The sequence below is a fragment of the Solanum verrucosum genome, unplaced genomic scaffold (genome assembly GCF_900185275.1).
Source record: "Solanum verrucosum unplaced genomic scaffold, falcon-dt-bn FXZP01000223.1, whole genome shotgun sequence".
NCBI classification, from domain to species: domain Eukaryota; kingdom Viridiplantae; phylum Streptophyta; class Magnoliopsida; order Solanales; family Solanaceae; genus Solanum; species Solanum verrucosum.
In genome coordinates this window covers 572,423-644,511 of record NW_026020290.1, presented here as the reverse complement: position 1 = coordinate 644,511, position 72,089 = coordinate 572,423, and the positions used below count along the sequence as shown (strand labels likewise).

The 72,089-nt window shown below is 35.4% G+C and overlaps 1 pseudogene; it reads right to left on the bottom strand.

Annotated features, from left to right (window-relative positions):
• Positions 1-30,845: 30,845 nt before the first annotated feature.
• On the bottom strand, positions 30,846-50,246 carry LOC125834466 (uncharacterized; annotated as a pseudogene).
• Between the last annotated feature and the right edge of the window lie 21,843 nt (positions 50,247-72,089).

The window sequence follows — 72,089 nt, the reverse complement described above, 5'->3', positions numbered from 1 at the left end:
AAATTGGCAGCCTTTTTTATTAAAAAAACAAGTAGTAAAAGAATTTGATATAATTAAGAAACATATTTGTAAATGGCTATTATTACAAAAACTTTTTCAAAGCAAACAATCCTACAGGTGTGGGACATAGGAAAAGTTGAAAAATAGGATGTCTATTTTTTTAACCTGGATGTAGCTTACAGAAACACTCCTCTTCACATGGAGCATCTTGCGAAAGATATCTTTGTTAGCATGTTTCACCTTAAACTCATGCCACTTGTTCCAGAAATCAGGGTTAGATCTAGGGTCTGCGAATTGAGACGAGTGCTTGTATAGTGCACATGCATGATCAATTTCTCCTAGGTTCTTCTCAAGTTATTGGAACACCAAATATCTCAGCTGCACAAGCTATTTAGATCTCATACATACTCAATTTCTTACTCGCTGGAACAACTTTTGTAACTTGATCATAAACCCTCATAGTCCTCTTCAAAAGACATAGTCTTCCTATAAATTAGCATATTGAAGATACAATGGCTTCACAACGGGGCCTAGTGGGAATGGAGACAGTACAAGGTGAGTATCCAAACATACTTTGACAAACAAAATTTATGAAACAAGCTTTAAGATGCAACTATGCAGACAAGAGGTAGTTAGACATTAAATAAGAGCATCTGCTAACAACATTCAACAAAAAAATTCTCATAATTTGGAAGTGCGACTATCACCCAAGAGATGGCCAATATAGAATTCTAGACTAAACAAAATGTTTATGTAATATCGACAACTTACAGGTAATATAGGTGAAGCTATGTGTTTATTTATTGTGCACCCAAAATAAATATAAGATGCACACAGGTAGACATGAAAAGACCTCAAACTAAACTTAAGGATAGCCTTACTGAAAGAGTCGACATTTATCCGTTTTTGGGTGTGTGTTAGATACAGTGGATAAGTCCATTATTATTAAATTTATCAATGTTCTAATTTATTCATATAAATTTTTTAAAAAGCAAGCAAAAAAACTATTAGAGATATTTCTAATTAGCTATTTAAAAAATATAGATACTACTTGCTGGTGCAATATTTTAAACTATAAATAAAAAAAATTATTATTTTTCTTTTCTATAGTTTTGTTTTTACCTCTTTCTTAATTTTAAAAACTGAAAATTGTATCTCACTATTTTTTTTACCTTACTATTTATATTTAAGATAGTCATTTTTTAATTCTTTTCATCATCAATGCTATCAAATCTCTTTTCCTAACATTTCTCAATCTCACCATTAATGCTTAAATCACTCATCTTTCTTTCTTCGTGTTTTTTTTTTTAATTATTTAAATAAAGGAATTAGCTATTATAACTTTATAGTCATTGTATTTTACTTTCTTTCTTTTTTAACAGAATTTAATTTATCATTTTAATTTTTTAAGATTATTTCTTGTGCTAAAAATCTATATCTTTCATCATCAATGCTATTAAATCTCTTTTCCTAACATTTCTCAATCTCACCATTAATGCTTAAATCACTCATCTTTCTTTCTTCGTGTTTTTTTTAAAAATTATTTAAATAAAGGAATTAGCTATTATAACTTTATATTCATTGTATTTTACTTTCTTTCTTTTTTAACAGAATTTAATTTATCATTTTAATTTTTTAAGATTATTTCTTGTGCTAAAAATCTATATCTATAAATAATACTAAAGTTAAATGCTAAAAAAAGTAAGGTGAGATGTCCCATTGGATAGTATTATTATTTATCCCCTTTTCTCAGAATTTTAATTTTTTTTTTAAAAAATTTTAATTAAAAAAACTTGTAATTTTTTTTATATCTTTCCTCATTAATTATTGACATTTATTACATTTCTTCAAATCTATCCCCTTCTTCTCTTTCTTTTATCTTCCTTAATTAAAAAATGAATGTAATTTCCTCATTATTGTCATTTATCTTGTTTCCTTAAAGCCTCTCTTGCCATTTTTTCTGTAAATAAAATTATCCTAATATATACACTATTAAAATTCCTTGCATAATTATAAGTCTTAAATAAGGAAGAAAATCACGATATAGAGTGTTAATATCGATCGAATAATAATTTAACCATTTTCTCAAATTTTTATTTAGAATTCCTATAAAATTTCTTCACTTCATTTCTCCAATCATTAAAATAATTACTCTCTCTGTCCAATAATAGTTGTCCACTATTGACTTGGCACACCCCTTAAAAAATTATAAATAGAAGAGTAATTTTACTATATCATCCTTTGAATATAATAAATACAATGTCTTGAAAAATGTAATAGAGAAATAACTATAATTAGTGATAAGGATAAATTAGAAACTAAGTGTAAAATTATCCATGGATTTCATAAATTGGACAAGTATTATTGGACATCTATTTTTAGTATAGTGGACAAATATTGTTGGACAGAGGAAGTATTATAAAATTACTTATATTATTATTTTATATTCTTTCTTTTTAAATTCAGCATTTGATGATCAACTTCATCAAATATCTCTCTCTTTCTTGCATCTTCTTCCAAGTAAAAAAAATGTAAGTTTCCTCATTTATTTTATTTCCTTAAATACCTCACTTGAATTTATTACTATTATTTTCTCCTCTCTTTTTTTCTCTCTAAATATATTTGTCTAACATACTCAAATATCAAAAAGTTTTCTTCTATAATTATGAGTCTTAAATAAGGGGGGAAATCACGTAAAATATTCTCATATTTTTAATTAGAAATCAAATAAAATCTCTTCACTTCATTTTCAACCATTAAAAGTTATTATACAATTATGACTGTTTTTTTTTTTAACATTATGACTGTTAAGTGCATTCAAATTATTATTTTATATTTTATCCTTTCAAATTCATTATTCGTCGCTCAATTTACAATTATATATATTATTTATAGTTTGTCGTTATCTAACAATAAAGTTAAACAATACTATACAATAAAATTTATAGAACAATTAAAACAAATATATATTAAAATTAACAATATAATATAACAGATAATAACCATCCACATAAGGTGTAATATTTTAGAAAATACAACCAATCAACACATAAGTTCCAACAATAATTATTTATCAATTGTATATATATATTATAAAATCATATTCATTTATTCACTAATAAATTTATAACCGTGCGAAGTGCGGCTATATACACTAGTTTAACCAATAAAATAAAAACAAATATCAATATAAAAAAGGTCACCAATAGTCTTTCCTCTTGAGGTTATGACCATAAATGATGGACACCATTTAAGTACAATTTTCTCTTAAATATTCATACTTGAAATTTAATATGTGCATGATACTAATACCGATTACCATAAATATTTCAATATTTTATATGTAATATATCTTTTAAAAATTATTACTCAATTAATATTTGATTAAGGCTATCATAGAGAGGTAGTTTACAAAAAAAATGTACTTCTATAGTGAATGTCAACACTGTTATAAGAAGAATGTTATATAGATATATGTAATATATCTTTTATTTCTTTCTTTTTTCTGTAGCATAATTTTATTTTAATATATGAGCAACATCACCTATTTTGAAAAATATTTAATTTCTTTAAGTTTCTACCTTATCTTTGCAAAATTGTAGTCTTCTCCTTTTTTTTTTTTTCTGTCGCATGCATATCATATAGTTGTTGTCTAATGAAATTATCAAGTATCATATAGAAGTTGTATCATGATATAAAACATCAAACTTTTTCAATAAAAATAAATAATAGATGAATAAAATTTAAAGTATAATAGAATCTTTAATTTGATTTAAGATCATTTTATGATGAATCACCATTTTCTTATCTATTTTTATATAGCTGGCAAGGAGTGTATCTCGTGACATAACATTTTCTCATATTAAAATGAACACAAAATATAACAGGAAATTCATACTTAAAAAAATATCATACTCAATATAAATATAAAAAATAACAAAATATATGGAACATTCATAGTCAATGAAGAACGAAGACGAAAATATATGTTCATACTATATTCACTCTAGTGTTCCATTTGTTGAAATCTCTTGTCACCAACACTTTACTTTCTCCGTTCATTTTTACTTACATTTATATTAAAAAATAATTATTATCATGGATATATTATCATATTATAAGTAAAAGTGAAAATCTATTTTTGAAATAGTGGACTAAACATCAAAACTAATAATTCAATGGACCATGTTGATGCCCCATGTTTTAGCAAAACTAGGAAGAAACTCCTTCATTTGAGGGTAAAAGAATATAAAAATAAAAAAATAAAGAAGAAATATCTTACCTCAATCATGTGCCTTTTTCATATTTTTTTTAGTACTATTGTCTCTCGCACAACATGATTTATTAATTTTATTTGAAAAAAATAATTCTTAATATGTGTATTTGTCACTTTTCACTCGTTGTGTGAACACAAATTATTAAATTCTCTCTCGAATGAAAACACAAAAGAAATTAAATAACGAATAAAAACAAGAAAGTAAAATGAAAACCTCCTTGCACTATGCATAGAAGTTTTCTATGTGAAGCAAAGTTCACAGTTAATTACACATTTCTCTGTTCTCTTCTTTTCTTCTTTAATAGAAAGTCAATACCTATATCCCATAAGAGCATCGGAAAAACATATCAATGGATTAGAGATGAATGATTTATGAAACTTTTAAATGATCTCAAATTGTCATAGAAAAGAAACGCCCAAGAATTTATAAGGAGTGAATGGTTGTGGTTTATGACCGAAGAAAGATGAATGTTGAAAATGTTGTGACTATTCGAAGAAAATAAGTCTTTTTTTAATAAATAAAATATGTAGGCTAATTAAAAGTGTATTAGTGTTCTAAAATGATACAAATATTATTGAAGTATGTATGTGATGAAAATCGTAAGAGGAAAATAGGAGTATGAATTGACGAATAATTTGCTACAATTTGTTCACCATCTCTTTCTTATGTAGTACCTCAAATTTTGTTGAATTTAGAACTTAATCAACTATTGAAAATAACACTTGAGATTTTTTAAGAAGATGAAGAGTAGAAAACTTAAAAAAACTATAGTTTAAAAGAGGGAGGAGACCTCTCTATAGATAGCTTATCAATAGGTGCTACTTGTGCCTTATCTGAAAAGTTACAACCCTTCAAAAAAGGCATTGCTCATCGGAAAAGTCACAACCATTTGAAAATGTTACAACTTATCAGAAAAGACAACCCTTTGTAAAAGTCACAACCCTTTGAAAAAATTACAACCCTTCTGAAAAGTCACAACTCATCGGAAATGTCACAATCCGTCAAAAAAGTCTCAACCCTTCGGAAAAGTCACAACTCATCGAAAAAGTCAAAAAACCCTTTAATGTGAAAATGTATCTACTTTTAATATAATACAAGTAATTAATTAAATAAAAATAAATAAATTGAGTATTTGTAACTGGGGGTATTATAGTAATTCAACATTCATGTTTGGGAGTTCATGCTTTTAAGATAGTATAGATAGATAGATAGATAGATAGATAAACAGACAGACTGACAAATAGATAGATAGATAGACAGACAAATAGATATAATTAATAATACAAAGTAGCCAGAGACTTCCATTTACCAAAAGGAGTTTTTTTCAAAACATACAAAAAATAAACTGTAATATATATATATAAATTTTATGTTCGGAAAACGCTATGCATCGAATCTCGCTCACAATTTGTGTGTAACATCTATATCTATATCTATATTATATATATAATAATAAAGCAAAATATAGAGAAGGTGACCCCTCTATGGCCTAAATTTATTTATTTTTTCTCATTTCTTTGGACATTTTAATTCATTTTTATGCAAATAATAATAATAATAACTTATGAAATTATAGTAAGATTTAATGCATACAATAATTTCATTTCAAGAATACTTACTATTACTATCCCACCTTTTCATATGAAATTATGTCATTTCAAGAATGGCTATTAATGTACCACCTTTAATCTATTATGATATTAAATCCGGGAAAAAAACTGTGAGGCTGGTCTGCCAAAAATATATATTTGTTGTAAATATGAATCATATAATACAAGAAATATAGACAAGAGATATGCATAGCAGAATGTAGATATCATCATATTCAAATGTCTTCCAATGTCATACAATGATTAAGTAACAACCTTATATATAGGCTGAGAAACCACTCCAAAAGTCACAATGTTAAATGTCTAAATTAATGGATACATTCTTATCCAAAATGGTTCACAGAACCTAGGAATATACATACATGAATGTAAATAAGTCATTTATGGAGTAAATAGACAATACACTAATTCAATGGATTTATAGCACTCCCCCTTTAGCTTGTACGTCCAAAGATAAATGTGCTTCATTGAAATCTTACTAGGAAAAAAACCGATGAGAAAAAACCTAGGGAAGAAAAAAGAGTTCACACATCTCATAATATGCCTTGAATGTTACCTCATTAAAAACCTTATCAAGAAAACCCAATTGGAACAAAACCATGACTAAGGAAAATAATACAATACGTATTTCACTCCCCCGATGAAAGGTTTACTTGATATTTCAGCAATGATGCATCCCAATCTTATATCTCAACTTCTCAAATGTTGATGTTGGCGATATCCATTAGTGAATAAGTCTGCAAGATTATCACTTGAACATATTTTTTGAACTATTCTATATCACCATTTTGTTGAATATCATGTGTGAAGAAGAAATATTTAAAAAATAATACTTAATTTGTCCATAGTCCTTTGATGTATCCTCCCTTTAATTGAGTTATACATACAACATTATCTTCGTACATGGTAGCTGGTATATCCCTTTTCAAAAAAAATAAAATCACACAATTCCTGAAATCTTCATAATCAAAAATCTGTATGTGCACTAATTGCACTAATACATGATATTTTTCAATCATTTTCATGATATGGGAATTGATCTATTTTTATGTTAAACAATCTCACAATTATTGGGATAGTCAATGGAATTGCTTTAAGACCTCTAAAATTCTTCGAGGATTTTTATATAACCTTCATCGTCTAGCTAGACATGACAATCATTTATGATCCATATTCAAGTATTTCATCTATTGTCAGACTGAAACAAGTCTCATTGCATCCATCACTAGAGAATATATCTCCATTTAATAATATCAGGACTTCTACGGAAACCCTTTATGCCCCAAGGCACAAACCATACTTTATATTTTACAGTTATAATTTCGCCCAATGATTCATTTGTACCCCACTAATATTATATCTTGATCTATATACTATAAGTTCAAAACATTACTTTTCTAAGTGAAACATAATATACTTGAATTGTGCATTTCATCTAGCCAATCATTTATTTATCCACACTATATGACAAATTTAAATTCAAGGTCCTCATCATTATCTATAGTATTGAGCACTACTTCATATAAAAAATATCGCCAATGGTCATTTGACTTTATTTCAATATGACATAACTTATCAAGATCTCTTCATTTTTCACATTTCAATTGTCTGAATATTTGCCAAGGTTTTATGAAGTGTTATGTCTCCATGCTCCTTTAAAGAACTTGCCTAATTATCATGACCATCTTGATAATTTGCTACTCTCCTTCCTCAATGGGTTTTACATTTTGAATCGATTGGTCTATTACACTTCGATAATATCATAGACTCTGTCCTTCAAGGAATTCTCATTAGAGCATTTGTAGTTGAATTATAACATAGGGTCGTTAAAATTATCTAGCCATTAATTTGCGACATTATGAAAATCAATTATCTCTTGAACTTCAAGTTCACATTTTTAACGAGGTTCAAGATAATTCATTTCACTCATAATTTTAGCTACCAGTCATCTCTCCTCCTAATGTTAGAAAATCTAACATTCACCCCAACCTCATTTAGGTATCCATCTTTGTACGTGGTGGAGCAATTAAATCAGATAACACACATTCAAAATTTAGATGAAAATTATATGGTTCCTGATCTTGAACCAATTATGATGGAAAAACCTTATTGGCTTGATGTGTACATGTGTTGCTATACGTTAAATAAATCCACCTCATACAAAATCTTATTTGGGAGTCTTGTTCTCATACCAATGATTTAGCTATAATTGGAGAGATACAATTTCTGCTAAACCAACTAGCATTATCATCATAATTTCCTAATTTGGAACTGTGCTCATAAATTAACAATTCAAACAACATTCTTACAAAAAAACAATTTGTAAGTTGGCAACAAAACACATGTGATCATATCATAGATGCAAATATTAAAATTATATAGTTACAAATGGTGCACATGGCGTGAACGAACCCATATTCATTTTTTATATGTTTCAAAACCTTAGGGGTACAATCTGAACCTTAGCTGGTACAATGATACGATGATCATTTCATCATGAGAACAAACAACACAAGAAAGTTCTTGAAAAATATTTTATTTATTAATCATATATCCATGTGAATTCTCAATTACTATTGCATCACATTTGAACTGGAATGATCAATCAGTCATGCCAACTAATCTTTATTTTTCTCAAACCCCTCGTACAGATTAGTTGTGACATATATCCTACCTATAATAATTTTAACACATCTTGATCCATTGACTTTCAGAATAATCAAGCATTCATAATGCTTATCACAAGACACATTCGGAATGAATTAATCATTTGTATGTGCTTCATAAATTTGCATTAAAAGCTCATAGTTATGCCTTTGAAATTTGTCATTTTTGCATGACACATCTCAACATCACTTTGAAAGGTCAAGTGTACCACTACTCTATCTTCCTTTCTTTTAATGGAGGGTTTATAGAATTATTAGGTCACACAGCAATCACGGATCCAATGACTTTTCATACCATTTTGATGATAAAAATTACCTTCACATTTTGAAGGATTATTTGAAGAACTCATAGTGTTCTTCCTATTATACTTACCACAATGATGATTATTATAATTTTATACGTTCACACCTTAATTCATACATTTGATCACTTGTCTACTTTCAGACTTATTATTCACTACTACCACATTCATACGATAAAATGAAGCAAATCAATTAGATAGATTTCAAACTTATCAAGTACTGCTACCATATTCTCTTCAAGGAACAGAGCAAATTCAATGGGATGAATTTCATGACTTTTCATCAAAGTCTTAGTCACCATTATATCATCACTATGGTACATTGAGACTCAAATTGAATGTCTTACCCATATAAGGTGTGTTAGGTCATAATTCTATGGGACTTGAACCCACTACCTTATCATCATGGTGCATCAAACTCAAATTGACGTCTTACCCTCTTTGTGCGATAGAACTTGAATCTACCGTCTTACCCTCAATTTTTTTTCTCATTTTGGTGCATCCAAAATTTAACCTGATGTTTGTAACATCTTGGAACTTGTTAAGTTGAGTTGTAAAAAAATATAGAAAAATGTCTGCTAGTACAGTTCATACGAGCCCACTTATGGATCATAGAAACGAAATCGGAGAAGTGAATGAGAAATTTTGGAAAATGAAAACTCCCAAAAGAACTCCTGCAGACCACTAGGAAAGTATGTAGAAGGTTGTACAACCCATAGAAAGTAGTCGTAGGAACGGTTCCAAACTTGTTGAAATTTTGATTTGAACTTGGGTGCTCATGGTTTTTGACTCAATTTTTTTCTCAAGTATCTTGTCCTATGGATGGTCAGGATGGTTCGTAGAAGCTTGTACGGACCGTAGGTCAGTTTATAGAGTCCCTCCGGCAGTTTTTAAGTCAGAGTTGTTTGGGTCTTTTCCTACAATTTCTACACCTAAACTATGTCCTTTTGATATTATAAATAAGTCCTACAATTGAATTTACTCTTCAAATCTACCTATTTCCTTCTCATTCAATCAAACTCCCAAAATACCTTAAGGTTTTCTCTCCAAATTCTCCCCAAGGATTCTGTCTAGTGGATTAGGATTCTTCAAGCATTCAAGTCTCTTTCTTCAATAGAGGCTTAGATTACTCAAGGTATGTGAAAGTTTCATCAATGGATCCTCTTTCATCCATTAAGTCTCAAAGTTTTCCTTATTTTTCTTCTATGATTTCAACCCAAATTCTAGGGTTTTTATATGATTATTCATGGGTTCAATTGTTTATAATTCAATTGACTATATTCGATTTTACTATACATGATTTGATTCAAATTACATGTTTTCAAAGTATTTCATATGAACTTATGTTATATGTCTATTTTATGATCATGAATTGGCTTTGAAATTATGCATGCATGAGGAATTGTAGTGACTATGATTTTGATAAAGTATCCCATGTTTAATGAAATTAGGTTTCAGATTTAAGTATTCCTACTATGAAAGATTCAATGTTTAGGCCCTTCCTATTGAAGTGCGATTTCACTATGAAAAGATTATAATGATTTAGATTCTTTCAATTAAGTGTCTTTTAAGCATCAAATATGTTATGAAATCATGATATTTTAAAGAAGCTATTATGATTGAATTGGTATTACTAGATTCATACCTTTCTAAGTATTATGATTATTCCTTATGATTTTCATTGGGAGTTTACTTAGTATTGAGTGGATTTGGGTGAATCCGAAAGTCCTTGCACTATGTTACCTCGTCGGATGTTTCTAATAGACGAATTAGATCGTGGATCTACCTAAGTATAAGTATAATGTCTTTACCTTGTCAAGTAGGACAATATCTTTTCGGTGTGGGAAAGACACCATAGTCCATTTTATAGCTCACATGGTCTATGTAGGTTAATGGTAAACATCCCACAAAAGATATGATATTCTCACTTAGCTTATGTTTTATACATATGTCATGATTCTTATATTGCATGGACCTTCTTACGACTTATGAACTAAAATCGATTAGTATGATTTCACTTGGTCATGCATTATCATGTTTCGAACTTATCATGTTTATGTTTGTGCATGTTTCTCTTATTCAGTAAATTCAAAGTATTGAAGCATATATTTCTTGTGCCTATATTATTTTATAATATAGGGTCCGACATTCCTCCATCCAGCCGTGGCTAGTGGATTGATTCAGCTTTGCTTAGCTTGTGGTGAGTCCTCATGGTTTGAGAACATGATCACATGTTATGAGTTTTTTTTTTCTATTTCAGTCATTTCAGTTTTCAGACTTGTTTCATGAGCTAGGGATTTGTCCTAGTAACATCTATGATATAGAGGCTTGTTGTCAGACTTAGTATATTTCCTTTAATGAGTTCATTGTACTCTAATTTTTTGTATCATATGTCACTGCAGTATTGAGACTGATATTTCTCTTTATCTTTATATCTCTTTATGTTGTCCATCCTAGTGTCATGTTTATGTTAAGTGGCTTGTTTAGGTTCTATTGGGATCCTATTTGTCATATCATGTCAAGAAGGTACTTTGAGTCATGACAAACTTGGTATCAGAGCCGAGTTTTAAAGGTTCTAGGAGTAGAGTTTTGTTCATCAGTATGAAGCACACTGCATTTATCAATAGGATGCTACAAGATGTTTTAGGAAACTTCACATCTTTGATTACTCTAAAATCGCGATAGAGTTGAACTCTATAAGGATCTTCCTTCTAACTCTTGTTCTATGTATTTTCAGAATATACCCCCATGAAGAGTTTCATAGAGAAAAAATGCTAATGACAATGTGAAACCCAAGGTTCATCAAGCTCAGGTTGATCCTTTGGCCGAGCAAGTCTCACATGTTAGGTTTAGTGCTGCTTTTCAAGTGTTGGCCCAAGCCTCAACCATACAAGCTAATAGGGAGGTGGAAACTTCTAGAAACCCAATTGTGGGTACGACGACACCAAGGGTTAGAGACTTCACGAGAATGGATCCTCCAGATTTTATGGTTTGAAAGTGGATGAGGATCCACAAGAGTTCATTGATGAAATCCATAAGATTGTGGACATTATGGGTGAGACTCTGGTGGTAAAGGTGGATTTGGTTGCTTACCAATTGAAATGGGTTGCTCAAGTTTGGTATGATCAATGGAAGGAGGAAAGGGCTTTGGATGTGGATCCCTTGGATTGGTATAAGTTCAAAGGGGCATTTCTTGATCGATTCTTTCCCCTTGAGTTCATAAATCCAAGACAAGGGAATATGAGTGTGAATGAGTACTCATTGAAGTTCACTTAATTGTCCAAGTATGCTTCGACAAGCGTTGGCGGCTCTAGGGAACGAATGAGTAAGTTTGTTTTGTATGTGTCTGAATTAGTGGTCAAAGAATGTAGAACCGCCATGTTGATCAAAGAAATGTATATATCAAGGTTGATGAATCATGCTCAACAAATAGAGAAGAAAAATTATTAAGGAGAAGGATATGGTGTCTAACAGGGAAACAATGAATGATGGTGATTTCTCTCACTCTAGGTTCGATGGAAATGGACGTTCTTAGTTTCGACAAATGTTCTCCAGCCTGAAGTCATCTAGTGCTCTAGTTCAAAAGTTCAACAAGGATAGAGTGCCTACCTCAAGGCCTTAAGGTGTTACTCCTAGTGGTAAAAATGTCCCTGTGTGTAAGAGGTGTGGGAAGAACCATCTGTTGCTTCTTTGGTTCATTAATTCTTGAAGACAGACATACAAACAGTGACACAAATCCATTTCTACTTTCATTTCCTGCTAGTTTAGTTGCTCTTGGGCTTAAAAGCGACTTTTGATGAGTCCACAATTTGGACTCATTTAGGGCTTTATTTTAATAGATTTAGTGTCTGTGAATGCATATTTTGTCTCAATAACTGATGTAAATCCTTGAATTTTAGGTATTTGGACTTAGGGACAAAGCATGGACACTATTGATCAAAAAGGAACAAGGTAGCTGAAAGAACGAAGAAAATAAGGCCTGAGGATCGCCTAAACCATTGGGAGAGTCGCCGAATGGACTTGGTCTCACCTAATGTTCCAGTGTGCCAAGCCCTGAAGGAGAAAATCAAGTCGGTGATAGAAAGGAGCAGTCGACGAGTCACTGAACAGTTCCGCGATGGGTTGAAAGTAGGCACGTTGGATCGTTTGGCGAGCTGGGTTGAGCTCGCCGAACCACTTGGCGGTTCGCCAAAGGTGGGGACTATCCTTTAATTTCATGCTTTGTTTGATGTTGGGTTCTGTAACTTTCGGCGAGAAGCCTGAGGTCGCCGAAGGCACTCGGCGACACGCCAAAAGTCTTCTTTGAGCCCTTTTTGCACTATAACTTTCAGCGGGCTAGCACTTGCTCGCCGAAAGTTGTTGATGATTTGCTAAAAGGTCCTTCCCATCGCCGACTTGCTAAAACTTTAGAGCCAATCCTTTTGGAAAGCCCAATCTAGCTCGCCAAAGAGATTCGGCGACTCGCCGACCGATTCGGTGAGTTTTTCTGCAACTGATTTTCTGTGCTTTTGTTTGAATATTTTTTTACTTTTTCTCAATGCTTTGTAGACATGGCTAGACCGAAAGTTGTTGGAAGAAACATGCCACCCCAGAAAAGAGCACGGGATATCACAATAAATTAAGGGGGGGATCAAATCTCCCCAAGAAGGGAAGACAAGAACCTCCACCTGGAGATAAAGGCAAGGACAAGAGGCCCATTTCTAACAGGAGACTACTCCCCAAGGCCCCTATATTCCTTCATGGGCTCGGGGATTCTATGCAGCTGTGCAAACACTTTTGGCGGATACAGCTCTTAGTGCGTCTGGTATTGTTGTTTCTTCTGAGGTGACTCTGGGCACTGAGACCCAGGACCAAAGTGATGCACCGGGCACTGATGCCCAAACAGATGGAGCGACTGTGTTGACAAGACCCCTTCTTTACCTCCCTCTCTGTCTTATTTTCTCACTTTTGGATATTTTTATTTGCATTTGAGGTAAAATGTTTTATTTGTGGTGGGGTGAGGCCCACCTTTTGTGACCTGATTGGTTTTGTTTATATAATTGGGTTTTGAGCTTAATTTGTGTTTTACACTGCTTTTTGTGGAAGGTTTGAGCTTGTAGTTCCGTGTTTATAATTATAAATGATTTTTGACCCTTCCAAATTTTTTTTGCCACCTTTTGTTTGTATTGAATGTGGATGTTCTTGTGCAAATTTGAGTATCAGTTTTGATCAATACTGATGACTTGAATAGTGCTCATAATAAAACAAACATGAATGTGTGGCTACGATGAGGCCAAATGAAATTGCATAATCAATATGTGAACTATTTGCATCTCGTTGTGACTAGCCAAGTACCGGATTGAGTCTCTTGTGATGATCATTGCACATTAACGAAACTGTGGAGTCTTGTTTTGACATTGGTGTCGATACCTTGTGTGATGAGCTTTCCGTGAACCATGTATGATGACACCTAGAAGTTTCCCCGTTAGTCCGGTTAACTAAGTAAAGGCAATTTCTTGAGATGATCTTAGGCAACTTTAAAGAGTGTGAACCAATTTGACATTATACCTCTTTTTGTGGCCTACCTTGTGAGTGTGTGAACCTCTTTTGAACACCCCTTGAGCTTTAACCTTTTCTTGGAAGAAACCTTATGAAAACATAACCTTTCTTGATCCATTACCCATAATCCTCATGATTTGTGGCCTGTTTGAATAGCCAACTTAGGCCAAAAGCCTAAGTTGGGGGTTTGGTGAAAAGAAAAGGCAAACCAAGAAAATGCAAAGAAGTCCCTTTTGCCCATGTTTTGAGAAAAATGGAATCCCTCCATATATAAAAAAAGAGAGAAAAAGAAGAAAATAATGAAAAAGAAAAAGAAAAAAAAGTTGTGGAATAAAGTTGTGAAAATACAAAGAAAATGGGGTTTCCAACCGTCCATGGAAGATGAATAAAAGGTGACTTTTGAGCTTGAATGAAAATGATGAAGAAAATGAAAGAAGGAGTTGTTCACATCATACTTCATGAGGATTACAACCTATGAGCCTAAATGGCCATACCTTTGCACTCAACCCCATTTCAAGCCTTGAAAAGACATTTTTGATTTTGAATGAGCTGAAACAAAAGTCGATGGAAAATAAGGGTAAACCTATGGGTGAAAATCATACATTGTGTTCATCTTTGTGAGTGTGAGCGTTGCATTTGATTCTGGAACTTTTAAATTGTTGAATCATTATGTGTGAATGTGTGAGGGAATTTGATCACCTTTGTTGAGCTTGAACTTGAATTTGAAACAAGTAATGTGAGATTGAGATTCTTTGGTAATGGTGAGTCACAACTTGAATCTTTGAGTGCACAATTGATCCTTGCATGAGTAAGTTGAGTCTTCTTGTGTGCATTCATGATTGAGTCTTGTGAAGCACTGTTTGAGACATCCTTTTTGAACTGCTGAACTTGAGTTTTACTTGAGGACAAGAAAACGTTTAAGTTAGGGGTGTTGATGAGTCCACGATTTGGACTCATATAGGGCTTTATTTTAATAGATTTAGTGTCCTCGAATGCATATTTTATCTCAATAACTGATGTAAATCCTTAAATTTCAGGTATTTGGACTTAGGGACAAAGCATGGACACTATTGAGCAAAAAGGAACAAGGCAGCTGAAAGAACGAAGAAAAGGAGGCCTGAGGATCGCCTAAACCATTGGGCGAGTCGCCGAATGGCCTTGGTCTCACCTAATGTTCCAGTGTGCCAAGCCCTGAAGGAGAAAATCAAGTCAGTGATAAAAAGGAGCAGTTGGTGAGTTGCCGAACAGTTCGGCGATGCAGTGCCTTATCGCTCAAAGTTAGAGGACCTCAACGATGCTGAAGGAAAAAGCAAAATGGCGATACAAATGACCAAAGGGCAGATCGCCGAGTGGATCGGCGATCCCGACTTATTGCGCCGATTGGTCCTTCACAACACACTTTTTGACAACTATAAATACTTGTTTGAATTTTTAGTTTAATAGGCAATTTTTAGAATATCAAGATTATTATTTAGTTTTAGAGCTTAGAACATAGTTTGGAGACATTTTTCCTTAGCTTTGAAGATTTCCATTTTTGAGAAATTTGAAGTGGGTATTGAAGATTCTTCATCTTAGACGTTTGTAAAGACAATATTAATCGTACGCAGTTGATGGAAACACATTTCGGTATCGATTTCTATGATTTTACTATGTCTAGCTAAAACCCCAATTCTTGGGGTGTGATTATGGGTTGAATTAACTGCTGTGTATTGCTAATTGATAGTTTTTTTGCTGTTTGAAAGTGATTTCGTTCAGTAGTTGTGGTTGAATTTAATGGGTTGTAGTTGCAAATACAATCTTAACTTTGTGTTTTTGGCTTGCTCGAGAGAGAGGTTTTAAAACCAAAATTTCTGAATCAATGGTCTGTGGGTATTGGGTTGTCATGGGTTCAGCTCGAGAGAGTGAACCCTAAACCCTTTTCCACACATTCAGCTCGAGAGAGTGAATGGACTAAAGCGAAGGCTGTGCTTCTCTGCGGCTTATTGGTGTTCGAGAGAAACCAATTTGATTCAGGGTAAATTACTCGAGAGAAAGTTTATGCCTACTAAAGTCTAGCTTATTCACTAATTTGCAGCGGTTTACTATTAATTGTAAATACCCGGTTGTTTACCTTGGCCCATAATCCTATCACATCCCAAGAATCCCGTCTCCATATTCGTATTCTCATGTTATTTGTTGTCTTAGTTGATAATTGATTACAAAACCCCCTTTGATATTTGATACTTGTGTCACCCCAAACTTGAATTATGTTTTTCTTCGTAAATGTTGTTAGCTACGATTGAATTGAGAATGTTTGTGCTTTTCTATTGATTCTTGAGTACGGACCGCTCCCTTGGGACTCAATCCCAACTCACTAGTTGGGTTATATTACTATTGAACGATCACTGATGCTTAGTATTGGATGAATCATCTTTGGTAGCATTTTTCTTATCAACTTTCCAATCTTAATCTTAAGGTTATTGGTTTTGCTTCAACCCACTTGGTGAAGTAGTCTGTGGCAGTGATAACGAAATGGTGACCATGACTAGGGAAATGATGAGGTACGAAAGAAGGTTCGCTAATTGGATTTCCAATGCTTAGTCGATTCAAGTGTATATTTTGGTTTTCGAAAAGACAGGTTACAGATCGTGACATTTCCCTTCACAGTCTAGCAAGGGTAAGGATGGTCGTCGGGCATAGCCTTGTGCTTTTCTGTCTCTAGAGGTGCTCCTCTTCAGAACAAATTCTATGCTCTTTAGACTCGACATGATCTTAAGGGTTCTTCGAATGTGGTGGCTGGTATGTTGCGAGTCTTTCAGTTTGATGTTTATGCATTGCTTGATCCAGGTGATACATTATTTTTTGTGACTCCTTATGTACCTATGAGGTTTGATGTCAGTCCCAAAATTCTTTTAGAACCTTTTTCAGTCTCTACTCATGTTTGTGACTTATTATGAATAGACAAGTCTATAAAAATTTCTCATTCTCAATTTCAGTTTCTAATAGAGTCATTCCAGTTGATCTTGTAGAGTTAGACATGATAGATTTTGATGTCATTCTTTGGATGGATTGACTTCTTTATTGTTATGCCTCTATTGATTGTGGAACCCGAGTGGTTACATTTTCAGATTCCGAATGAACCTATGTTAGAATGGATGGGTGGAAATTTAATGCCTCTAGGTCGGTTTATCTCTTGTCTAATGACTAGGAAAATGATTTCTACAGGTTGTAGCTATCATCTTGTTTCGGTTAGGGATATGCATTACGAAACTCCTATTCTTGAGTTAGTTCCAATTATTAATGAGTTTCCGAAAGTGTTTCTCGATGATCTTGTTGGTGTTCCTCTCGAAAGGGAAATAGACTTTGATATCGACCTTCTTCTCGATACGTAACCTATCTTTATTCCTCTTTACTGTATGGCTTCAATAGAACTTAAGGAGTTAAATGATCAGTTCATAGATTTTTTGGATAACAGTTTTATTAGATTGAGTACTCACCATGGGGTGCTCTGGTGTTGTTCGCCAAAAGAAGGATGGTTCACTTCGTGTGTATGAACTACCGATAATTGAATAAGGTCACGATAAAAATAAGTATCCTATTCCAAGGATAGATGACTTGTTTGATCAACTCTAAGGTGCAAGTTTCTTCTCAAAGATTGCTCTTCGATTGGGGTTATCATCAATTGAAGGTAAGGGAAAGTCACATTCCAAAGACAAATTTTTGAACTCAATATGGTCACTATGAGTTCTTGGTGACATCATTTTTTGACTAATGCGCCGACATCTTTCATGGATCTTATGAATAGAGTGCTCAAGAAATATCTTGATATGTTCATTATTGTGTTCATAAATGATATTTTGATTTACTCTCGAAGTGAGTATGAACATGTTGATCACCTAAGGATAGTTTTGCAAATCCTAAAGCATCGTCAATAGTTTTCTAAGTTTATCAAATGTGTGTTTTGGTTGAGGACTGCTGCTTTTATTGGCCATATTGTTTCTGGTGAAGGTATTAAGGTTGATTTCATGAAGACTGAGGTAGTTAGAAACTGGCCTAGACATCATTCCCCTTCAGATATTCAGAGTTTCTTGGATTTTTTTGGTTATAATATAAGGTTTGTGGAAGGATTAGTAACACCCCAAAAACTGGAAAGTTAGTTGGGAAGGGAAAATGCAGTTTTTGCACTAAGGTAATGATTTACCAGACTGACCTATAGACTGTAGAGATTACGGGCCATAGGAAGGGAATCGTAGAATCCAGAGTTGAGTTTTGGAAAGTTGAAGTTTCTGAAGTTTGACCTACGAGTGAACATGACGGGTCATAGAAAATTTGACGGGATATTGGAATTATTTGTAGATTGATTTAGAGATGTTGAATTGATACCTCAGCCTACGGGAAGGGTTTGACGGGTTGTTGACTCTTCTATGGGTTGTAGAAAGGGTCTCATAGAAAGGATTTAGACTTGGTGAAATTTTGTACTTAAACTTGGGTTCTACGGAAGGGGTCTATGTACCATAGATTGAATGACGTGTCATAGAGTGGTCTCGTGGGAAATGATTGAATTCTTAGATTACTAAAGTTGGTTTTACGGTTGACCAGTATGGGCCGTAGAAAGTTCTACAAACCAAAGGTCCAACCCATAGATCACTCTAACAATTATTTCTTAAGGGTATTTGAGTCTTTTCTTATGCATTTAATGCCTATGCTATGTCATTTTGACTCTAATTCTAAATTCTATAACTACCTTTCAAGCCCTAATTCTACCCAAACCCTCTCATTCTCTTTAAGTCTCAAATCCCATCCAAGTTCATCCTCTCTAATTCTCTCTCAAGCTTAAGGAAGAAATCTAGGGTTCAAGCTTCAAGCCTCCTTTTTCCTCCATTGATTTTTGGGCTTTGATCAAGACGGTATGTGGGAATTCACCATTGGATTCCATTCTTCCATTGGGTCCCAAAAGATTTCAAATTCTCCAATTCAATTTCATCAAAATTTATTAGAGTTTTATCCAATTCTCCATGGGTCCTAATTGTTGTGATTCATTTTTTATTTATTTTAATCTTATTATAAATGATTTGATTCAATTACATTTTTTCCAATTGATTTCGTATGGACCCATGCATTATTCATGATTTTGACTATGAATTTATGAAGACATGAGTTTATGAAGAAAGCTATTAACTTATGAATGATGATTTATGAAAGCTATGCATAATTTATGAAAAGAATGTTTTATGAACTAAGGTTGCTTTTAAGATAGGCATCAATGAAATTGTGAAAGGTTTTCTCACATATGCATGAATTGTAAAAGGTTTTCTCACACATGTATGAATCATGATTTAAGGAGCTACTCTATGATGACTTAAGCTTTGACAAGTGACTTAATTGTTTCTTTTCATGTATGATGATATGTTTATGAATATGACTATTCTGTTTGAATTTTTACCCATCACTAAGAGGACATTGAGATGGAGGCTCACCCGTTAGTAGAGGTTAGGTCTCTAGTAGCAATCTCCCTGTCCCTAACAACGTGCCCCCATAGGATTCATCTTAGAAAAAGATAGCTAGTGGATCCACCTATGCTAAAAGTTTATGGTCCGTACCTTGGCAAGTACGACATCTCTTTTTGGTGTGGGAGTAAGACATTAGATTCCATGTTATGATGAATCCCCCGGAGTTTCATGGGTCAAAAATGGATGAGGATCCTCACGAGTTCATATTTGAGGTGTATAAGATAGAGTGAATTATGGGAGTATCAACAGTAGAGAAGGCAGAATTGTCCGCTTATCGACTCAAGGGTGTTGCTCAAGTTTGGTTTGAACAATAGAAAAGTCAGAGGGTTTTTGATGTGGGTCCTCTTGATTGGGAGAAATTCAAAAGAGCATTTCTTGATTGTTTCTTTCCTTATGAGATTAGAGAGGAAAAAGTTCTTGAGTTCATGAACCTCTGACAAGGGAATATGATTATGATGGAGTATGCTTTGAAGTTTGCTCAATTGGCTATGTATGCTCCGACTATGGTTGCCGAATCTAGGGCAATAATGAGTAAGTTTGTGTCGGCTATATCCAAAATGGTGGTGAAAGAATGCGGAACCACCATGTTGATAAGGATATGTATATGTATTCCCAACAAATTGAAAAGAAATATCTCAAGGAAAGGGTAAGAGAGTCCAAGAAGGCAAGGACCAACGATGGTGACTTTTCTCATTCTAGGTCCAGTGGATAAGGTTGTTCTAAATTTTGGCAAAGGTTTTACATCAAGGATTTTCTAATGCTCTGACTCCTAAGTTCAATAATATGATAGGGTGTCTAACCTTTAACCTCAAGGAGGAAAGAGTGGTGGATCTTCGATGCCAAATTGCATAAGGTGCGGCAGGAAACATGATGGCAAATGTTTAGCTGGTACTGATGGTTGCTTTAATTGTGGAAAGAGTGGTCATAATATGAGTGCTTTTCTGTTTCTTGCTACTAAGGGAAGGGATGGTAGGCAAGCTCAGCTTAGTGGTTCCGGTTCGGGTGCTCCAAAGCAAAACTAATTTTATGCCTTTCAGACTTGATAAGATCATTAGGGTTCCCTGGATATTATGACAAGTATGTTGAAAGTCTTTCATTTTGATGTGTATGCTTTGGTTTATCTAGGTAGGGATTGTGTTTGCAACTTTGAAAGGAGCTCACTATCAGGACGGACGGGGTATAAGCGATTCGCGATAAGCTATAGTAAAAAAAAACTAGAACCATACCGCTTTGAACAGAGTCTCCCTCTTTGACTAGTGCTACCTCCGGTAAAGGAATGAAGATCTTGCATATAGGCAACCGACTGACGTATACAAACTGAAAAAATAAGCAACTAAAAAAGCTAGTGGGTTGACGAATCGTTGCTTTACACAAACATCTAATATTACTGGAGTTGTAAGTAAAAAAAAGCTAACCAGCTTTTGTCTAGGAAGCACAACAAAAGAATAGTAATAGGCAGAAGTAGTGGTAAGAAGGCCTATCTCAAGTGAAATAAATAACAATAGCATTCAGTTGTCTTCACAACGGGGCAACAACCTTGATTTTGCCAACTAAGGCCGCGAGCTCTAATGTATTTTTTTGTTGGGACTACCAGATTGAAGGAAACCTCATGCATGCTTTGTCACCTCTGCACTATCTCGATTAATCGCCTTTTGCGCATGCATAAAGATGTCTCCTTGTTTTATATGTCACTCGATGACTTGAGTAGGAGCTTTCCCTTTCTTTCCCGTCTGTGCTTTCCTCTCCTTCTTTGCCTTCTTTGAATAAAAAAGGCCAGGAAGTCAGCCAGTCTGTTCTTAATAAGGGTAAGCCAGTACGGTACTCAAGACGATAATCCTTCTTTCTAAGAGTCCTCAGTCCTAGGGTCCTCGTAGCCCATTAGGACGAAGGGGAACCGAAGCTCTATGTCCTTGAAGAGATGATAAAAGAGAGAAATACCGCTTTACGAGATGAAAAAGACCGCTAGGCGAGTCTGAGAAGGAATGAATATGTCCAGGGTTCTTCCTACATCAATTGGATCACTCCAGTCCTATTACAAAGGTAGAATGCCTGGTCGAAGGTCCAGTATAGTAGGTAGCAGGCGTGTTCATTTTGGCTCCCGAGCGAGAACGATAAATAGGCGATGCACCATCCTTGCTGCTACATATGTTTTCCTTGACTTGACAGATTCATTCAATTGAACCCACACTCAAAGGAGGACCACAAGCTCGGGGCTCGACGAAACAAAAAGTTTTAGCATGTTGAAAATGGGGTTAGCAGTGAAAGAAAGAGCCCGACATTCATTTCTGAATGAATATTCATAGCTGAGTCTACTAAAAGAGGGACTCGCCTCGTCGTGGTGATTAGAGGACACCTCTGATCGTTCACCTCTAATGTGACACGTTCCCTCCCAGTTATAGGGTCAATATGATCAGTCGGCTAGAGAGCGGGGCTATTCTTCTTCCGGGGAGACAAAGTCGTCCCTTCTACTGACCGAACCCTCAGTTCGAGGGCCTTCGTCAACATGTTATGAAGCTCCAGTCTTTGGTAGGCCACCATTACTTGACTTAGAAAGGCGAACATCTGTGCAAGGGAAAGCGCAGTGCGCCAGGTGCAAATCGCTTTATTTTTGCATGATATACCAATCAGAATGGAGGGTCCTACCTACGTACATGATTGATAGAATCACTACGTGGGAGGGGGGGGCGGTCAACTTGATGCGGGAGAGGCATGAGTGCAGTTCAATCTTGTGGTGTATTCGTTTGTAGTGAGTAGGGCCTCTTTCTCGTTGATCAGTTCGCCTCCGCTCTATTGAAAAGTAGGAATTCCTACGGCGGTTTTGTCAATGAACGCGTCTCGGGCCGGATTGACTAACCTAACCCACCCTTAAGGAGGCTTTTCCATAGTTGGGTGTCCGCTTTAGTGTGATTTACGAAGTCTAGGCTAGGTTTGGTAATATCCAAAACAAAGAAAAGAGATCGGGGTCGATAGGTGGCAGTTGGCAAGGAACTTGATCCCTCCCAAAAAAAGGGGGAAGCCGCGGTCGAACTCAAATACTGGAAATAAGTCGGGGCCCTTTTACCAAGTCTACCAGATAGAAGATGATAGAGGACCAACTATTGTTGCCTTGCACAAAACGGTGACCTTTCACTTCGAGTTCCTTCGTTCGTAATCAAATCTGATGATACGCTTTGGCGATGTTACCTACCAAATAAAAGGCCTCCTAGGTAATCGAAATCTCTCAGGTCAGTGAGGACTCACTCACTCATCTACTCCTTATCTATTTAATACTTTCTTCTATCTACTTAATTAATTTAAAAGGCGATCCGCAGCACCGGGCTATAAGATAAGATACAGTTCTTGTACTACTTGATTGACTGGTAAGAAAGAGCTTCCGTAAGAACTGGAAGACTCTTATATGTACGGTAACCCTCTCTTCCTCTACTGGTGGACTGTTGCATAGAAAGGGCGACATAATCAACCTTTCTTAGCGCGCTTTTCAAGCGCTTAGCTTCTGCTAGTGGCGGGGCGGCAATACCATGTTGTTCAGTTGGAAGCCTAAGCCAAGAAGGTACGAATGAAGTGACGGGCCCCTTTAGAAGATAGGGGCGGCTTTCTTGTGGTAGTAATTGCGAACATATCTCCTCTTCTCTTAGCGTGCACAGTTTGCTTACATGCCGCCTTAGGCACATCTCTCTTTCTTAGTTTCACGCTGGACTAATGATAATGAATGAAAGTCAGTCTTTTAGTAAACGTATATAAGCTGCTTGCTGGTGGAGGTTGGGAGTATCTCAACTATGAATAAGAAGTCGAAGAAGCCCTTGATCCGCCTCTTACTTACCTACCTTCCCAGACTAGCTAGTCAGGGCAAAGCATTCTTAGCATTAGTAGTTTTGGCACGATAGACTCATGAGATGTGACCTCATGATGGGTCGGTGGGAATGGCTCGTGATCATGCATTCAATCAATTTCCCTTGGAAACGATGGTCAAGGTTTGACGTAAATAAACAGATGAGTTCGATTCAAGCATCCGAACAAGAATACGGTTCAGATACCCCAGACAAGAAGCCACTTAGGATTTTTTTCTTTTTCTATCCCGGAGGGCGGGTCTCGTGACAACACCTTCCTCTGCGGTCTCTATTCGTAGGAAATATAATCGTCCAAGTAATTGCGTCTATCACTGAAGGCAGCCAAGAGTCACTCAGGGCTATTGTACTTGTACTACTCAGCTGTTATAGTCCATTAGAGTGTTTGAAATCCTTGAATCCTGAATCTGTACGGAGCAGTAGGCTTGAGTTATAGTCCGTATCCCGTACTACTTGTCTGGAGTAGGAAAGAGTGTGATCTCAGTTTCCTAGCAAGTCAAAGGGAGACCACGAGGGTCTTCCTTATGGTTCGCTATAGTCCATTAATAATTAATAGGTCTAATAATCCTTCTTGTTCGGTAAGCAAAAGCAAGCAAAGGAGCCTCTGGCTTCGTCCGTTCGTCTCGCCACAATACAAGCTGTGGTATAATCTGTCTATACCTCACTCGGTTCAGTAAGATAAAGATATGGTTTGATGTGTCAGGCCTCGCTTCACTAACAAAAGTCGCTTCCTCGGAACTCCGTTAACTAGGCACCTCTGTCCAAGTAGTCAGTCTGTTCTCTCGTGGAGAAAGCCTTACTCTCGTTTCGTTCGAACGTAGCCCGCATGAGTCAAGGCTTATTGGGGCGACTTCCAGAGATAATTACGGTGAGGGGAGATGAAGAGCATTCTTCCTTCGCGAATACCTGACTTCACCAACCCCCAACCCGACTAAATGGTTTGACGCCTGCATTTAAACTAACTCACCATATGCTAGTATGCTAGTGTGCGGCTGAGAAAGTATATAAAGTATATAGAGGGCAAAGGTTTTCAAAAAGCCATTCTCGGTGACGACATTGTTATCGCCGATGAAAAGGTTGCAAACGTGTATACGGCCCCCTGATAGGACTGCGACCTAACTATGACCTAACTATAACGGTTGAAAAGTAGCTAGTCTCTGACAAAGGTGCTCTTGAGTTCGCTAAGCCATTTATATGCGATGAAGGTGGAACAAATTTCTCTCCAATCTCCTTTCGCCCGTTCACTCAGTACTCAGTAGCAGCCCCCGTATTTGCGATTCGCGAGGGTTGAAAATGGATTTCAGACAATATGAACAACAATAACTCGACATTCTCAAGTTCACCAATTGAGCAAGTTCGGCATATCTTTGCAAAGTAGTACACTCAAGTGCATTTAAACTAACTCACCATATGCTAGTATGCTAGTGTGCGGCTGAGAAAGTATATAAAGTATATAAAGGGCAAAGGTTTTCAAAAAGCCATTCTCGGTGATGACATTGTTATCGCCAATGAAAAGGTTGCAAACGTGTATACGACCCCCTGATAGGACTGCGACCTAACTATGACCTAACTATAACGGTTGAAAAGTAGCTAGTCTCTGACAAAGGTGCTCTTGAGTTCGCTAAGCCATTTATATGCGATGAAGGTGGAACAAATTTCTCTCCAATCTCCTTTCGCCCGTTCACTCAGTACTCAGTAGCAGCCCCCGTATTTGCGATTCGCGAGGGTTGAAAATGGATTTCAGACAATATGAACAACAATAACTCGACATTCTCAAGTTCACCAATTGAGCAAGTTCGGCATATCTTTGCAAAGTAGTACACTCAAGTGGACTCCACCTAATGAGGGGCGGTCCATTTTTGGTTATCATGGAGTGATCCATGTATAGGTCCAGGGTTCTTCCTACATCAATTGAATCACTCCAGTGCTACACTGTCATTTTTTACTCTTTGTGTTTCCATGAAATTTGATGTAGATCCCAAAATCCTTTGTAATCCCTTTCATGTCTTTACTCCCATTAGTGATTCTATTATGACTAGAAGAGTTCATAGAAATTGTCCTATTTCCTTTTCTCATAAAGTCACTTATGTTGATGTTGTGGAGCTTGATATGTTAGATTTTGATATTATTCTTGGGATGGATTGACTTCAAACATGTTATTCTTCCATAGATTGTAGGACCTGATTGGTCACCTTCAATGTTCCAAATGAACCTATCATGTCATTGGAAGGGAGAAATTATGCTCTTAAGGGTCAGTTCATATCTTGACTAAAGTCTAAGAAAATGATTTCTAAGGGTTGCATTTATCATCTAGTTCAGGTTAATGATACAAACTCCAAAACCTTTACTATTGAGTCACTTCCGATTGTGAATACGTTTCTAGAATTGTTTCCTGATGATCTTTCCTAGTATTCTTCCAAAGAAAGCTGACTTCGGTAGTGACCTTCTCCCAGATATGCATCCTATTTCTATTACTCCTTATCGTATTTGGTAGAACTAAGGATTTAAGGGATAAGTTGAAGGATTTGTTTGATAAGGGTTTTATTACACCACGTATCTCTCTACAGGGTGCTCCGGTGTTGTTTGTTCAAAAGAAGGATGGTTCCCTCCGAATGTGCAGTGCCTATCAACAATTGAATAAGGTCACAACATATAATAAATATCATATCCAAGGATAGTGTCACGCCCCAAACTCAAGGGGCGCAACTGGCACCTAATGCCAAAACTTAGGCCTGAGCTGACCCTGGTGAACCACTTGCTTACGGCGCATGGCAGTGATGAGTCTGAGATTTCAACTCATTTAGGGCTTTGATTTGATAGTATTAGTGTCCTCAAATGCTATTTTATGCTCTAAGCTGATGTTAAAGTGTTGATTTGTAGCTATGGAGGCTAAGGAGCAAGGCAAGGACATTACCAGACAAAAAGGAACTAAAGAGCTGAAGAAGTGAAGAAAAGCGATCCTGGTGATCGCCAAGACCACTCGATGCACCATCGAGTGGCTCTTTAGCTCGCCCAAAGTTCCAGCGTGCCTACCCTAGGAAAAATCAAGTGGCGACAGAAATGGGCAGTCGGCGAATCACTAATCCACTCCGCGACAACAAGTTGGATCGCCCAAAGTTACAGGACCTCGAAGGCTGATGACCAATTCAGAATGGCGATGGTAGGGAGAAATGGGCAGATCGCCGAACCACTCGGTGAGGCGTGACTTATTCCACGACTTGACTATCAGGCAAAAAAGTGGGAAACTATAAATTGAAATTTAAAAGGAATTTTGAGTGTGGAATCACTGAGTTCTAAATTCCAAGTTTTATAGTTAGAGTTTTCCCTTAGTTTTTAAGTTCTTATTGTAGACTTTGAGGATTTCTAAGCTTAATTTTGAGGATTTGGAATTGGGTTTTTGAATTTAACCGTTTTGGAGCATTGTAAGGGCTTGGAGACTCTTACCCAGCTGATGGCCAATCAAGTTGGTAATTGTTTTTACCTTTTTATGATGTTTAGCTAAAACCCCAATTCTTTGGGTGTGATCATGTGATTATGGGCTGAATTAGCTTATGGGTATTGTTAATTACTGATTTAAATACTTAATTGAAGTGGGTTTAATTGATAGTTGTGTTTTAATCTAATAATTGTAGTTGCAAATGCAATTTGAACTTAGAATTCTGGGCTTGCTTGAAGAAGAGGTTTTAGAATCAAAGCTTTCAATTGATGATTGTTGTTATTGGGTTGATATGAGTTTAGCTCGAAAGAGTAAATCCTAATCTCGATTCTACTTGTCTAGATCAAGAGAGTAGATGAATTAAGGTGTGAGTTGTTCTTATTTGCTAAGCTTGTTGATGTTCGAAAGAAATCACTTGAATCGTGATAGTTGTTCGAGAGAAATCTATCTCACTTATAGTCTAGCCTACCCACTCATATTTAGCTATTTGTTAGTGATTTCAATTACCCGTAATGTGAAATTTGCCTATAATCGATCACATCCTGAGAATTCTTCTCTATATTGTTATCTCCTCTATTTTGCCTGTGTCATAACTAATAGTTAACAATCCAAACCCCCATCTGACATTCGTTGTCATACCCTTAGATTTATTTGCATATTTTCGATAAATTCTATTCCTATAACCGAATAGATCACTTTATAACTTCATAATTGAATTTAGACACGTACCACTCCCTGTGGGTTTGACCCCAACTCTTTGTTGAGTTTTATACTATTTAACGATCGTTTATATCTAGAATCGGATGAGGTGTACTTGAAACGTTAATCAGGTAGCCACATACAACTAAGAAAACAAACAAGTATATCTCGGCTTAAAAATAAGCCATCGGCCAGCAAGGTCCCTATCAACAGTTCTACAAAGAAAACTGCTACTCCCAACAATCTATCTAAAGCCATACCCAGCTAGCATAAAAGCCTGTTTGGGCAGTCAAGGCCACCAAGGTATCTAGGAAAGCATAAACGCTATGTCGGTCATTAAAGCCACCATAATCTTGATATAGGAACTGAAAACATGAACACATAAAAACAATATGCCAAGAAACTATTAAACATTTGCCGACTAGAAATCAAGGCCATCATCACCAATAACGTGACTAACAACCCAACACACTAGTTTGCAAGCCTCTATGAATATAACATGTGGACGGGATAGGGCCCCCACCTACCCAAAAACTATAAACCACAAAATAAGAAAATCTCTAGGACTCTGGCAACCCCTTGAAAAAAAGGAGTCAACTACTCAACTAGATAGGTGGCTGTGCTACTCAGGAGGTCTGTCTGACGTTGCTCAGGACCTGCAGGCATGAATGCTGCGCCCCCCGACAAGGGGGCGTCAGTACAAAATAATCGACAAGGCAAACTGAAACTTGAAACTGAAGTATAAGTACTATATGAAAAGGGTAGGGGTGAAACACAAGGACAATACCTTATCTCCCTACAATAAGATAATATAAACACATAAAAAGCAATAACCTGACCAGGCCCTCATAAGCCCGGCAGGTACAAAAAGCACACAATCACTATAAGTCCTAAGGAACACAAACAATCACTAAGCACCCATATTAGCCCCCTTGCCTGGATCCCAATGATAATATGATCTAAACATTCTGAATTTACATGTGCCATGAATCAACGCAAATCTAAGGATCTGTGATACAATAAATATATGGTTCTTCGTACGTGTGCGATGAATAAATACGAATCTGAGGCTCTGTGGTACAATACATATATATTGCCTCGTAGGTACAACATACTTGGTCCGTAGGCACGGCCTACCCGGCCTGTAGACACGGTCTACTCGACCCGTAGGCATGGTCTAACCGGTCCCTAGGCTCAGTCTACCAGGCCTGAAGGCTCAGTCTACCCGGCCCGAAGGCTTGATCTACCCCGCCCAATAGGCTCGGTATAAGAATCAATCTATATGCTCAAGAACCCTGCAACGCCAGTGTCTACTGAGGCCAAAACAAGCTCATTGGTGGCTGTTAGACGATAAACATCACAACAATAACAAGTAACACTACAAGAAAAAAGGCATTTCCCAACAATTAGTTTTGTTGCTATATATAGGATATTGTTGCAAAAAGTACTTTTGGCAACAATATAAAAGTTGTTGCAATAAACGCTGATGCGGAAAGTTTTTGCAACAACAAAATATATTGATGCCAAAAACTAACTTATTGCAACCAAAATCATTGTTGCCTTACATTAATATAGTTGTGGCTCATAAAAATTTTCGCAACAAAATTTAGTGTTGCCACAAATTAACTTTTTTACCAACAATATCAGTTGTTGTAAAAAATTGACAAAAAGTTAGTTAGTAATGTGTTGGGAAGGCTTTTAGCAACAATAAATTTTATTGCAATAAACATATTTATTATATACCTTTAGCAACAATTTGTGAGTTGTTGCTAAATACAAAATACACAGTTTTTTTTTAGAAATTTTATACAAATATTTCTACACTTTAAGCAACAATTTGTGAATAGCTGCTATATACACAATACACTTTTCTTTTAGAAAATTTTCAAAATATTTATATTAAGAATTATATAAATTTGCAAATGTCAATATAAGATTGATATTCCAAAGAACTAAATACTTCTACATATGTTTGTACTTGTAAGAAAAAATAATAAGCAAGTCATTAATTATATTCTAATCCTACTAGTTATAACTTTTGAATAGTCCGATCTTCCAATAGTACTGGTATTGAAGCAATGGTTCAATTATGCATGTTCATCCTGCAAATAAAAGATAAATATAATTATAATTTGACAAAGTAAGTTATAAAATACACAAAGATAAATCTAAAAAGCAGAGATATTCGCATGAATGCACTCACTAATACATCCAAACACACTTTAACCCTCCTGATAAATCTCCTTTTCATTTGAAAATGACCAAAATCAAAAGCACTATAAATTATGTACAGAAGAGAGAGTGAGATGTTCCAGATTTGGCAAAGGATCACCTGTTCACTTCCTTCAACCCCAAGAATGTCAAAAAAAAAAAGGAAGTAAAACGTATAATCTTAATCTCCTGGAATAATTTTGTGAAATAAACTTTTTAAACAGTTTCTAGCTTCCTGGAGACTTCCCTTTTTCCCTTCTGATCAAACCTGACCAAGAAAATTGATTGAGTTTAAAAAGAGATAATAGCTGAATGTGAAATCACAAGAACTCTCTATGTGTAGTGATTTTAATCCATCAAAACTCTTCTTGTTCACAATCAACTTCCTGCCGGCATACTACTCTCTAAATCAGATGCAGACAATATCTCATCAAAAGAAGTCGATCTAAGATAACCAAATCATATGCACAATCAAGCAATTGCAAATGACAAAGATTACCAATATCTGGTAACTCTTTCAACTCATTGCAATTTTGTATTATTAGAGATCGTAGTTGACATAAACTATTGATGGAAGAAGGCAGTGCTCTAATACCAGTATGACTCAGATTCACAACTTTTCGAGTTGAAAATGCAAAACAAGAGATAATTAGGCAACATACCTCACTTGATTTATTCATTTCCAGCTCTACAATTTTTGCCTCAAGTGATGATTTTTCACTCAAATGCCTCTTTTTTGTGTCTTCTGCGGTACGCAACATAGAACGAGCTTTCAACTCTTCATGGATCTTTTCAAAGACCTGTAATTAGTGAAGTCACATGAGTTTCTGCTTTATGGATACTAATCTGGACAAAATATAAAGGCCAAATAATATTTTATAGCTTTACCTGATTATTTGCGTCAACCAACTCTTTCGGAATAGTTTTCTTTGAACCTTGAGAACTCAACTTTGGAAGCCGCATCTCTATGCTTCACTTCTCTGATAGGGCAGCCTATAAGGAATGGAGTAGTAAAATGAATGATTGTCCCCTTAATAACATTAAAAAAATACCTTAAGCTCTACATCTTTTTCATTGCACAATGAACTGAATTTATCACAATCATAAATAGCCATTTCTAAGTTTTGCTCCTCAAAAGTGAAGATATCTTTCAAGTTATCCAATTCTTTTTGCATCTTTGATTCTTGGTTTTGCTTTCCATATAAATCTTCCTGCAACTGCTCATCAATACAAAGATTACACTACAACAAATGTGATTATCAAGGACAAATAATTTTGTCATTAATAAATCATATTTCGTCACTAAAAAGCCTATGTGACGAAAAAAATTTCGTCACGCAGTCGTCCCTAAATGTGCGTCTCTAAAATTATTCAAATACTATTTAGTGCTTCGTCCCTAAAAGTATTATATTAACTACAAAAATAAGAATCGTCGCCAAATGAATAATTATTTGTAACAAATTTATTTGTCATAAAAAGTATAATTTGTTTGTGGTTAATAGTATCTTTTGTCACTAAAAAGGTTATTATTACCGACAAAATTGTATTGTTGCTAATTAATTAGTTCAAACAGTGACGACATCAATTGTCTCTAAAGTTATATGTATTTCGTAGTTGAACAAATGTAATTTCGTCACTAATGACTACTTTTTATATACAAAAATAAATTTGTCCTTAAATGTATAAATTAGGGACAAATTTATTATTCTAAAAAAGGGTAATAATTTTGTGGTTAAATCTATTCATTTTGTCAGTAAAAGTATTGTTTTTACCGACAATAGATATTGTCACTATAAATTATCATGATTAGTGACAATTATAATTGTCATAAAATAAAGAGTTAATTCGTATTCAATAAAAAAGAGGATATTGGGACAAATATATTTTTTTCACTAAATGTAGTCAACTTATGTCAAATTTATTTATTTTGTGACAAAAATATTGTCTTAAAAGCTTGATTTAGTCGTTGCTAAATGTTACCTTTAATGACAAAATCTTTTGTCACTAATTGCATTCATTGATGACGTTTAATTATTTTATATTAGTGAATTTTTTTGAAATTATAGAATTGCATAAATTAAAAATTAAATAATAAAACATGCTAGATAATAATGAAATCTGTCCATTACAATTAAAAACAACTAAAATATCTGAAGGTACTTTAACAAGCTCCATGAACTAAAGTAAAATATGTCCAATAACAAGAAAATCTAACTGAAATAGAAGAAATATTACTCCTAAACCAAGACAGAAAAGTAGAAATTTCTTCCAAAGTATCAATAATATGGTGATACTTGTCTTGCATTAGTCTTGATTCAATTCTCACCTTTTATACATGTGTAAAAGAGAGAAAAGAAATTCATATATATAGTTAATAAAAAGTAGAATCTGTAACACAATATGATTTCTCATATGTTGTAATGTGAAGCTATATATTAGCTATACATTTGCTACGATAAAACTCTCTATTTGTTTCAGGGCATAGACTTAACATATTTTAACTATATGAAATGTTTAAGCTTCTAAACTCACATCTCATAATTCAAAGAATGAAAATTTTTATTCTTCTATCTTGTAATAAGATAGACATTCCTGCTGATATCTTTTTGTCCAAACCTGTCGACTACCACATTATCTGGTAATTAACTAGTTGACTTTGCTACAAAGTAACACACCTCCAAGACAACTCTATGGAGTAATATCAACTTTAACAATAACAAGAGTATAACGGGAGTGTGTGACAACACCGGAGCATACAATAGCCCAAAATGAAGGAAAACATGATAACTTTAAAGGGGATCACTGATTGTATGATATGGAATGCAGATGCAGTGGAAAAGTATCTATGAAATATAGCCAACATGCTGACAACCTTTGAGTAAAATGGGTGAAAAGTGTGTATAAAGGGGACTGATTGGTGGGCAATATACACCTAGCAAGACAGTTGTTGGTAATGGATTCTGTGAAAATGGATGGCTCAAGGCATTAGGGAAATAGGGAACTGCACCAGTGAAACTAGTCTGCTCAAACATGTTGTCATAGTAATCTTACTCTTTTTCAGAGAGCCACATTGAAAGGGCAATCAAAGCATCAGGGAGACCCTCAACGCCTTTTCCTTTAGGAAAATAAGATGGTGCAGGATCGCAGTATGCCAACATGTTATTAAGGACAGACTTGACACAAATTGGAACAAATTTAGCTTCAGTATCTCCTTGTACCTGCTGGTTAATACTGAATTTTCTGACCTAAGCCCATATCTAACAGGGTGGTCTACGATCATTAAATCACTAGTGTGGCTCCTTCACACTTATACTAGTATGAAGAGCAAGTCAGACTCAGAATGTTGAAATGAGAGGAAGAAATCAGAATGCTATGCCAATGATATTGGAAATAATGTGTGGCTCCTTCACACTTATACTAGTATGTTTTCTCTTTCTACACTAAAACTACCCTTGTCATATGAGTTTTAAGTTATTTTTCATGTGAGGTTTGAATTAAACCATTTAGCACCAACAGTATTACAACATTAACAAAGATTAACACACAATTTTATTCTATTCTAAATTCTAATCATGATTTTGCTTCCAACAGCTATACTGAATTGTATATCTAGCACTACCAATCATACATCTAAAGGACTACTGCACTACTAGTAGAGTACAAAAGTATTCCAGTAAGCATATGAACAACTTCCTGCCAATTCTATGGCTAAGATATTAGAAACCTTTTGGAATATCTCCCAACTGTAAAACTGTTGGTTCTATGTGCTACTGATTTCCCTAAGAATACAAAGCTTTGCTATCAAGAATTAAGGAAAACCAAATTATATCATCACTAAATGACCAGATACACCCAAAGCAAGGAGTAAGAGACTGAGAAGGATAAGAATTGCAGCTCTACAATATTGATATTCTATTTCCATGATCTGAAAATCTATAAAGTAGTATAAAAAGGAGGAATCTTCTCTTTATCTCTACTTAGCTACTTGCAATGTTTCCCCTCTATAAGGTATGATAGCCTTTTCTACACTATGTCCAGTAAGATTAGGACGCACCTAGGGCGTAAAGTATATGGCATGTTCACTACTAACTTTTTTTTCTTGAGCTAAGGTATTAACGTATTAATATGATATAAATAAAATAATTGATATAAACTATAACTTTTGAAACTGGACTTTACGTTGGCGAAATAAAAATATACCTAAAGTTGGCATTCTCATGGAGCTCTGTCTCTGTTGCATCATAAAAGAAAGTATGCAAAGTTAGATACTAATGCTACATATTTATATATTTCATAAAAAAAGTAAGCAAAAATTATCACATAAGTTTGTATTACTTCTAACCTGTTAGAAGGCGATGAGCGAGCAAAACACTGCATTTTCCTAAACATTTCCTCTTGGCGTACCACAATAGTATTCAATTGAGAGTTTAATGCTTCTATTTGGGACTGCTGGTCTTGTATTTGAGTCTGCTGGTTTTCTACCACAGTTTCAGCGGCATTTAATCGATTCTGTAAATTATTTTGGGCACTAGCAGCTTCCTGTTTCGCTTTTCTGAGGGAGTCCTCTAACTCTGCCATTTTCCTTTGTGTAGCTCTTGTAGTATTAGGTTTTGGACCATAACCAAGTCCTCTTATGTACCCCGACTTTGTACCAAGTACGGTATCCACAATTTCATCAGTAGTCATGGAAGCCTCTCCCGAAGTATATAGATCTTTCAAATCTTTCATGTTGTTCTGCATAAAAATATAAATACTATTTAAAGGAGAAGACACAACTTCAGAAGAACATTAATCGAACAAACGCGTTGGATAACCATCCTTACATAGTTAGTCTCAGCCTCTAAAGATGACCATCCTTTCTTACTCTTGTAATGAGTATGCTTGTAGAACTCGATTCTGTCAGGCTCTACTTTTTCAGGTTCATTTTCACCCTGTGAAATAAGAAAAACAATTGAAATAGTACTGAAGTTTTATTAGTAAAAGAAATAAAAATAGTCTAACTTACAAGTTCAGCACGAGCCGCTACAAATGCTTTTGATCCCATGAAATGATTAGATTTAAGCTTAGTTCGATTGACCTTGTTTATGTCGCATCGTTTCTACAAAGAAAATATAAATATCATAACTTTAATAATAACGAGAATAACATGAATTTAAATTACCTTATGTTTTGGATCAATCCACATGTCACAAAGTCTATTCCAATTTTCTGGGGTCAACTCTGGCACTTCAATTTTACGAGCTTCTTCCTCTGAGTGTGCACTTTCAAACAATTGTTTTAACTTGTAGCGCCATTGTCGGCTTCTGTTTTTCAGAATATCCTCACAGCTATCTTTCACGTAATGCTCGTCCAAATTAATCTCAAACCCTCTCCTAATTTTTTTTGTTTTTGAAGAAACATACAAAACGATCAAAATCCCTTTCATATTAAAATAATAATCATCAAAGCTACTAACATACTAAATAGCTTCAAAGTGAAGTTTCCTTAGAAAGGCATAGATTGCAGTTCAAAAAAATTCTTTGCACTGATAAACATTGCTCTTAACAGCCTATCTACATACCTAAAGTCATTATTTCCTATTCCCAGCGAGGTAATGTTACAATTTGATAAGTTAAGGAGAGACTTTCTATGAAAAGGAAATAGAAAAAATCAAAAATTTCATCATATATGTGGGCTCCACATCACTCTTTCTGAATATCTTGGAAGCTTAGATATCAGAAACATAGCAGGACATAATAGAGCCCTTCTAATGAAACGGCTATGGAGGTTCAATAATGAAGACGGGTGCTCTCTGGAAAGAAGCGGTTTTTGCAAAACCTATAATACTATCACATTGGTCCACTAATGTATTCATATCTCCATATGGTGTTGGTCCATAGAAGAACATAGCAAAGCTATGGGATATTTATTAACCAGCAATGCAGCTACAAAAGAAGATAATGACATTCACATTAAAATGGTGTAAACAGAACTGTATAAAGGAAGTAGAGGAGTTGGTTGATTTCCTAGGTACTTTGTAAAGTTTAGATTTGAATCTCACTCCCCTGTAACATGTTTTTGGTGGTTGCCAGCAGTCCTAATGCTGAAGAATACAATAGTACTAATTCTCAAAAAAAAAATTGGAAGGAAAAATGGTCAGTCAAGGAACACTACTCTACAAAGTAACTTTCCTACTCTCTTCTTAATAGCCTCTAATTCAGACACTATTATCTCCCAGAACAGAAAAAATAATGCCAGGGCACCATTGTTCAAAATTGAATTTCCAAGACCGGGAACTAGATAGTTTGCTACAATTACTATCCAATCTGGATTGTTGCTGCCTTAATGATCACAACCCATACAGAAACAGAAGGTGCTTTGATGGAATATCAACTTCAATATTTTAACTTAATATAGTTAGGATAGTTTATCCCCTTTAGACTCTTATGTCAATCTTTTGGACTTTGTAAAGTCTTTAGTCATTCCATGCATAGGAGAACTATAAATGAAACTAAATATAATCACAACCATGTATAAATTTATAAGAGTGTAGAATTCTTACATGACATCTAATTAGTGCTGCATCTCTGTCCTCTCTTGTGAGTTCCTTCCACTTGTTTGGAAGCGAAATAAAATTTCGAGCAATTATCCCCAACTCATTGGATAATTTTGCCGATTGAACTGGTTTAGTTGGCCTTCCTTTACCAACTGGGATATCTATTTTCATCTTACTTCCCATAGCCTTCTTCATTTTTTCAAGACCTTTACCTCTAGTCTTGCCACGACCATTCTTGATTCTAGTAGAAGCATCTGATGAAAAAAATTGAAGACAGTTCAAAGTACCACCTAAAATCTAAAAAATATTACACGTATGGAAGAAAGGTATGAAGACTGAAACAACTAAATTTTTTGCTTTTTTGTTGTATATAAACAGACAGTTAAGTCAAACAAATTCATTGACTAAAACAAAGAGAATATACAAGAGCTAATACCATTTTTTTTATCATTCATATCATGTCTGTTGATTATAAAAGCTTCACATATTACATAAATATCATTGAGTTCCAAAGGTGTAGATCACAATACCTATCCATTTAGTAAAATGTTCAACTTGGCCAATAACTAAATAATTTAATCCTAATCAATATAATAAAATGTATTACCTGTATTAACAAGAGGAGCAGGGTTATTTAATTCATCCAGTGATTGAGTATCTGGAATAGTTTCCCCTATAAGTGTAGTTTGCTTAAAGACAAGTCCACCTGGTGCCATTGATTGGCAGAACACTATCAAAACACAGTAAGTAATTTTAGAATGTCCATAAGACATAAAATCCATTAGTTTAACAAAATTAGTTAATATAAAAGCACCAACTGTTGACAACTAAAGAAAAATCTAAAAATTTCATAAATCATCAATCTGAAAAGTCTCACTCACATTATTTATTAATAAGATTTCACTGTTCTTTCTAATAATAATTGAACTATTGAAGCATCACTAGCATATAAACGAAAAAAGTCCTTTGGATCGGCAGGCTACGACTATGATCACTATCTTTCTATGCAAAAAGTATGCCATAACTTAGGAGCACCAAAATGACTCTTTATATTTAGAGTAGCAGCGTTAGAAAGATTGGCTACAAGGGACAAACTTGATAGATGGGGATTCACATAACTTTGGAATGTCCTTTATGTGCTACTACTTTGGATAGTATTAGCCACTTCTATTTTGAATGACTTTGTTGCTATGCTGGTGTTGACCTTGAAAGAACTTATCCGTAATCCTGAAGACTTGCATCAAGAACTTGCTTGGATGACTACAAAGGAAAGGAAGAGCCCAAATGCAGTAATCTTCATAATGATAGCTGTTAGATGTGTATACCACATTTGGAAGGAAAAAAACTTGAGGGCATTCCAAGAAAGAGCTAGAGGCGCAACACTGGTATCAAGACTATCATACAAGAGGTTTGTCAAAGAGGGCATCTAAATGCAAGTGTGGAAAGAAGGCTATGAACTCTGAACTTTTACCCTGTGTATTCGCACATAACAGATATCTTTAGTTAGGCTGAAGTAAGATATTGTTGTTGATGAACTTATAGATTTATTTCCTTTTCAAATTTTGTAATTCCTACTGGTAATAAATAAAACTATTTTTTTACCAAAAAAAAACTAGCAGATTAAAGAACTAGTATAACATATAGAAGATATATATATATATATATATATATATATATATATATATATATATAAATATATATATGTGCAGGAAATGTCCAAATTTAAAGGCACAATAACTTTTCTGAGAACTTATATAAGCTAAGGTGTTAAGAAGAGGTTGTAGATCTTATAAATACCAAGCCCCGTGAATAAATGTCTATTAGTTTCAGTAAAATAATTAATTGTCCCACAGAATATTCATCTAAAATGATTTTGGTTTAGTTCTTTCAAATCCAAGGTTTCATTTCATATCCTAATTCTACATTCCAAGTTCAAGAAGCAAGTTTCACTTTATAGACTTTCATACCATGTTTTCACTACAATCCATCCTCTCTTCCCTAAAAAATCGAGGGAAAACATCAATATATGAACAAAACAGAGAAGTTGTTTCAATATAGGCCTTGAAAAATGTTATGCTTCAATAGTATGTGTCACACACCAATAATAAATATGCACACCACACAAAACGTAATATACACAGTAATTAGGGTGTTTCTAATTCAAAAACTTATAATTGACTTTTTTATCTTCTGATTGATTGTCGGACAAACACCGAGAACAATTTCCTTTATGGTTCAAAAGAAAAGTAAGTGATTTAAAGATAAATATTCATGTTATTCTGTTTAAATTACTACTTATTTCTTTATTAATTGACCACAATTTTTATTGTAGATTATGCTATTATATAATAAGGAAAAGTCAATGCCTATCCAAAAATTATATCCTTTGGCAATGGGACCTGATGTGCGTGGAAGAACACATACTGGTTGTATTGTAAATGGTGTCAGGTATCATGTTCAACGATGCGATGAATTACGTAAAAGTCAAAACTGTGGTATAGTAGTTGCAGGCTACCATGAAAATGAGGTGATTGACTTTTATGGTATTATAGTTGACATCCTTGAGTTAGAGTATGTTGAGAAAAATCGAGTTCTCCTATTTAAATGCAAGTGGCTTGATCTTCGCAAGAAAACAGGGATGCGAAAAGATAATAATTTTACGAGTATTTGTGTTAAAAGGTTTTGGTATGAACAAGACTCTTTTGTACTAGCTACTCAAGCAAAACAAGTTTTCTATATAGATGACCCAAAATTGGGGAAAATTGGCGAATTGTGCTCAAATTTCAAGATAGACACTTATATGATGTGCCAGAGAAGGAAAATTCAAAGGCAGAAAGTGCTGAGTTGCATATTGCAAATGATGAAGTGTATCAAGATATTTCACTTGAAAATAATTCAATTGTCAATGATTCGGTGGAAATACTGTGTCAACTACATAGAGATGATATTGATTCGGTTACCTTGGGTGCAAATGTAATTGAATTGGAGTCTCAAACACAACATGCAGTTGAAATTGATTACAGTGACGATGACTGTAACCAAGAGGATGACACTATAATAGAGTACATTAGTGATCATGAGGAGAATGAAGGTAATAATAGTACCAATGATGATGAAGTTGATAGCACATTTGATGGTGACGACATTGGCTTTTGATGTAACCTCATAAGAGTAAGGCCAATTACTTATTAATAGACCTTCTAAATTATGCATTTCTTCTTTGACTACTATCAACGTAACGGCCTTATCACTACAAAAAAAATTATTTTATTGAAAATAGGCGATTAAAGTCGAGTAGCTTACCAATAACTGAAATTTCATTATTTTATCTTTTTCTATGTCTTTTTGCCATTCCCTACTATTCTTTTATGTATTCAAAAGAAAAATCATTTTTTCAAAAATCATTTTTTCCCGAAATTAGTTTTTTACTTTAGAGATAGCCCCTCCTTTCTACCTTTCTAACAACTTCAGGCTGTTCTCTTTCTGTGTAGGGGTCCATATCTTTGGACTGATTGCAAACAATGCACACGAAATTGCAGGTTTGCCTCACTTTTTGTTGCTACTTATATCTAATTTAGTGAATTAGTTAACTATTCTAATGTTATTACCTATCAAGAGGTGGTGTATGTTCCCAAATGCTCCCCTGCTTTATATACAATTAATGCACCTATTCACCCATAATATGTGTTTTTTCCTAGATAATTGTCGTAATAATTTTCCAGCATAAGCCTCACTCCATTTCCTACTTCCTTTAATGTTAAGCCCTCCATATTTCTTGAGAGTAAATAACCCTTCCCAGGCCACTATGGACTAATCCCAAGTAATTTCATTTTGTTGTGTGGTCGAATGACACGTAAGCAAGCATCAGAATTGAAGGTGTGAGTGAGCCCTACTTGAAGCTTTGACCTTCTTCAATGGAGTCTTGAGTTGAGAGAGTTTATGATTTGATTTAGTGTGTTGAGTTAGAATGACTTAGGTTAATGGGTTGGGGTCTTATAGTTGGGTTTAGTTAGGTAATTAACTCACTAACAAACCCCCTTAACCCCTAGTTAAATAACTAACTCGAAAGTCAACTCCCAAGTAATAACTAAAAATCTGAAAACTGGCAGCATCTATGTTGGCCATCCACGGACCGTCAATTGATTAATGGTCTGTGGTTTGGTCTCGTGGTTTGGATCTGGGAGTGTAAATGTTGTAGGTCTCTAAAAAAACTAAGTATGGACTGACGTTCATGATTGACGGGGCGTCAATTCATTGATGGGGCGTCAATGGCCATCCGTAGGCCACCTCCAAAAAGCTGTTTTCTTGCAACTGTTTGGGGGACTGTTTTGGGGGTCTAGTTTCCAAACGATTCCATGGTTTAGTTTAGGGTCTTTTTAGCTTAAAAGGGTCATTAACTAACCAACTAAACAACCTCATAAGCCCTTAATCAATCAATCAACTAAACTCCAAAACACAAACCTAAAACTAGAGGGCTGGAAAGTTAGCAGCACCTACGCTTGCCCATCCACAGACCGTGGATGGGTTCATGTGGCGTGGACTGCCTTCGTGGTTCTTGACTGAGGCTTCCCTGTTGTAGGGAACCAAGTCTTGATGCAGGCCTGATCCACGAACCCAATCCACGGGGCGGGGAACAATTGACGGCTTGTCAATGGCCTTCGTAGGCAAAGCTGTTTTTGACAGCTTTTGGCCAAACACTTGGGTCCTCCTCAAGGACCCCTTGGGTGGTCCTTGGGGGTCGTACCTGGACGTTTTGACTTTAAAAACATTATTTTACCTATTTAAAACTTTTTTACAAGATTAGACCATCATATGACACCCCCAAGCCTTCCCAAGGCCTAAGAACACCTACTAGTTCAATTTCACTAGTTTCCGGATGTCATGGTCGTTTCTTGACGTTTAGACTCTTAACTCTTCCAAACTAAGTTAATTACATTAGTTTAGGTCTAGAAACATCATTTTAACTATTTTTAAGTCATTAATCATAAAGTAAGGCTCTAGCTTAGGTCATTGAATTTCCGGGGAGTTTCATGTTATCATTTATAAAAAGGGCATTTATTTCATGACATCTTCTAATTATCATATTAACATGTTTTTGACTTTTGTTTATTAGAAATGTTGTAGTTAAATGTTATTACTCATTGAGCTGGTGATTTACTCCCCACTTTTTTTTGTTGCACAGATCACAGGTGACGTCGACAAGACTTTAGCTATAGTGTACGAGTTGACAAATCTATAGTTCACGGGGATTGCTTTGTGTGGACAAGAAGTTGTTTATTTACTACCACCCTTTTCTTTTGAACTCTTAGAGTCGCTTTGTTAATCATTTCACTAGTGTCATGCGTAATTTTCCATTATTGGAAACTTGAAATAGTATTAGACTTCTTTTCGTATTTGGAGATGGATTTAGTATTATTATATTGTTGATGCATGTTATGGCTTGCTTTTTTTAGCGATATTGGTTGGATATGTTATTGATTTTTGAGACAGGAATTTTTTTTCATAGGCCCAAAAACAGGGGAAGCTTTGTCCAATTTTTTGTAAATTTTCATCAAGGCTTGCCTTTAGCATCCCACCATTTAACATCGGTCATGATCCTGAATTGAATTGTAACACAAGTGATGCAACTAATGAATGCATATCATCCATGGACACAAGAAGATCATTTGTGTGTAGTAATCTTAAGGAAATCATAAAAATATTTTATAATTGGATTAGATATTATGACAATGTGATTGTGCAGTTTAATAAATATTAGAATGGTTGGAGTGAATATTGTGTTTAATTTAGTTTGTAAGACTAAAGATAATGCTTTGGGATGATACTTGTTAAATATGGTGAAATTTTATTTTTAATAGGTATTTTTTATTTTTTTATGACGTATATATGTTAATTATAATAGTTGCTAAATGGCACAAATTGATTGTGGCTATACTTATTGTGGGAGTTCTACAAACTATCGTAACAATAAGTTGTGGGTATTACTATTCACTGACCTTTTTACTGCATTATAAAAATTAATGGTTTTCATTTTTATTTTATTGTAATACAACTTAAAAATATGCATATGACTTTTATTAGCTGCAATTGTTCCAACGGATCTTGATATATACCTTTTCATTGAGTCCATAATTGCACTATTCCACTTGAAAATTTAGGTTGTAGCCATTTGAACATATTGTTTTGTGACAATTTTTTTAAAACTAAATTGTAGGTTAAATAGAGACAATAATACGATTGTCACTAATTGTTTGAATTATTAGTGACAAAAATTACAGTCACAATTGAATATAAAATTTTGTTGCTAAAGTTTACTATGATTAACTACAAATTCTAGTTCGTCACCTGTTGTCAATATATTTTTCTGACAAAGTTTTTCATATCTAAAATCTAACTAATTTTAGGACAAAAAATGATTTGTCACTAATGAATCAATATATATTTTCGTGACGAAAAAAATTTGTATCCAAAATTTATCTAGTTTTAGGACAAAAAATGATTTGTCACTAATATATCAATGTACTTTTTGCGACAAAAAATTTTTGTATACAAAATTTAACTAATTTTAGGACAAACATGGTTTGTCACTGATGTGTCAATATATTTTTTGTGACAAAAAATTTTCGTATTCAAAATTTCCCTAAATTAGGGACAAAAAATGATTTGTCACTAATTGAGAATATCATTAATGACAAAATAATGTGTCACTGGTGACTTCAAATTCGTGGCTAATAGTACTCAACAAATGGCGCCAATTTACTTTTTGGTGGGAAACTCAATTGGACAAAACTTCGCCACGAATTTTTGTGTTTCGTCACTAATAATATAAGCCTCATGTATTTAACCACAAAATTTAATTTTTGTCACTAAAAGTGAATAATTAGTGACAAATTTCATGCCGTAGCTAAAAATTTCGTAGCTATATATCACATTTGTTGTAGTGTTATAAGCTTGAAGTAAACATATATCTAAAATATATTTATTACATATTGTGTTTTTTTGTTGTAATTAAAATGATAGATGGATATGCATAGAGATACAACTGACACAAGGAGAGGAAAAATCTATTCCAATAATAATATAGGAAGTCAATGTTAACAATAAAGAACAATCTTTATTTTCATCTAATTACCAGCAACATATACTTGTAAACAAAAACAAATTTTCAGCAACATATACTATTTTCATCTAATTACCAGATGTGATGCTCGAACAAACTAACAACATATGTTTTGAGATCAATGAGCAATACCCGACAATAGCACTAGTTCAACATGTAATAATAATAGTAATTAGAGTTTGCTTACCTAGAGAGGTAGGAGGACTAAACATCCTAGATGTAGCCTATTGGAACAAGATAGCTATATGCAAGTTGCTATGAAATTTGTGCTATAAAAAAGATAAGTTATGGGTCAAGTGGGCCACTTCTATTACATAAAGGACAATTCTATCTGGAAATGCATGCCAAAACAGGCTTCATAGGTGGTGCAGAAGATTTTTCAAGCAAAGAAATATCTGGAGGAAGCGGACATAAGGGAGGTGGAGCTTGCAGCAATGGATGCATTTTCCATTAAAAAGATGTATGTGTGATTGAGAGGTAATTTCCAAGTGGTAGAGTGGTGGAAACTGATTCACAATAACAAGGGTTCCCCAAAAGGTAATCAGGAAAATAATCCAAGAAGTTGTGTTCAGAGGATCATATCAAGCACGCCTACCAGCAGCCAATGCAAGTCTAAATTTTTACCCTTGAGAATATAAAAAATAGATATGAGACATTTACTTACCCAATTGTTATTCATTAGACTTGCAGAACTTGTCTCTTTAGAATTAGTTGAAGTTGTAATGATATTGAAAATCGAAGCAGGAAGGCCATTCTATTAAATATGGTACAAATTAATAACTTAGTATGTCGATAAAAGAAGAATAGAACGAGGAAGAGGCGAAGATGTATAGTGAGAGTGAAAAAAATTTAAGTAGTAATGTAGTATCTACAAATTTAGCGATGTATACTATAAACAAATACCTTGGGATTCTGCAAATGATATACTAGCGCCATCATGCTCTCTTTTAACAATTTTTGGTCATGCACTAAACTAACTTCCATTACTTCTCGGTTTTTTCGCTCCTCTTCAAGTTGATTCTTAACTTCCATTAGCTTGCTTTCTACACTCTCTCGTTTACAACGTTCTTCTTCTGCTTCCTTTTGTTGTGCTTGAAGTTGTTCTTGAATTTCATTTCTAGATATTCTACTTGCTGACTTAATTCCAGATCCTTGACCAAGAATGTACTTTGATTTTTCTCCCATTATTTGCACAAATACAACATTAATAATAGGATCCACATCCGTACCCTCTTCAATTTATTAGAATTTTAAGCAACAACATCTTTCACTTTATCCTACAAAAAAGGTTATACTAACTCTCCATATTTATTTGAATAAACTCATTCTATGAATAAAGGTAAAAGAAAAAGTACATTCACTTCAGCAGAAGCATTAGTAACCCATTGCCCATTTGGCTTCATGTGAGTTATTTCCCAAAGTTGTTGAAAACTCGGCTCCTTTTCAGTGGTTGTGTCCCTCTGTCAAAACAAATGAAATTATGTTATTGTTGAAATTGTAACAATAATCGATCAAAAGAATTTACATATATCTCACCGCTTCATAAGACACTTTCTGCTGCAAATATGATTCACTTCTTGTTTTGCCTTGTTATTTTTGTTTCTTTCACTCATTTTCTACATTGATTATGAGTTTAGAAAATTATTTTGATATAAGTATATAACAAGTCAAAAAAGGAAACAAACAATATAAAAGGTTATTGAAAGGGTAAGATGGAGTGTCATCAACACATGGAGAAGATTACTAAAAGGGTAAGTAATGCTTATGCTAGGAAGTTCTCTTATGCAGGAAGACTACAAATAGTCAATGTTGTTTTCTTTTTGATATTTAAATTTTGGGGTGGAGTCTTTATCTTACCTCAAAGAGTACTCAAGGCTATGGATAGAAAATGCAAAGATTTTATATGGGGTAGTAGTGCAGATCACAGAGAAAGGCACCTATGGTTGCCTGGGACAAGGTGTGCCTCCCAAAGAAATTCGGAGGACTAAATGTTAAGGGATGCAGAAACTGGAATGAAGCTTCAGTTGGCAAGTTATTATGGCAGGTTTCGGAGAAGCAAGACATTCTCTAGGTAAAAATGGGTACATGGAGTGTATATAAAGCAACATATAAATATTAGGAATCACATTCCTACTGACTGTAGTTGGTACTGGAGGAAGTTGACCTCTCTGAAAACCATAAGATGGCAGATTGGTACAAAAATGACAAGTAGAAGTTGACAAAAAGTGGCACTTATTCAGTCACAAGGAGCTATAATGCACTGATAGGGGCTCAAACCACAGGCTGTGGGAAGCAAATCTTATATGGACAAAAATTTGCAGCCAAAACATAGATTTATCTTATGGTTAGCAAATCAGAACAGACTGCTTACCAAGTCTAGAATGATGCGAGTGAACATTCATGTGGAGGATGCAAAGTGTTGTCTCTGTTTGGTAGGGGTAGTAGCAACTCCTCAACACCTATTCTCCGAGTGTGACTGGATTACTGCAGTTCGACATGATCTGACAAACTGGACAGAGGTCTAAATGGTTCAGAAGGATTTGAAATGGCTGAAATAAGGGGGATGGAAGCAAATAAAAAATTTGCTGGCAATATGGGAGGCAATGATCTATCACACATGGAAAGCAAGAAATTGAAAGATTTTTCAAAGCATAGATGTGAGTACAAGTTTTGCAATTGTATAAATACAGAAAGAAGTGAGAGCTCAAATAGCCATTCTCCAGAACACAAGGTATCAGATTCTGTTGAGAAGACTAATTAGAGAGCAAATAGGTTAGATCAAAAGAATGAATTTGTTTGTATTTGGTAATAGCTTATGTTTTATTTTCCTTGAATAACTTTGATTGAGACCTGGATAGTCCTAAACCTCTTCTTGGAGGTGGTTGGGACAAGAGGTGCTCTTTAGGTTGTAAATTTGAATTTTTCATGTTGGAGTAATAGTAGTATTCACAGTTATTACCAAAAAAAATATAAAATGTTAAAATTTTTCACTTTTAACTACCTTAAAATCATCAGAGCTGAAGTAGTCTACCAAGAATTTCCATTCAGCTTCATTAACATCTGTTGGTATGTTTTGCAGACTCTCCTCTTTTGTAGCAAATTTCTTGAAATGGTCATGGTGTCTACTCTGACGATATTGATACAAATTTTTTACCGTTTGAAGAATGGTATCCCGATTGTGTTGTATGTTCGTAAGCTGAAAGGTGTCCTGCAATCAAAATAGTATAAATAATTAGGCTAAATAAAATGTGTCTTAGTTAGTTTCCAACCCAACTGTAGTTCTCAAAAGTTCAACATCTGCTATATCAAATTTATTGCTCAAATCTTTTCATAAGCTATAAGCTCTTTGATTCTCCTTGACCATTGATTGGATTCAACACATACTAGAACAATATTAGTGTAATGATCCTCGAGGTAATTTTTGTGTTTTTGGCATGCTTTTGCTACTTTACCCCTTCCCGTAGTTTCTTTATGGCTTTTATAAGGTGTTGGGTTGTATGGCATGCTTTCCTAAGTGTTCGGTTTAGTTTGGTGCGAGTTTTTGAGTTTTGGAGGCTTAATGCTTGAAAGAGTTGACTTCAGTCAACATTCGGAGATTCGGATGTCGAATTAGAATTCTATCGGTTCCATCAGCTTCAAAAGGGTCATTTTAGTCTAGTGTAATAATCGGTTCGGATTTTGAGGCTTTTATTTGGATTTAGTGTAATTAGGCATTTTGGCTTTGGAGTTTTACGAAAAAATTTCCTTCGGTCAGCTTTCTTATTAAAAACGCTCCGAATGGAATTTCGTTAGCGCGGTTAGCTCTAGAACGCCGAATTTCATCTACAACGACCTTTGATTCGGTTCCTGAGGCAGCTAGGATGATTTTGTGGCATTTAGCGTTTTGTTTGGTAATTCATTATAACTATTGACTGGGTCATTGTTGGTGCAACACTGAATGCAGGAGGCCACAATATTAGACCTCCAGTCGCACTTCAAAAATGCAGAAAAGTACTATAAAATAATTTTAACAAGGCTGTCTCATGGACATGGGTGTCTGAAATGAGTTGGTGTTGTTCTTTTGGCTATGGTCGTGGGAGATGCTATCGTTTCACAGATTAGGAGGGTTGAGATTGGAACAAGTTAACAATTTTTCATAATGCCCCACAGTTCCTCTAAGTAATCTGCACATGCAGTGTTCTTTTTTAACAGTTAATGGTCTCAACATCAACTGGAAATATTTGTTCACAAAACTTGGAAGTAACTTTGGAGAAACAAGTAGCTACTGATCCGGAATTTGGAGATATAGTTGAACATCCTCTATTGATATCTAACTTATTAGAGGTAGTACTATGGTTTATTTCATGCTATCACGATTCCTAAGTTCATTTACAGTTGATCAACTAATGAATTATTATTTTTTAAAAACAGGTTGTGATGGAAAAATGTAAGATTTCCAACAGTCTTTTCTCGAGCCACAGTTGAAAATAAATAATGAAGAAGCTGACAAATTTCATTTGATGAGATATAGAGATAAACAAGAGAGAAAAATATGCCATAGATACAAAATTGGCGAGGAATACATTAAACAAATGATCAAATGCTAGAAGAAACACTACATTATAGATCATTTATTGCTTGTGGATGGAACGTAGCTGCGAGATCTTTCAAAATAAACAGACATCTGAGGAGAGTATTATTAGACGTATCATTCGAGATATACATGGAAAAGGATCTTAGCATGCTAGATTAGGTGGAAAACTACAACAACTTAATGTATATCCTTAAGCATAGGGATAGTTACTAGAATGTGATGTTTGGTAGAGCTTAGGGTTGCTTGTCCAAGCCTACTGGATGGTTTTGTCTTGAATTGTTCACTTTGGTATTAAAATTTACTTACCAAAAAAAAAGAAACTATCAAAGTTAATAGAGGTCTCAGACAGGGCTCCAAGCAAACCTAATCTCAAACAGGGCTCTAGGTTAGAGGAGATGAAACAAAATCACAGCTAAAATAACCACATGGATCGGTGAACTTCTTCGACGAGATAAAAGAGACAGAGAACTACATTACTAGAAATACCATTACTGAACATTTACCATTTCAACAACAACATCAAAAAGATAGAGAGAGCTAGAAAACCAGAAACACTACTATGGACCATTTACCATTTCAACAAAAGAAGACGACAGAGAGCAACGATAATAAGAAACACAACTAATGATTTAGGCATTGTCTATCTATCAACAACTAGCTTAAACTTTCAATTTCAAGTTATGAATAACACAAATCTTGTTAATGGTTATCATTTAGAAAATGATCAGATCCTAGAAAAAAAAGAAAAATAACATTGAAGGATCAGTTGTTGCACATTACAATGCATAAGAAGGCCAAGTACTAACCATTTACCAATTCAACGAACAAAGTAGTCACAAAGCTATGACGATAATCAGAATTACAACTATAATGCAAAAGAAAGCCAAATAGCTGAACTTCTTCGACAAGACAGAAGAGACAGAGAACTAGATAATCAGAAATATCATTACTAACCATTTACTATTTCAACCAAAAAAAAAGACAAAGAGCAAAGTACATTACCAGCATATAAGCAACAATCCTATCTTTGCTAGATCAGGAACTCCCTTCCAATTCTTGACGTCATGTGTAGCATTGTGGAGAACTTTCACTGAGAGCTCGGTAATAAATTTTTTAGCTCCAGGACCTACCGCAGCTGTTCGATCTAGTGGGATAATCACCTTCAATTTTCCATTGTCATTTTCTTTACGTTTCTTTTGGGTTGAAAGCCCTGTTGTCTTTCCTCTTCCCTTTCTCTTTTTTTCTTTAACAATACATAAAGATATTAAAATATATATAAATATAACATATATGATGTAGAGATTTTGAAGAGATTCAATTTAACAAACGGATAAACTTACCTTGATGTGGGATTGCACCTACATCGGCAGTTTCACTATCATTAGAAATATGCATATTTTGCATCATGATTGGCTGCAACCACAATATCAAGAAACCCAGTAAAATCCCACTACCTGATTAGCTGCAACATACTATAATATTATATAAGACTAGTCAAAAGTACAAATCATGAAAGTAAAATATAACAATTGATAAACAAATAATGTTCAAAAATCGAGAGAAACCAATAAAGCTTCTAAGCAAGAAGATAAATAAATATGGGAAAAGTAGAAAATAGAAATTAACTATTTCGGTAAGGTGAAAAACAAAACTTCTACGGTTTATCTTGATGACAAGTTGAAAATCAAAACCAATCATCATCCTCAACTTCATCATATTCACTAGTATCTTCATCTGTTGCAGAATCACTGAAGTCATCTACATTTTCATGATCAGGCTTATCTACAACTACTAAGTCTACTTCTTCCTCGTTATTGAGAGAAGGTGCTTCAACACTCACTCCATCAATGTCTTCTCTTTCTATTCTGATGTTATCATTCTCCAAATCTACTTCTTGATTTGTTTCTCCTCTTTCAACTAAGTCAATCAGTTGGTATGGTTCCATTTCATGTTTTTATTTAGGAAGATCATACAAATTTCGTGGTCTTACCCTTATCACTGAATGCCATTTTTCACTTTGACCATGTTTCACATAATACACTGATTGAGCCTGTGAGCCTAGAATGAATGGATCACTTGTGTAATGAAGTCATGTTATATCTACACAAACAAATTCATATTCATCTTTTTTGTAACCTCTACTTTGACTACGACCTTGAGGAGGAACTTCAAATCAGTCACATTGAAATAATATAACTTATTTATTGTTCATATATTGGATCTCTAAAATTCTTCTTATCCTTCCAAAATAATCAACATTTCCTGTATGTTCATCACTCTTCACAACCACACCACTATTTTGAGTTTTCAAACCTAGCTCATATTCCATTGTTCGAAATCGAGAATCATTCAAGATATATCCTCTATAACAAAAACCTCGAAGATCTGGAGATCTTGCCAAAATTAGTAATTCTTCAGTAATTCGGTTATCATCATTTTCCTTTAATTCTATCACCTGTAGTATTTTTATTACAATATCACAAATAAAATTAATGTTATTTTAAAAAATAAATTTACAAATCATCAAATGAAAGATTTTACCTTTTTTTCAAACCATAAAGGAAATTCTTCCTTGTGTCTCTTTGCTATATTTCTATTATTCTCCTTTGTTAAAATATCTAAATGTTCCCTATATGTGGAGGTTTTGAAAAAAAATTCAAAAAAGTAATAAAAATCCGACACAATTGTTAAGTGTTTGTAAGAAAATGATGTAAAGGTGAAAAATATCTTACTCAATCTAAGGTTTGACTTCCTCACAATTTTGGAGATTGTAAAAATGAGCCTGATTGATTTCAGAAGTATTCATATTTGTCCAATTACCCCCTGCTTGTGGTTTACCATGACAATTAAATATAGATAAGCTATTGTGATCAGTGTTAGAAGAATTAGAATTCCTATTTGGACGATTTTGCTTTGTTTCCATATCACTCAAATATCTAGAGAACAATGTAATGCACTTCCCTGCAATATGACCCTCATCAATTGATCCTTCTACACGATAGTTGTTGTGTACATAACCTTTCAAGGTTCGCAAAAATCTATGAACAAAATATTAATATTTTAATAAATTTAAATTAAAAGAATAGATTTAAAAAGTAAGAAACCAACCTTTCGATGTAATACATCCATCGAAATTGAACAGGACCACCCAACTTCGCCTCATTTGCCAAATGAATTGCCAAATGAAACATAACATCAAAGAACGTCGGCATGAACACACGTTCTAATATACATAATGTCATTCGTATGCTTTTATCTAGCTGTTCTAGCTTCTCCACAGATAACTCTTTAGAACACAAATCATTAAAGAACAATGACAATTCAATTAATGGGTCATGTGCATCTTTTGGTAAAATTTCTTTAATGATAAGTGGTACAATACGCTGAAAAAGAACATGATGATCATGACTTTTAAGCCCAAAAATTTTAGCTTCCTTGATATAACGACTGATTTTAGAAGCGTAAGCATCGGGAAACTTAATTTCTTTGATAAGCTGACAAAATTGAATCCTTTTCGCTTTAGACATTGTATAACTTGCTGGAGGAAGTATGTATTTATCCCCAATTTTTATGGGATGGAGGGACTTTTTGATCTTCATTTCTTGTAAGTCCAATCAAGATTTCAGGGTGTCCTTTGTTTTTCCTTCAATATCCAACAACGTACCTAACACACTTTCACTAATATTCTTTTTCAATGTGCTTCACATCCAAATTATGTCTCAACAATAAAGTCTTCCAATATGGGAGTTCAAAGAATATACTTTTTTTTTTCCAATTATCATATCTTTCAGTATCTCGTTTTCTTTTTCTGGTGTTGTCATTGACTGATCTTTTTGAAGAGGTATTAAGTTGCACAAGCACATCTTCACCACTCAAAGCATGTGGTGCAATTCTTTCTTCCTTTGTGTTATCGAAAAAACTTTTATTCCGACGATAAGGATGATTCATCTCCAAGAACCTACGATGACCCATATAGCATTGCTTTCGACCATGTTTCAAGTAAGCAGAACAAGTATGCACATGACAAACTGGACAAGTTAATTTACCTTTAGTGCTCCAACCAGATAAAATACCATAAGCAGGAAAATCATTGATCGTCCACAACAAAGAAGCATGTAATTGAAATTTTTGTTTCATAAAAGCATCATAAGTCTCAATTCCATCCCCCCCATAAGATTTTCAAATCATCAATCAAAGGTTGGAGATGCACATCAATATCCATAGCAAGACCTTTTTGTCCAGGAATAAGTAAAGACAACAAAAGATTAGATTGTTTCATGCATAGCAATAGGGGAAGATTATATGGAATCAAGATAACTGGCCACATGCTATATGAATTACTCATTGAACCAAAATGATTAAAACCATCTGAAGCAAGTCCAAGTCTTACACTACGAGGATCTGAAGCAAAATTTGGATATTTTTCATCAAAACTTTTCCATGCCAATGAGTCAGCAAGATGTCGTAACACTCCATCATCAACTCGTTCATCCTTATGCCACCTCATTTCTTTTGCGGTTCCTTTTGTCATAAACAATCGTTGTAATCTAGGTATAATAGGAAAGTATCTAAGAATCTTTCTAGAAATTGCTTTCTTTTTGTTATTCAAATTACCTGAAGCAACCTCGCTATTGACATCTTTTCCTTTTCTCATTGTCCATCTTTTTTCATCACATTTAGGACATTGTTCAAGATCCGCATATTCCTTTCTATATAAGATACAATTATTAACGCATGCATCTATCTTCACATAATCTAAACCCAAATCTTTTGTTATCTTTTGAACTTCATAAATAGAATCTGGGAGCACATTTTCTTTAGGTAAAGCATCACTAAGTAATTTCAACAAACAGTCAAATGAAGTATTACTCCATCCATGCATACACTTCATTTGAAAAAGACGCACTATAAAAGAGAGTTTGGAGTACTTCTCACAACTTGGATACAATCGATTTTCTGCATCCTTCATTAACTTATGGAATCTCTTAGCTTCTTTATTTGGCTCTTCGTGCGGTGGCTCAGTTGTCTCATTAAAGTCATAACTAGTATTGGGAACACCATGATATATATCATGCAACATTTCATAAATTGGAGCATCATCATTTTCTAAATTTGAATCTTCACTAATATTTGTTTCATCATCTGAAGATAGATCTAGTTCACCATGATGAATCCACTTTTTATAAGTTTGATTCATTCCCAACCTACATAAATCTATTCTCACTTCATCGTGCGTTTTCCAAAGAACATTATTGCATTTTATGCACGGATGTTGAATTCTTAGACCAACCTCAAGATTAGAAAATGCAAAATTCAAAAATTGCTCCACACCATTTAAATATTGCGGTAACACTCTATTTCCAATAAGTATCCAACTTTTATCCATTATATACTTACCTACAACAATTTTAAATCAATTAATATAAATTTATATGATTTTTTAATAAAAAAATAAAGAAAGAAAATGTTAGAGAAAAACTTCATATTATAAAAGGTCAATATAAAAACAGAAAGTGGTTTTAAGACCAGTAATTCTTTTTTGTATATCTACATCTACGAACATCTTCAAAAATCATTCATATATCTACAACCTCTCATAAAATAGATAATATTAGAATAGCTAAACAATTTAAATTCAAATATGCATGTGATATTTCAATATCAATATAAGCAACTTAAAAAAGATATGGCTTAATAAAGGAGTGGTGCAACTAAAACTATATGAGTTGGAAATACATCTCTTACTCAAGATAAATTGATGAAAAGAGGGATTACTATCTATTCCAGTTGCTGCCTATGTGGGGAAACTACAGACACAGTTAATTATCTTTTCCTCCACTGAAAAATAATTGGTCAAGTATGGAGGTTGTACTGTATGATCTTAATTACTGATAAAAATACACAAACTTACCAATTTCAAAAAAAAGAGTATGTTAAAGATAGATATGCATGCAAGTTATCTGTCACATCTTTTCATATCTTAAGTGTGAATATAACAAGTTCATAGGCACCAATGGCAACAAGTTGGTAATTTAAATCTTCAGAGAAGCACATACACATGACCAAACTGTATTACATCAACATTATTTCAAAATGTAAGGAAGAACTGAAATAAAAAGGTAAATTACCACTGGAAATAGGTTGAAATATTGCTCCAGCACTTACAACCTTAGCTTTAGTTATGACAATAGATGGAAGATGAGACCCTGCAGAAAAATAAACCATGCTAAGAATATCAGTATAATTAATCTAAATTCTTAGATTATTCAACCAAGCAAATACTGTCACCTACGATAAGAAAAGAAAATTTCCTCTTGAGAGACCATACCTTAAAAGTAATGAGGTGTTAGAAGAAAAGGTGCAATTTAGTACACGGAACAAGCTTTCAGACGCTATTAAGAAAATTATACATATAGTAGCAACACAATGTATCATAAACATAATCGTTGACTTTGAACCATCAATGGGTGTTGAAACTCGACAATGAAGATCACGATGTCAAACTATACCAATAGATACCTAAGATAATACTCTTTTTTAAAAGGTGGAATATACTAGGTTTTGGTCAAAAACTATATTTCCTAAAAGAATAAAAAGTAACAGCAGACACTAACTTAAACATATCTTGCCCTTAATTAAAAAATATAAGACACACATTAATCAATCAATATATAACAACACATACGTGATATTTTAAGACAAACACATTAAGCTACATGTGATATTTTAAAATCAGTATAAAATTGTGCATTTTGACAGTTTCCTCCTTAGCACCATCTAAGAGCAAACAAGCATCTTTGAGTTCTTCCAATGTTTGATGAATATTGTCTCTTGCTTCTTTAACACTCTCGATGTTTGGGATTAAGGCCAATCCCATGCAGTATCTAGTCAAGGTTTCCATGGGGATGTTATAATGGTTAGGAAAGATGGAGCACTTCAAGAACAAACGCTTGCACAAGTCGATTGGCAATAAATCGTAGTTGCCTATTTCCACAATGTTCTAATTGATAGACACGAGCCTTGCCTTCATTTGGAATCTGAATTAATATCATATGTTTTCATTGGATCTTAGGCATTCTTAGGCATCCAATTATCTAACTCCATCATCCAATTGTGAAGTCCATTTGTTTTTCTAATTTATAAGATCGAGCATACACTTTCCAGATAAAGCTTATTTAGATTTTGCAAAACTGAAATTGTGCAGATGGTCTACTATCACTCTGGCGGGCTTTGTGTCAATCAAAACCTGTATGAGTCAGGAAAGGTTTGCCTTAGCCTCTTAAACACATGGACGGGCTCTGGAATTGACGTGTGGAACCCCAAAATTTCCACGATTCTACAAGTTCTCCTCTTTCTTCAAGCTCTTGTGCTCAATGAAAAGCCTTATTTCAATGAGGCTGGATATGATGCATAGATTGTAAAGCTAACAGTGAAAAGAAATCCATAAGCTATAACGAAAATGCTTTCCTTGTTACCTTGAAGTCCATGTTATACCTGCTCCACAACCCACCCAAGGTAAATGATTTATATTTCAAGTTTTCCAAAATTTTTCATGTCATTTAGATTTTAGATAAAGGATGTATAGAAGAACTAAAAACTGGAATTTGGATTGGGTTAAATGAAATGTTGTTCTCTTATCATAGTCAACCAGATTGGGTTCCACTCCTTTCTCAAGCTCTTGCATCACTCCCTCTTTGTCACCAAGACTTGAACAGTGCAGAAGACGATAAGGACCTCATGAGTCCATTCTTTGAGGTAGCATCTGTTGCTCAAAACGTTCCACTAACCAACGTTAGTCTGTAGTGCCAGACTAACCTTTACTAGATAATCGAAAAGAAGAAAGCGCGACATGGAGACAACATCCAGTATGGCAAGCAGCGGGTAATCCCTAGCATTCCTCAACAATTTTCTTCCCTGTCTCTTCAAACCTAGATAATTTCTACAGAGGAATACAATACCATCCCACTGATCTCACCAAAGCGACTAAATCAAAACAATTGAACTTTAACAAAGCTATTGGATTTTACAAAATAACCTAGGAGACTAAATCATAAAATAATCATATGCAAGAATTCACCAAACTTTGTGAAAAGAAACTAAATCATAAAGAGAACTCACCAGAGATAGACTTCAAGAACACTGATCTTCAGCGAAACACTTGAACAAAGAAATAAACCTAGTTTACGTTTTCCCCAAACCTGATGAAGAGGCGCAACTGTGTGGAAAAGAAAAATAAAATTTGGTGAACTTCTAAAAAAAAATTGGCGGAAACAAAAAAAACCCACAATTGTATTGGCAGAAAACTAAAAAAACAAATCTAATTTTTGCCACAATGTATAAGTTGTTGTGAAACTAAATACATTAGCAATAATAAAGAAATTATTGTTGCCAAATATTTTTTAAGATAGCAACAAATTAATTAAATTGTTGCCATTATTAAAGTTGGGCAACAATATCATTATTGTTGCTAAAACGTTGTTGCAATTTTATAATATTTGAAATTTATTATATTAATTATTATTAACAATATAATATCGCAACAATAATAACATATTTCGCAACAACAAAATATAGTTGTTAAATATTAAAAGATATACCAATAATTAAATCAAGTTGTTGCGATTTATCAATATAAGCCAACAATAATATAGTTGTTGCAAAAAAGTTGTTTCTAATTTCATAATTTCTTGTAGTGTAATCATAATTAATCAAAACAGAATAATACCCAGCTTTTCTAGGCTACTTAATAAGGAGTAGAGTGTCACCGATAGACATTATATCATATGGTAGTAGCCAACTCAACAAGATAGGCCTACAGGTCAACTAATGATCTTACATTGACCATAATAAGCTTAGGCAGTTAGGATCATGCCAGAAGAGAAATAATAGCCTTAACATAGCTTCCAACCAAAGCCCAAAAAGTGTCTCTATGAAGGTTGCCAAACAAACGTAATGCAACAATGCAGGAATCAGTGAGGCTGCAAGAACAAGCCATGACTAATCAATAAGACACTATTGCCACACTAGTGACCAGCCAAGTTCAACCCACAAAGTGTGGCAAATAACAACAAAAATCAATAGCTAACTTCATCGAAGTTATTCCAGCAACATCTCAAAGGAGCGACAAGCTCCCAAGGCAACATAACTTGGTGTATTTCACGTCGTTCAATCCAACAACCATCGTATGCGACTCTAATAAGAATCAAACCAACCCCCTAATTAACTCCAACACTTTAACACCATCACTAAACCATAATAATAGCCAATTAAGCAAGACAAAGGGTTTCCCATAGCCAGAACATCAAAAGCACCACCACGAAGCTAAAAAATCTATAAAAATGATACTAGAATATGGAATTCCAAAGGAGGGTAGTGAAAATAAGATTACCTTAACCAAAACTTCTGAAATAATACTATGAAAATTCTGCCTCCTTGCAGCAACAACAAATGAAGACTAAATCGGCAAGAAAATTATACCACAACGTTGAGCTCGCAACATACAACAACTTCCGTTAAACATTCGAGTTGAGAATCCAAGCATCCAAGGAGTATTGGAAGAAGGTTTTTATCAATTTTCTAGGTTTTTCTTCAGTTTTATTGAAAAAATGACGAAGGTGGTGGTCTTTTAAAAAGACTACCGACTTAGAGTTAGGGGCCCACTTAGAGCTGCTTGCTTGCGCAGTCTCACAGAAACGTACATAAATCTCTACTCTGATGTCGTATGGATGAATGGCTTAATTCTTTGGAAACTAGACTCATATTCCTTCGATTTGATAGGTCATGGGAATTCTAACTCTTTATATGCAAGGAGAAAATTGTAGAAACAATTGACCAAAATTTTAGAGAAATTCCTTAAAAGAATTTACAATAACCTTTGCCGACTTTTATTTAGCAACCCTCTTGACTTTAATACTTCTTATTAAAACTTTTTGCAATTAAAAAATAACTCATAAAAACATCCTTCCTTATGTGTTAAGAAGTCTTAGTCTTATTCTAAGAGTACAAGTTAATCCCAACGTTCAAATGGACGGGGTGTCACAATCTCCCCCCCTTAGGGACATTTGTCCTCGAATGATGATTGTATTCTCGATATCATAGGAAACAATGAAAGAACCCATAAAACTCATAGGTAACATACCATATATACTCAAATACTGGTCTACTCATTTGAAGGAACATACTTGTTAGGATATTTGGATTTCATGTCCTTCTCAGCTTCCCACTTCAGCTCCTCAACATTATGGCTCCGTCATAACACTTTTCCAAAATCTATATCCTTATTTCGTAATCTACTATGGCAACATGGACTTCTTCATAAGAAAGATCATTTGAAATCTGAACATCGGTTGTCGGCACTATACATGTTGGATCTTCAACAGACTTTCATAACACAGAAAAATGAAAAACTGGGTATAGTGCTTCTAACCCTTGAGGTAACTCTAGCTCATTGGAAAATTGGCCTATGCATTGCAAGATTCGATAAGGCCAAATGTACCTAGGGATCAAATTTCCCTTTTGCCGAATCTCGTAACCCCTTTCATAGGTGAAACTCTCAGAAAGACCCAATCATCAACATCAAAGTCTAAGTCCCACCACCTCGCATCCACGTATGATTTTTTGTGGCTTTGGGCTATCAACAACCTCTCTCTAATTAACTTAACCTAATCTATGGCTTACTACACCAAGTCTGGTCCAAGTACTTTTGGCTCTCGAACCTCAATCAACCAAGATGGAATCTACATTTTCTTCCATATAAAGCCTCACACGGATCAATACCAGTACTAGAATGATAGCTATTATTATAGGTAAAATTGATTAGTGGCAAGTGATCATCCCAATTTCCCTTGAAATCTAACACACACTCCCTTAACATATCCTCGAGAGTCTGGATCGTACGCTTTGTTTGGCCGTAAGTTAGAGGATGAAATGCGCAACTAAGGTTTACTTGCGTCCCTAAACCCTTTTGGAATGATTTCCAAAAATGTGTTGTAAACGATGGTCCCCCGTTTGAAATAATAGATACATGGACACCATTCAATCAAAAAAGTCTCTCTAATGTATAGAATTGCAAAATCTTGAGCTGAAAATTATGATCTAGACCAGTAAGAAATAGATTGATTTTGTCAGTCTATCGATAATTACCCATATAAAATCAAACTTCTATTGCTAGCGACTTAAACCTGTAACAAAGTCCATATTTATTGCCTCCTACTTCCACAATGGAATGGGTATCTCTTGAGTCAGCCCACTTGGTGTTTGGTGCTTGACCTTCACATGCTGACAATTAGGAAACTGTGCCACGAACTCCACAATGTCATTTTTCATCTAATGCCACTAGTAAGTATCTCTAGTATCATGAGAAATCTTTGTAGAATCTGGTGAATAGAATATCGAGAGTAGTTTCTTTCTAAGGCGCTTCTTGGGAGGCAATCCAAACTTTTATGTTTTTAATACTATTGTTTTGAATAACGGGTGTTGAATGTGCAGGTTGAAAATTTAAAATTTTGGGAAAATGAGCAATTAGGCGAGCAAATGTTTGATAGGAGACTCGCGAACAGGTTTCTGGGACCAACTTGGATCGCATTTGAACCAACTAGCTTTCTATACTTTCACAACCGCAAATTTTCATACTTTCGTACTAGTTTTCTTGCTTTTTGTGTGGATCGATAACTCGGGGAAGGATTTTAGGATACTTTGCTTGCCTAACTTTTGAGTCATGTGGTTCTAAGGTTGGTTATTCAAACCCCGCCATTACATTTTAGTAAATTCAAATGCATGATCATTGATTGGCTATTTTCATTGTGTATTGTGATTTGTCGAATGTGTGTTGGTAATGCCTGTCTGTATCTTGTTTTATTTGATGTTAGTTGGCCTTTAATTGTGAAATCCCGTGTATTAACATGTTAAATCTTATGGGTTGTGTTGATTTTATTGTTGAGTCTAGTGGGGGTGAAGTCTAAGTAACCTCGTGTGTGCTAATTGACTGATTTCGCCCAATGATAGAGCAGTTGAAATCATTCTTAAGGGCAAAAGACGTCGATTAGCCAATTTTGGCCAAATCGGGGGAAGTCTGAGTACCCTTTGGGCGTGGGTATTATGGGTATGGGCTCAATTGCATAGAATAGTGGTTTAATGTTGTTTTCATGGGCTGCGAATTAGAGTTTGAAGTTTGGGGTAAAAATCTGGCAGGTTGGACTATTTAGCGAGCTGTGTCGAGCTCGCCGAGTGGTTTGGCGGTTAACCTAAAGACCCTTTGATCGTCTTTTTATCCTCCATTTTGTGGTTTGTATTCTGAAACTTTTGGCGATATGCTTAGCACGCCGAAAGACCCTTCTGATCGCCCTTCTGCGCCCCTATTTTCTAAAAATATTATGTAACATTCTGCAATTTGCCGAAAGGCCCTGAATATCATCGACCTATGATGAATTTTGAGAATTATTATTCTAGAACATGCGGCGAGCCTGACTTGGTTCGCCGAATGGGTTTGACCTCTCACTGAATGGTTCAGCGAGTCTTCCTGCACAATTTTGAGAACTTTGAAATTTTTTGAAATGTATCTGACATATTTGGTTTTATTTTTTCCAGAAATGGCTAAACCAAAAGTTTTCGGAAGAAATCAACCGCCCTGGAAGCAGGCAAGAGGCATTATGATCAACGAGAGGGTTGCACCCTCCCGGAAGGCACCTACTAAACTTTCTCAAATAGGGGGGAAGGTAAAGGGAATGGTTCCGTACAACCCACACCAACAGAGGGGAGCTCTGACAGTGAGGGCAGCTATGCCACTCACCTCACTACCTCTGATAGGAGGACCATTCAGGGGCTAGTTCTCCGGCCCTTGCATCTGAGCCGGAAGATGACCAGCTGCTCCAGGCTAGGAGAAAGGAGCTACACTCCAAGGCGGTTCATGATCCAGCTCGGATCTAGGTACCTCCTATGCCTCCTCCACCTCCACCTCAGATAGTGGAGCAGGTACCACCAGTTCAGGCTCCTCCACCCTAGTCACTGAATAGAATAAAGGTCGAGGGTTTGACAGTGTGGTAGGCTGGTACCCAGAGGTGTGGAACACCATAAATGTAGCAACCCTAAGCTAGTAGACTAAATTAGGGCTTAGTGTGAGGGAAACAAGCCAAGGAAGAGGGCAAGAGCCAAGGGAAAGGGGGCCAAGGCTGCTGAACTCTCCCTAAGCATTGCCCTACCTTCTACGACCACCACCACGGTCAGTGGTGAGGACCAAGGCCGGTGGTGTGGCTCGTGGTGGGCTAGGCAGTAGCTCCCCAAGGCTGCCCAAGTTGGCCCCCTCCTCACAAGCCACTTCACGGCTCTTGGTGATGACCACAACTCGTGGGAGTTCCTTAGAATTTTAGGTGCTAAAGGAAAGTAGCCTAGCCATTGGTCGAACACCACAAAAAGGACCACGACTCGTGGTGCCTCTCGTAAAGGGTGGACAGTAGGCTGCCAAGTGAAGGGTAATTTAGGACTTTCCAGTTTTAGTTAAATTAAAGTGGGGTCATTTTTCCTAAGCCTAGTACACCTATATAAGTGATTTTAACCCTTTAAACTCACCATTTAAGACATTATTTGCAAAACCCCAAAAGAATCCCAAAATTCTTCCTCTTAAATATTTCTCTTTCTCGAACTTGAAGAAGAAGAAAGAGTTGGAGCTAGGGTCAAGATCAAGTCTCCACTCCTAAAGAATTTTTGGGATTTGTAATCAAGGTATGATGGATTTTCATCCATGGAATTCTTTCATCTATGGAGCCCTCGTGATTTCCCCAATTTAGAAGAAGAATTTCCCAATTCTAGTTCGAGTTTCTTCTAATGTTATGGGTTTTGATCCACATGAGTGGATTATGATTGTTCCTGATTGAATTGATAGAATTAAATGATTTTAGGATGAATTTACATGTACCGATGCCGAACCCATGTCTAAAAAGATGAAATTGATTTAAATGGGTTTTATATCATGAAAGGGGATATTGAGGATTTAGAGGTAATCTTATAGGATTGATGAAATACATTGTAGATTGCTTGAGAGTTAAGCATATAGACATGAATTGATTGAGATTAAAGTATACATGATGAATCATGATTAGTAGTGCTTGAGATTGAGGCTCTATGATGAAGTATGATTAGAATTGCTTGAGAGTGAAGCATATATGAGAAATTATGAATAGAATTGTCTTGAGAGCTAGGCATATATGATAATTGTAAGATGTATTACTTTGAGAGTAAAGCATGAATGATGAATGATGAATGATGAACTATAATGTTAAGGCTTTGAGAGTAAAGCCTATACTATGAATGATGATTTGTAGATAGAATTGTTGTGGAAGGATTTACCCACATGATCTATACTATGAATGTATGAATGTATAATGTGAAAGGTTTTCCACATAGAATGATTCTAGGTTGAAAGGTTTGCTCACTTAGATTGAATCAAAGCATGTTTGAATTATGATAGCTTGAAGTAGTGATACGAGATCCCTTCATGAATAACTTAACTTTGTAAGACAAGACCATGCATGGTAGCTTGAGTAGTAGATCTCATGGATAGCCTTGGATTGAGCAATCGTACCCGTCCAAAGGTTAGCTTGAGCTAGCATGATAGCATGACTTGGTAAGGCCAAACCATTTCATTGGTAGCTTGGATTGAGCAATAGTACCCTTCCTTGAGTAGCTTGGACTTGCATGAGAGAATGCTTTCCATGATAGCTTGGTCTAGCTTAATGAAGTTCTTTTCTTTGATAGCCTTGAATTGGTAAATAGTAACCATTCATGGGTAATGATTTGTCTTGGACTAGTACAGAAGTACTCTTCCATGAATAGTAGAAATAGCTAAAGAGGGACTAGTCCCTAATCAAAGTAGCATGGTTGTGACAATATAAGATTACTTTATGAAGATGTATTGTAAGCATGTTTTAGTATGAGATTTACTTGTATGATGATAGGTTAGCTTGGATTGTTGCTAGAGTTGCCTTCCTTGATATGTATGACTAGATGTGGATTACCCAAGTCCTAGCTAAGGATAAGTTGAGGTTACTTGAGAAGTGTTCTTCTTACATTATGATGATGTATGTGCATTGAATATGCCTATGACTTATGTTGTTATCTCTTATGATTATGGTATATGTCTTATGTTAACTAATGCCTATGTTTATGTTTATGCTAGCTATCATATTTAGTACATGTTTGTACTAACATACTCTTGCCTACATTCTTATCAAATATAGGATCCGACGATATCAACTTCCATCCCTGTGGCTAGGATCATAGTAGAGTAAGACTTGAAGTGTTGGTGAGTCCTCATAGCATTCGAGGATTTGACCACCATGTCCTTATGTCTTTCATTTTATGTTTAGAACTACTGTATGGGATGTGTCCCAAAGATATTCACGTTTTAGATGGTTTGAGACAAGTGTAATAGACTTCCGCTCGTTTTATAAAAGACTTTGATGTTATTGAAAATGTTTTAAATTTCTGCTAAATTCTATTATCTTATGCTATAAAAGCTAAGTGGCTTGTATGAGGTCTTTCAGGGTTGTGTACGCCATGTTACGAGGTCCTGAGGCCCTTATATTCATACTTGGGTTCGGGAGTTCTACTCGACATTCGAGGAGCTGCTGCCAAATGGAAAGAAAAAGGCCAACACTTTCAAGACAATGGACTATATGGTAGTGTGGGGCAAGAAAGTCAAATGCATCAACACCGAGATCAATGAGGTGCTAGGACGTACAATGGACGTGATGCACTATTACATAGACCTAATTCAGAAGAAGACCTTTGATGATTTGAAGGGTTGGTTGGCACCACTGATTTTAGACACCACCCCGTGGTGTATTGAGGCTGGTGTTCCCATTAAGAAGAGGGACTTGAACGTGGTTGCCAGATACTGGTTCAGGTTTATTAGCAGCACTATTATGTCTTCGCATAAAGAATCCATACTTTGACATCCGAAAGCTGCGTGTTTAGGCTGCATCTTGGATAGGGAAATACTCAATTTGGGTTTACTCATCGAGCAAGAGATGGCCATGAGGGCCAAACATAGTCACACCTCTCTCCCTTTTCCTGTGTTGATCATTTAGTTGTGTAGGCGGGCCCGTGTTCTGATGATTGCAAAGACTGATATAGAAGTGACTCCCACTTTCTCTACTGACATCAGACAGATAGAGGCCGAGTATATGAGAGATGAGGTAGATTGGATGAGAGCTGCACCGGTGGACACTTCATTGGTAGTGGATGTTGAAATGTTGTTGACAGAGGCAATACATCCCCCATAAGCTAGTTTGCCTACATGTACTCCCGGTACTTCTACACCTGCCCTTTCTAGTTCGACTGAAGTTCCCCCCTCCCACAACTGTTGATGCTTCTGCTTCCCAACCCCTATCACCCAACCCATGCTATACAAGATAATCCATCTGGCTCTGTCTGCTGATGTACGTGCCTCTCGGGTAGAGGCCGCTATACCTGAGTTGATTGAGCGAGTGATTATTGCTGCCCTAGCCCTGATTAAGGATGAGTTGAGGGAGCACCAAGAGAGAATTGATGCCAATAGGCTTGCACTAGATGCCCTTACCATGAAAGTTGAGGATTGTGAGAAGAGCCGGGGTGCCGCTGATGTTGTGACGACCTTGAAGGCCGATATTGTTGGGCTGAGAAAGGATGTGGATTAGCTGAAATACATTGATCTTTCCATGCTATTTGGTTCAGTAGTGATCCCAGAGGTTCCGAGTGCAGATTTCCTGGCTAGTTCTGAGATTACTCCAGCTACTACGACCAGAGATGTTGCTCTAGATGAGGTTGATGCTGAGACTGATGAGGAGGAGCTGGGCACTCATGATGCAACTGTGTATCAAGATTTGGAGGATCTTGAGGGAGTTATGATCCAGTCAGTGATGGAGGCTTCTTTGAGAGATACCTCGATGGTGGGCTCAAGTGGAGCAAAGGATGTTGATGAGCCATGCACTGATGCCTTGATAGATGGAGCTGTTGATATGGAGAGTTTACCACATGCTTAGCCTGACATGGGGCTTTTGACTCTTTATTTTTTCTGTTTATTTATATCTTTGTATTTGAGGACAATTGCTAGTATAGTTTGGCGGGGTGAGGTATTTCTATACCTACCTCTTTTGGCTGTTTTGTGGATAGTTGTTGTTTTTGCTTTGTGAATGATGAATCTTATCTTGTGTTGATATATATATATATATATATATATATATATATATTGGTTTTTAATCCTTTGAGTTGGTCCATTGTTTTTAATGTGAATTTTATTTTGACCCGTTTTCAAATAGCCACCTCTTGATGTGTGTGAATATGGATGTTCTATTGCAATTTCGAGTGTCGGTTGTGATCAATACTGATGACTTGAATAGTGCTCTTGATTAAATGACATGTGTGTGCAAATTTGATGAGGCTTGCATAAGTCATATGTGAACTCGTAGCATCTCATTGTGACTAAGTCAGTTGTTGAGTTGAACTCTTGTGATGATCGTTGCACGTGAGCTGAAAATTGTAGAGTCTTATTTGATGATTGTGTTGAATGCCGTGTGTGGTGAGGTGTCTTGAAATGCATGCTTGATAATACCTAGAACTTGCCCCGTTTGTCCAATTGGCTAGTGTGAGCGAATGATAGAAATGATATTCTTAGGCAATAATTTGTGAAGAGTGAGCTGAAATTTCTGTATACCTCTTTGTGACCACCTTATGAGAGTGTGAACCTAGTTTGGCACCATTTGAGCCTATCCTTTTCTTTGGAAGAAACTTGAACAACTTTGACCTCTTTGTCCCATCACCTATAACCCTCATGAAGTATTGGTTCATTTGAATAGCCAACTTAGGCCAAAAGCCTAAGTTGGGGGTGTGGTGAAAAAAGAAGGAAAGTCAAGAAGTTTGAAAAATCTGCCTTTGAAGGATCTTGTTGAAAAGATGGAATCCCTCCATATGAAAAAAGAGAGATGAAAAGAAGTAAAAGATTGACAAAGAAAAAAAATATTGAAATAAAGTGTGTGCAATGAGCAAAAAAAATGGGGTATCCAATGAGTCGTGCTTAAAAGAATAGGGTGCGGATTTTGAGAATAAAAAAGTGTGATAGAGAAGGAAAAAGAATGAAATGCAGGCCATGCTTGATGAAGGTAGAAATAGCTAAGCCTAAATGATCGTACCATTACCCTCAACCCTGTTGCAATCCTTGAAAGACCTTTGTGATTTGAGTGAGCTTAATATCATGTTGATTGGAAAATATGGGCAAGCCTATGGGGAAGAATCATGCATGTGTTTTGATAGGGTGAGTTGTTTTTGATTCCGAAATTTTGAAAGTTTGATGAGCTTTGTGTGAGCATGGAATCATTCTTGATGTGAGGGCATTCAAATGCTTTTGTTGAGCTTGAACTTGCATTTGAAGCAAACATTGTGAGCTTGAGTCCATTTGATAATGGTTAGTCATAGTTTGAAACATAGAGTGCACAATTGAACATTGCTTGTATAGTTTGAACCTCTTGTGCGCGCATTCATGTTGAGTCTTGAGTAGCACTGCTTGTAGGAATTCATGTTGATTAGTCTGAGATTTCGACTCATTTACGGTTTTGTTTTCAATGCCTAATTTATGCTCTAAATTGATGTTAAAGTGTTGATTTGCATCAATGAAGGCAAATGGGCAAGGCAATGACATTACCGGGAAAAAAAGAGTGAAAAAGCTGAAGAAGATGAACAAAGGCAATCCTGGTGATAGCCAAGATCACTTGGCGCACCGCCGAGTGGTCCCTCAGGTCACCTAATGTTCTAGACTGCTAGCCCTGGGGAACATACCAACTTGGCGATGGAAATGGACCTTTGGCAAACCGCCGATGGATCGGCGACTCAACTCCTAATCACCTAAAGTTAAATAAGCCTGAGGTCAAAGAGGCAAGAAAAGATGGCGATGGAAACCGACACTTGGAACATCGCTGACCTGCTCGGCGATGCTCAGTTAACTCCACCGAGTGACCCCGAAGTAAAAAAACTGGGAACGTATGAATTGATTCTGAAAAGGATTATTCAGGGAGATTGAGTGTTGTGGAATCCTGCCATTGTGTAGACTCTGAGTTTTTTTATCTGAACATTGTTTTTCTTCGTTTTTGGAGTTTTTGAGTAGAGATTTCAAGTGAGTTTTGAATATTAGTTGGTTTGAAGCATTGTAATGGCTTGGAAATAATTACCCAGTTCATGGACAACATAATTGGTAATAGTTTCTTACTTTTTATAATGTGTGGCTAAAACCCCCATCCTTGGGGGTGTGATCATGTGATTATTTATTCTAATTAGCTTATGGGTATCGTTGTTTACTGATTTTAATGCTGTTTTGAAGTGGGTTTGATTGATAGATGTATTCACTCATGAATTGTAGTTGCAAATGCGATTCTAGCTTAGTGTTCTGGGCTTGCTTGAGAAATAGGTTCTAGAATTAAGGTTATCGATTGATGATTGTAGTGATTAGGTTGTTATGGGTTAAGCTCGAGAGAGTTAATCTTAATTCGATCCTAGCTATCTAGCTGGACATAGTAGATAAATTGAGGTAGTGGGCTGTTTATAGTGTTATGCTTGTCGAGGTTCGAGAGAACTCGCTTAAATCGTAATAGTTGTTTGAGAGAAAGCTATTGAATCTATAGTCTAGCCTATCCACTAAGATTCAACACTTGTTAGTAAATTACGATCACCCATATAGCGAAATTAGCTTTTAATCGATCACATCCCCGAGAATCCCTCTCTACTTATTTATTCCCCTATTTTCGTAATTGTAGTAGTTGCTAATTGACAAAGCTAATCCCCCATCTGACATTCATTGTCAAACCTTATAATTTACTTTGCTTGGTTTCGATAATGTCTACTTCTACAATCGATTAGAACACATTTATAACTTCTTAACTGAATTCTCTATCTTATCACTCCATGTGGGATCGACCCCAACTCTTTGTTTGGTTTATACTAGATTACGATCACCTACGCCTAGTATTAGATGAGGTGTAGTTGAGTGTTATCAAATACCAATGTTCGGAACGGCCTGAGTGTTTGTTTGAAACCCTATGGGCCTATTCTCCTTCATCGACTCTCTCTTCATCCTCATAACCATATATTACTGATGTTAGAGCCTATTTGTTCTCTGTAATAGCCTGAATCTACGATTTGTCTAGGTCAATAATAAGTGCAACTATAGTGCAAGCTCAGTAGCAATCATAATCGAAAGAACTCAACCCTTATGACTCAGCTCTATGGAACGATTTGAGTTAAATAAGGGTAAATTCCTACGTGATGTATATAGCTTCTTGCTTATTGAATATGGTGCACAACATATTTATAAACAACTCTCCTTGAGAAGACTTACATATTCCCTAGGATACGAAATTACTCTGACACGAAGTTTGTCTTGCCCCAAACTCAAGGGGCGCAACTGATACATAATGCCAAAACATAGGCCTGAGCCGACCTTGCTAAACCACTTGCTAACGGCGCATGAAAGCCATACAAAACAAAAAAATATATATATCTCGGCTTAAAAATAAGCCATTGGCCAGCAAGGCTCCTATCAACAATTCTATAAAGAAAACAGCTACTCCCAACAGTCTATATAAAGCCATACTTAACTAGCATAGAAGTATTTTTGGGTAGTCAAGACCACCATGGTATCTAGGAAAGAATAAACGCTATGTGGGTCGTTAAAGCCACCATGATCTCTATATAAGAACTAAAATCAGGAACAAATATAAACAATATGCCAAGAAACTATCAAACATCATCCGACTAGAAAGCAAGGCCAACATGGCAAATAACGTGACTAACAACCCAACACACTAATCTGCAAGCCTATATTAATATAACAAGTGGACACGATAAGACCCTGGCCTACCCAAAAACTATAAACCATAAAATAAGCAAACCTCTAGGACTCTGGCAACCCTGGAATGAGTCAACCACTCATCTGGATAGGCAACTGTGCTACTCGACATGCCCATCTAGACATCGCTCAAGACCTGTAGACATGAATGCATCGCTCCCCAGCAAGGGGGTGTCAGTACGAAATAATGTACCAAGTGTGAAAGATAAACTGAAAACTGAAACTGAAGTATAACTAATTAATGAAAAGGGCTGGGGTGAAATACAAAGACAATGCCTTATCTTCCTACAGTAAGATAATATAAACATATGACAAGCAATATCTTGACTAGACCCCCTTAAGCCCGATATCTATAAAAACACAAAATCACTATAAGTCTTAAAGAACACAAACAATCGCTAAACACCCATATTAGCCCCCTTAACTGGATCCCAATGATAATAAGATCTGAACTTTCTGAATATACATGTGCCATGAATCAACACGAATCTGAGGTTCTATGATACAATAAATATATGCTTCTCCGTAGGTGTGCCATGAATCAATGCGAATCGGAGGCTTTTTGGTACATTACATATATCCTGCCCCATAGGAACAATCTACTCGGCTTGTAGGCACGATCTACCCGCCCCGTAGGCTCGATCTACTCGGCCCGAAGGGTCGGTCTTATTGACCCAAAGGCTCGGTCTACCCGATTTGAAGGCTCGATCTATCAACCTATAGGTTCGGTATAAGAATTAATTTGTATGCTCAAGAACCTTGTAATGTCAGTGTTTATTGAGGCCAAAACAAGATCATAGGCGGAAACCAAATGATAAAACATCACAAGAATAACAAGTAATCATAATCAATCAAAACAAAATAATAACCTGCTTTTCTAGGCTGTTTGTAACACCTCGTATCCGAAAAAGGAAAATGAAACCATTTCCCAAAAGTTGTAGGTGCAACCAACGCTGGCCACCCATGGCCCGTGGAAGGGACCACGGACCGTAGGTGTGGTCCGTGGTTGTCCTGCCTAGCAGTGGCTTGATGGCCAAGAACCACAGCCTAACCAACGGAACGTTGGTCAGACCACTTTCTGTGGTTGGGGTACGTGGTTCGAAGCCCCAAAATCATGGTTTCTAACCACCTTTGACGGTCCACTAGGACGGGCCATGGATTAGACCATGGTCCGTCAACTGGGTTCGTATGTGGAAGGTCGGTAGCAGCTGGCAATTATTTTTCAGGGGCAATTGGGTCTTTTCCTAATTAATTAACTCCTATGCTACGTTGTTTTACCCTTCACTAAGACCCCTATATAAGTAGTTTAAACCCCCAAATCAACCTATTCACTTCATTCTTCCAATTTCACAAAAGAAAAACCAAATCTCCTCTCAAATAATTCTCTCTCTAGAACTTGAAGAAGAAGAAGAAGGATTCACCTAGGGTTTCAAGATAATGTCTCAATTTCTCCATTAAAGGCTAGAATTTGAATTCAAGGTATGATAGTTTTCATCCATGGATTCCTTCCATCCATGGAGTTCCCAAATTTCTCTATTTCAAAAGGTAGAATTCCTCAATTGAGTTAGGGTTTTCTTCAATTGTCATGGGTTCTTTACATTACCGATTTAAATGATTGAATTATAATCTTATATGCATAAATTGATGAAATATTATGGTTTTATGATGTTTTCTCCTATGAACCCATGTAATCCCTATGTTTTCAAGTTATGAATTATATGATGCGGGATTTTGATCTTAAAGGAAGATTTTTATGAAATTAAGCATGTATTACTAGTTTTACATGAATTTATGATGAAATCCATAGCTAACCCATGTTTTCTAAGCATTGATGATTGAAAGTTGGTTTTGAACCTCAAGTGGTAAACTATGGACTCATGCATTTTCTTATGAAATCTATGCAAATGTTTTAAGGGTGCTTTGAGAGTAAAGTAGCAATGATGATGATCATGATGTGTTATTGAAAGTATTTTTCTCATTCACACATAAAAGCAAGATGTGAAAGGTTTTATCCTTGGTATGGATTGGTTGCACTCTTGTTATGCTTCTGTTGATTGTAGAATTCGTGTAGTCAAATTTTAGTTTCCAAATAAGCCTATCCTAGAATGGAAGGGGGGAAATTCTATGCCTAAGAGTCAGTTTATCTCTTTTCTTAAAGCTAGAAAGATGATTTCTAAGGGTTGTTTGTACCATCTAGTAAGGGTGAGGGATATGGATTTCGAAACCCCTAATTTTGAGTCAGTTCCTGTTGTGAATGAGTTTTCGAAAGTGTTCCTAGATGACCTACTCAGTATTCCTCCCGAAAGGGAAATAGACTTTGGTATTGAGCTTCTCCCAGATACGCAACCTATTTCTATTCGTCCTTATATAATTGCTCTGACGAAACTTAAGGAGTTGAAAGAACAGTTGAGGGATTTGTTGGATAAGGGTTTCACCTAACCAAGTATCTCTCCGCGAGGTGCTCTGGTTTTGTTTGTGAAAAAGAAAGATGGGTCCATTCGTAAGTGTATTGATTATCGACAATTGAACAAGGTGACCATTAAGAACAAGTATCCTCTCCCAAGGATAGATGATTTATTCGATCAAATTCAAGGGCAAGTTGTTTCTCTAAGATTGATGTCTGGTCGGGTTAGCACCAATTGAGGATGAAAGAAGAAGGTATTCTGAAAATAGCTTTTAGAACCCGATATAGTCATTATGAGTTTCTAGTAATGTCATTTGATTTGACTAATGCTCCGGCGACATTTATGGACTTGATGAATAAAGTGTTTAGACAATATCTTGACATGTTTGTGATTGTGTTTATCAACGATATTTTGATCTATTCAAGAAATGAGAATGACCATATTTATCATTTGAGGATCGTATTGCAAATCTTTAAGGACCAACAACTTTTGCAAAGTTTAGCAAATGTGAATTTTT